The following is a 72,089-nucleotide window of genomic DNA, read 5'->3' on the forward strand; positions in this document are numbered from 1 at the left end:
TCTTTGCAATCGAGTCTTATTCAGTTTCTTAAAATTGCATTTTTAAAGTCTGACAGTCATTTTCTTGAAACAAACGTTTTCAAAATAAAATGAATTTACTCGCCAAAATAAAGGTGAAACTTCTCTCTAAGGTTTACAAACGATAGAAAGAATACCAACAGTTGCTCCGAAAACGGTCGAGACTCCGGGAATAAAATTTCCCGATGACGGATCTTCAATTCAAAACATTTCACTTCACTTTAAACAGCGGACAACCGACAACCCGATATCCCCAACGGAGTTCAAGCTACACTTTTCAAAAAGAAGACATCTTCTGATCAACAAAAACTCAAGTCGTATCACAGGATTTCACATCCGCGACATTTCTATTCACATTCACTTCATATTTCAAAATCATTATAACACTCATGCACGCTTCACGCAGCATGTCATATGTCTACACGGTCAACATAGTCTAGTTAGGCTTTGATCATACTATTTCCTAAGTCACATAGACCTAAATTTGGGACTTCCCAAGCGAGAGATTCTTCCAACAACAGACAAGCATCACCCTTGTCAGAAAATCTTTATCAAAATTACAGCAAGTTACTACTGTCACCAAATCTTCAACAAAGATCCCTAGCCAGATCTAGGCGACAAATTTAAGAGACAGATTTCATATCTGTCACATCTATTTTCTCACAACTCCCCGGCGAGGGTTACCACGCAATTCATTAAAACTCCCCGGCGGGGGTTACCACGCAATTCTTCACAAGTCCCGGCAGGGATTACCACGCAAATCATCACCAGTCCCCGGCGGGGGTTACCACGCAATTCATCAAAAGTCCCCGGTGGGGGTTACCACGCAAATCATCAAGTTCCCGGCGGGGGTTACCACGCAATTTCTCACAAGTCCCCGGCGGGGGTTGTCATACCCCAATTTTTGACCCTAAGATCCCGCATCTCAGGCTCTACTTAAATCACATCAAGATCATTTATGAGGTTCTCTGGCGCCTATTTCTTTTCTATTTATTTATAGCTCACCTTCAGGGGAATTACCAGGCACCTCTTTGTTCTTATTTCTATTTATTTATAGTTTTTTATATTTTCACTAACCATTAATCAAAATGCGAAAAATATGTCTTTTTATTTTATCAGGTAGGGTTTGAAGATCAAGGAGTTCAGATGATGTTTCTAATCAAGGTTTAGAGGTTTGAATCAAGAATGTCTTATTGTGGTAATGCTTGTCAAGTGGTTAAGAATTGGTTCAAGAGTGTTCATGTTCAATCAAATGATATTGAGTTTTTGGGCATTTATTTTTGTTCAAGAATTTGATTCAAGATTAAGAGTGCAAGCATGATTGTTTGGAGTTCAAATTCATATGGATTTCTTCAATTACGATTACTTGGAACTTAAAAATATTCATCATTGTTTAAGACATAATTCCAAGTTCAAAATTCATTCAATATTTACAAATTCCTCAAGGATTATTTCTAAGGAGAAAGTTCTCATTTCATACAAAAATCCAATTCATGATTTGATTCCAAAGTTTCCATTCAAGATGTAAGAGTTTCGATTCAATGTCTTTCAACATACAAGTTTCAACTCCAAAATACTTCAAGGATTACAAGGTTCAAAACAAGAGTCCTCATTCCATTCAAAGAATCCAATTTTCTTCAAATTAAAGCTTCAAATATACAAGAGGGATTCAAGGTTCCTATACCAAATTACAAAGTTTCTTATCCTACAAGAAGCATAATTTGAGATTTCCTATGGTCTAAGATTCAATGAACAAATTCATGGCAAAACTCATGGTTTACACCTTCACAAGTCTACCATGTTCTTCTAAGCTTCATACTACCATTTTCTTCTAAGCTTCATGGTTTGGCATCGGGTTCACCTCTTCCTTCAAGAAAAATTCACATCTCATCATCATATGGAAAAAATGAGAAAAATGAAGAATTAATAATTTCAACAAAAATCATTCATACACCAAAGTACAAATCCAGGCCCATCTAGCATCCAAGCAACACGAGTGCAAAAAAATAAAATTGGAATAACTTGATGATTTTCGGATTTAGGTTGCAGAGCCAAATTGGACTTCCACAACTTCCCGATCCAAGTTTGTCACAACTTGAGCCCAATGCTCTTTTTAGAAACTACAAAAAAAAACATTGCAAATAAAAAACTGGGGACTGAAGAAGAGATTTTCGTATGGGCCTTAGCAAGATAAGAGGAACCGATTTCAAATCAAAAAAACCCAGAAGAGGAAACTCAGCATAAACCCAAGAATTCCGACTCTATAAAAGCATTGATTGAGACTGACACAAAAGACCTTTTGCTCAGAACTTTTCAGAACAAACTCAGAAAAAAAATCACAAAAACTCACCTGACCGGAAACCACCGTCGGAAACATAAAACCACCGCCGGAAACATAAAACCACCGCACCGGAATCCATAACCTCCGTCGTTCTTTAAGTTCTTGACACTAAAAGGTTGTTCTCCATCTTCTGAACCCGAATTCCTCTTTATTTTCGTGACTCTTGCACTGATAGTGCTACATTTTGAATTTATAGCTTTCAAACTTCTTTGTAGATCTACTAATTTTGTTTAACTTTGTGTAAGAACTAACCTGATATTTGTAACGAGGAAGAAAAACCGAGTTGAACGATGCAATTATTTCACGTTTATGGTTTTTTTTCCTTCCGGCCGCCGTGAAGCCTTGGCTGAGCCGCCGTGAGTTCATCACCACCGCCGCGTGTTCATATTCTCTCCACTATTTTGATTTTCTGTTTTTTGAGTTTTTAACATTTTGTTTTTGTTTATCTTGATGAGAGATAAGAGAAAGAATGAGAGATATGAATTTTATGAGAAGTTATTATTTGAGTTTTGATTTTAATGTATGAAGAAAGTGACTTCTCCTTTTCTCTTTAATTCAAGTGGACCGAAATTGCTAATAGATGGTGAAGGAATCTTCCTCTTTTCAAAGTCTGACACCACTAGCTATCTTTAATGCACCATTTTCTCTTTTAATTTTCTTGGTGGAACAGAATAGTACCGTTAGGTACTTTGAATAAGTTTTTTTATTTGTTTTATTTTCTCCTTCTCTTGTGATTTGCGCCGGCGCCTATGGGGGTGACAAGTGGTCATCATCGACACTTGTCATTTTGCTTGAGAAGATGATACAAAGTTGATTCTCTATTCTTCTGCTTACTGTGTTTACAGTGTACTTTGATCCGGACCTTCCGATGTCAATGCTGTGTTGAAGTTGACTAGATCAGATGGCTGAAATTTATTCTGCTTTATTTTATATTACTATTTTCATCTTAATTAGTTTCTAACTTTAGAAATTTTATATTAATTCTGTTTTAGTCTAAAAATTATGAAAAAATTCACAAAAAAATATGTCTTACTATTTTATACCTTGTTTTTATTATTAGTTTATTATGTTATTTTTGCTCTTTCTTCTTTATCTATTCTTCTTTTTTTCTTTCTTTTGTCCCGAATCGATAAAAGATTAAAAATGAGAGGAAGTCGTATGTGGTTGATTTGAATCCGAATTCATCCTTCCTCCATTATTAATCTTTATTTACTAACTTTGATAACATACTTGACAAGTTTTCAAGATGGTTATCTTTAACAACTAACGACTAATTTAAATTTCCGCATGTAATTATATTGTCCTTTACATTTACCGCTCTTATATTTGTCATATCATCATATTTACTTTCTGCTATTTTTATTTTGTCCATTTGGACGTCATATTTATTCTCCGCTATTTTTCTTTTGTCCACTTGGACCATACTTTACTTTTATGCTAAAACATTAATAAACAAGATGAAACCTAAAAAACGCTTAAGGACCAATGGACTGTGGAATATTATTTGACTGTTATCTTGCTTGTTATTTTGTCTGGTTGGATTGCTGTTGTGATGTGTGTAGGTATCTCCTCGAAAATTCTTTGAAGGTTAATTCCAAAGCACTAAGATAAGGATTTCGCCCATTTACAACCGTTACTCTGCCCGATTTCCGTCAGAAACTTGTGCGATTATTCGAAGATTTGCAAGTTCATTTGGGTCCCTAAGTGGTAATTTTGGTTTTGTGTTGGTAATCCAAAGGATGGGAATTATTCCTTGACTCAATGTGTCAAGTGTCGACTTCTTATTTCGGTCAGATCGTTTTTTCCCTAAACTTTTATTTTCTCGCACTAGGATAGCCTCTTCATCTCCTCCCACTTCTTAAATTTTCAAAGTCTCCTCTCTTTTTCTAAAAAAACTTCTTATGTTTGAAATCCCTTTTAAAATCTTCTTTAAAACCATATTTAGCCCTTGTTGGCATTTTCTTTCAAAAAGTAAGCACGATTAATCATTGTCATTAGTTGCGATGCCCCACGATCTTAATATTGATTGACACGATGAAATCTTTTCCACGTGAGAGAGCTAGTGGCATACTTGTCGATTTTATCCAAGTTGGCGCCCTTCTCTCATTAGTGACGCAAAGAACTTGTTCGTTCTCATGTTTAAGATCAATGGCTGAGTATTCGCCCCGACGATGGTAAATGTGTTTATACCCTTTTCAAACGTTTTTAAAAGCGGAACTACGTTAGCTCTGACTTCTCCATTGCACCGAGGAGGTATGTAGGCACAAGACTTAGTCTTGCCGAGCTTATTTTTAAAATTCAAACAAACCTTTTTTCGCACACGATATCTCTTAATAAAAACAAATTTTCAAAAAGGTTCCTGTGGAGTACCATAGATATGAGGGGTGCTTAAAACCTTCCCCTTGTATAATCAACACCCGTACCTAAGATCTCTTTTTTGTTTTAAAAACAAACTTTGGGTTTTTTTCGTTCTTTTCCCATTTCCTTTGGAAACAATAAAGCGCGGTGGCGACTTTCACTGAAATATTGAGTCGAGTCAATTTATGGCTTTGATCTCAGATTTTCCCCGCTACAGGGGTTACCACGCAATTCGCCACAAACAAACAGCAGTCCAAGTCAAGGACAGTTTGTTTTCAGGTATACAATTCCAGCCAGTTCAACATGGCATATCCAAGTCAAACGTCATCAACTAAGACGACAATTTCATCATGATCAGCAATCAACAGATCTTCTCAGCTGAGTCGTCTGACCGCTTATAAGCTGATCAACTTCATTCTTACACGCCTCCCCAGAGAGTCTGTGTTTATCAAACGAATGGAAATCTCGGTCGAGAAGTTTGTTTGATCTTTGAATCCACGCATCGCCAAACAAGCGGATAAGTGTTACCCTCAACAGTACTGTGGTATTCACGGATTATTTCCAAGCGGAACTCTTGCTAAGTTGATGAGTGGCAGCTTTCTACGAAGACAGTTCATCCACTTCCCCAAGAAAATACTCTGGCAGAGTTAAAGAACGGCAGTTTTCTACAAAAACAGTTCATATACCAGAACAATCCTCACAGGAGCAAACGAACAACAGCCTTCCATGAAGACAATTCGTACACCGGGTATTTCCCCTCAGAGTAGATGAACGGCAGTTTTCCGCCAAAGACAATTCATTTACCTTTTAATTAAGAATCCACTGCTAGAGTCGACAGATGGCAATCTTCCTTCAAGAAGATAGCTTGTTCACTCTTAAGTGTCCCCTACAAGCAAACAAATGGCAGTCTTCTTCAACAAGATAGTTTGTTTATTCTGGGATTCCCCAGCAGGTTGACAAATGGCAGTCTTCCTCAAGAAGATAGTTTGTTTACTTTTGGTAATCCCTAGCAAGTCAACAAATGGCGATCTTTCTGAAGAAGATAGTTTGTTCACTCCTATTGTTTTCCCCGGTCGGAGTCGACAGATGGCGGTCTTCTTCACGAAGATAGTTTGTTCACTTCTGACACATCCCAAGAGGACAACAAATGGCGGTCTTCCTCAAAAAGATAGTTTGCTTACTTTTGGGATTCCCCAACCAGGGTCGACAAATGGCAATCTTTTTTAAAAAGATAGTTTTTTCACCTTCAATACCTCCTCAACAGGGTCGACAAATGGCAATCTTCCTAAAGAAGATAGTTTGTTTATTATTTTCGGATTCTCCAGCAGGTCGACAAATGGCAATCTTCCTCAAGAAGATAGTTTGTCCACTTTTGGACTTCCCCACAGAGTCAACAGATGGGAATCATCCTTAAAGAAGATAGTTTGTTCACTTCCAGGAGTTCCTCAACAAGTCGACAAATGGAAGTCCTCTTTAAGAAGATAGTTTGTTTTGCTTAAGGATTCCTTAGCTAGAGTCAACAGATGGCAGTCTTCTTCAAGAAGATAGTTTGTTCACTTTTAATATTCCCCGAGAGGTCGACAAATGGCAGTCTTCCTCAAGAAGACAGTTTTTCACCTTTTTGTTCCCCTAGCAGTCGACAAATGACAGTCCTTCTCAAGAAAGACAGTTTTTCTGTTGTTTAATCCCCAAGGAGGCGATGAATGGCAGTTTCTTTTCAAGAAATAGTTTGTCTACTTCCATGCACTTATCACCACCAGAGTTGACGAATGGCAGTTTTCCTCCTGGAAAACAGTTTGTCAACTCCCCAGCATAAATTGATGAATGGCAGTTTTCTTCCCGAAGACAGTTCGTCCACTCTCAAACAGAGTCATTAGCTCCTCAAAAGGACAGACGATCATATGGCGTTCCTTCGAAGGCATCAAATCGAAGGAGAGTATGATAAGTTTCATCCACCATCAGATGGCATCTCTCCCAACAGATACTGGTGAGAAGTTTGATGAAGAAATAAACCTTTAGAGATTTTCTCTTTATATGAGATATCGTCCAAAATGACAACTGAGACCAGTTTCGTAATCGGAAATCCAAAACGAGGGGAGGTTACTTACCTTTTACTAAGCAACATCACTTAGTCTAAGAAGATGGATCACGCATTCTACATTTCCATCCATTCACCAGGGTTCGCATGACACATTTATACAGGAGTTTGTCTCCCCATCCCCCCGCGGAGTGCAACAACAGGATCAAGTCATGAACGAACATTTCATTATTACTATAACATCTCAGAAACGCCCAAAAATTCGGGCATTCTTTGGTATTTAAGTCTCTTTCACTCAGCAGAGACCAAAATGTCAATCTTTCTTCCTCCGGATGAAAGAAACTTAAATAGGGGCATCTGTCATACCTTAATTTTGACCCCCCTGAGATGTCACATCTCCAGAAATTTCATCAACTCAAGACAAGTACCCAGAGTAGTCCGTTGCTTACCAAATACTCAATCGAGGATGTCCAAGGACAAGAAGCTCAGGCAAAGGATCAATCAATAAGAAAATGATCTCCAATACAATCATAGGACTCAAAGTGATTCATCCATCCACCTATGCTAATCAGACATCAGTCATCAGGACTCAGGCTTGCTTAGATTACCAAACTAGGGTTTTGAGCCTATCAAGGACTCAAATCATAGCCCACATCAGGGAAACCCTAAAAAGCTCCAGGGCATCACTCAAAGTGTTTAATCATCTTCAAATGATACCTATATCGATATCTAATGAGAATTATGCTTCATTTCAGAGGCCACAATCATCAAATTCATCTGACCTACAATTAGGGTTTTTTTGACCTAATTCACCTAGACAGTTGACTTTTAATCAGGACATGGTTCCACAACCCAAATCATGGCTCAAGAACTTTTATTACCTCAATATGTTCCATTTATATCATTCATTTGAGGAGGATAGCTTGATTCATTTGAAATCTCCAGAGATTGCAATTCATTTGAAAAAGTCAATTGTACAAACCACCTTTGACTTTTTAGGTTTTTAGTCAACCATGGGCTTTTGAAGATTCAAATCATCAATATATGGTTATTGAAGCCATTTGACCAAGAAAAATTAAGAAAATCAATCAAGAATCAAAAAGTGAAAGATTGACTTTTCCATACTTCGAAATTTTTCTAAGTGTTTTAAGGTCTTTTTTTCAAAACTTTGGAAGGGAATATCTCAAAATTTCAAGTACAAACTGAAAAAAACTTCCAACATAAAATTTGTATATTTTGGTCCAATGAACAACTTTGTAACATATAATTTTTTGGCTAAAAATCAACCATTGAAGAGAGATGGAGCTTCAAAGTTGCTGCCCAACCAAGAATGGTGAAAAACCCTAGTTTTCTTCAAACTTTATAGGTTATTTTCACTGATTTCCTTGAGGATTTTGAGAAAACACAAAACATATGGATTGAAGTACATGTCAAGGGATTTCTAAATTATTCTCAACCTCTTCCAAATTAATTTTGAGCTAGGAGTTATGATTGATCAAAGTAAGGCCCATGAAGTGAAAATTCAAGACATGGCCAACTTTGGTTTTGGCCAATTCGTGCAAATTCCTTCACTAATTGATGCCTATAAACTTCAGAAATACCATAAGAGATAGAATGGAATCAATTACATCATTGCACAAATATTTGAGAATATTCCAAAAAACCAAAACATGTGATTATGTAATGATTACATTTTGAGAATTTATGGCCAAGTGGTGATTCACCAAAGGAATCTTCTCCCAACTAATTGGAGCTCATTTCTGCATCAAATTTGTCCCCTAAGATCAAGCAAAATCGATGGATAGGGAGTGGTATCAAATAGCTCATCATTGCATATGGATTTTTCTCACATTTCTTCATAACCCAGAAACCAAATAACTACACTAAGCAAGCTCACTCTCTTCAATCTGTACTGAGCTCTTTTCCTATAAATATAAGTGCTTTCCTTCATATAATTCACACCAAAGCAACTCCAATTCTTGCTTTCTCCTTCTCTCCCTCTTGCTTATTGTTTTCTTTGGTCCTTTGGCAAGAAGAATTGAATTCTTCAAACCAAAGCTTCTCCTCTAAAAATAAGCTTTCTAACACATCATAGGGATTCATTAGAAGTGATCCAAGCACCTGGAACACTTCTGGAAGTGAAGGAACACCATATTCAGTTTCAATTTGGAGCTAAGTCAGTTGGAGTCGTGCATAACAATCCAGAAGGTGTCAAAGCTTTCCAAGCATTTCAACACATTCCTTGGGGTGTAGTGAAGCTATCCAGATGGTCGCAGCTCATCTGTAAGTGCAAAATCATCATCATCCATTTCTACTTGGAGCTTAAGTAAGAGGGGTCGAGTAGATTGATTTAGAGGTTTTCAAAGCAATTCAAGTGCCCAGATAGCATCAACAAGGTCCTAGGAAGCTTTTGTAAACATTCATTCATAGCCAGAAGCTTTCCACCATCACCACGACCTTCTGTTTCAGAGGTAAGTTTTTGAACTCCACCTCTTTAATTCATGCACTTATTTTGCTAAAGCTCGATACCAGTTCATTCAGTGTCATTAGAGGATCAAAAGCCCTCTATCATCATTCATTTATTCATCAGCATCATCATTTAATTTTATTTTCAATTTCTAGGGTTCTTCATGTTTTCTTGTTAGTTCAGTAGCTATAGTTGATTATAGTCTATAATAGTTATATATTTGAAATCGTGAGAGAATTTAGAGAAAGTTTAATCTTTACATCTTTGCAATTGGTTGAGAACTGTGAGAGCTCGTAAATTCAAAAATGGTTGAGCTTGAGGTTGGAGATGAAGATGGTGGGTGGCGCCGTTTTTGAATTCTCAGAGGCAAGTTTAATATATATATATTTAACTAGAAGCGTGTATTAAACGAATACATCGTTTAGCTCACTTGATCACATGCGCTTCATATCTCTCTTGCCATAAGGTCTGGGGTTCGACCCCCCCTCAGACCTTTTGTTTTATTTTTTCCATTTTCATAACACTTGTTTCACATATAATCAAGTGTGATCCATTCTTTGAAAAACCACGCGCGTGGCTCCACTGGCTTTGTTTTGTGGTGGTAACTTCAAGGGCGTGTGTTCAAACCTTGGTGAGACCAAAACCTTTTTTTACCACTTTCCTCATTCATTTTCTTCACAACTTCACACAATTAATTCACCTATCAAATTAAATCATTTTCTTTTGATATTTTCATACACTTTTCATTTAATATATCTATTTTATGAATAAACCAAAAAAATCACAAAAAATACTATTTATTTGACACTTTTTATTAGGTTTAAAATAACATATTTTTAAGTATTTTAAAATACTTTAAATATATTTTTCAATTGATTTTCAAAACCTAATCTCTTGTAAATATTTTTGTGATGAAACCCTAATCCATTAGGTCTTAATTAAAGTATAGACTTTGCCTTTACCTTGATTAAGTTGACTTTTGTCAAGAATTCAAAACCGTTTTAATCTCTAAATTAAACAGACGACCAAGGTTTTCAAACAACAAAACCTTGCATCATCCAGCAAAACATTTCAAAATTCAAATCATCATTCTACTGTTTTTTTCACAAATAGTAAATCAACATGGGCCTCTAATAGAGTGTAAGACCCAACATCTTTTCTTTTTATAGTTTGTTTTTAAATTCTCTTTAAACAGAAAATTCCTCATTTGTTTTCAAAACTTTCTTCTCGGTATTGAAGGGCATTATTCCCGGTGAAACTCTTCATATACCTATGTGAACTAGTGTCCATCTTCACTTCTTCTGTTTTCAAAACAAAAACAATTCAACTATTTTCAATAAACATTCAACTGTTTTTTCAATCAAACTTTCAATCTTGTTTTCAAAACAACTTCAACTTCAAATCCATTTCACATGGGCCTCTCCTTGAGTCTAAGACCCAATCCCTTTTGTACATACATCTTTCAAAGGCCTCCTCTTCATCCAGGTTAGGCTTTACAGCTTTTTAATTTACAGCTTTCATTTAAATTCCTGTCAAATATAAACTGTATATACACTGATTAGAACTCCGTCTGAGAAAAACCTTAGGACAAATAAACTGTATATATATTATAGTACTATGGCCTAGGATTGAGAATGTCTTCCTGGTGAAGGCTCTTTCCTAATTAGAATTATTTAGTACAACCTCAAGATGAATTATTCCCGGTGAAACATCTTGAAAAAAGCCTTAGAACAAAAATAGGGCACATCCACCCAAGAGGAATTATTCTCGGTGAAACCTCTTACCCATTTGCTTAAAGCCAAACTAAGTTCAAAACCAACATAGCTTTCTCTTGTGCTATAACAAGGACCCTCGATGACCCTCGATTAGCCTCCTCTTAGGCTTACAATACAAGGACCCACAGGCTTCTTAAAAGCATATTCACAGCTTTCTCTTGAGCTTGTATACAAGGACCCATCAGGTTTCTTACAAACATAGGAACAGGTCTTTAGTCACCTTTTACCTACCCTGGTGAGATTCTTCTATTCTTCAAACCAGACTTCAAATAAACTAAGAATATATCATTCACAGCATTGAGTTCACCTTTTGGAATGAGAGACATGGATAGTCTTTGTCACCCATATCTTCAATCTCTAGTAAGTTTTCTCCTTAGTAGAGTCTAGATTCCGCATCTGGAATTTCCTCAGTCACGCCAGCCTTAATCTTGGGCTTTAAACAAGAAGTATAAATCAATCCTTTCATCCCTTTCATATCAATGGAATGCTACCCAATCATTCATGTAAGTGCAAGCATATACTCATCAAGAGTTTTTTATTCATGGCAAACATCTTCATTGAACCAATATAAAGCTACAAGTGAATGATATAATGAAAAGCAAGATTTTGGCACTCTAGGACATCTTAGGTCAACTCAACACAAGCCTAGGTCGACCTAGAATGCTTCAATCATGATATGGAAGAAACTAGTCCAATTAGGTCGACCCATCCTGCCCCTGGGTCGACGCAAACTGAAGTGAACAAAAAGGTTTCACTTCTGCTCACTTTAGGTCGACTCAACCAACTGCCTAGATCGACCTAAATTGAAGAAAAATCACAAGAACCAAAGTTAGATGCTTTTAGGTCGACCCAGAGTCCCAACAGATCGACTCAACTGAAGACAAATTTCAATTTGTTGAATCTGTTCCATTTAGGTCGACCCAAGTAATGGAGTAGGTCGACCTATCACCCCAAAATTTACCAAATATTGTGTTTCCCTTCAGCCAACTCTGCTATCACACACACACACACACACACACACACACACACACACACACACACACACACACACACACACACATATATATATATATATATATATATATATATATATATATATATATATATATCTTTTTCAGCTAATTATTCAAGTCAACACCAACAACTGAAAGATACACAAAGTCTTCTCATCTCCTATCTTCTTCTCAACTCCAAAACAATTACACACAACAATTCTGTGGTGAGGGTTTGTGATCAAGATGGATAACGTCCATGGAAAGGAATTGAAGGTTCCCAGTGGGTGAAGATTTGTGGGGTTATTGGTGAATAAAATTTGCGGATTTTGTCCTCCAAGACTGGTAAATTTTGGGGGTTTTTGTCAAGAGGTTTCATCAATGATTCAGCTGAGTGTAGAAGTTGAAGAACAAGGGTTCGAGCAATTTACAACACTGCACAGAAAGGGAATCAACGATAAGCTCTTGGAAGATACTTGATCTGGATCAAGATCAAGGGGAAGAAGATACAAAGAATCAACATATTTCGTTTATCGTTGTTGCTTTGTTATCTTCTTTGTATAAACTCTTTTCAATCATAATGAAAGACATCCCAATTCCTGTTTGGAATTGGGGGAAGATGTAGTCGTAACGAGGACGATCGACGAACTGCCTGAACAAATATCGTGTTCTTACTGCTTTTATCTTTTCGTTACGTTGTGCTTAATTCTGGTTATAATCGCAAATTGATCAACGTATCAAAGTGTTAAACTTGTGTGATAATATTCTGCATAAACATCACAAGTCACCACACATTGATTCATAATTTAATTTGGCCATTATACACCAAGTGTTTGATATATTGCTTTCTTCATTAATCAAAGTCATTGTAAACAAGCTTATCCAAGTAAACACTTAAACGATTTATCGCATTATAACTTATTGATTCTCTAATAGTTTTCATCTTCACATCATAATCAGTTTGTGGTTTAAAGACATATTTGATCCTTCCCGTAGCGGTTCGGAATAGACGCAAGTCGATCCCTAAACGCTTTCGCCATATTTTTAAAGAAAATTCGAATAAATTCTGAAGTATCTATTCACCCCCTCTAGATACGTAAGCCTAGCGTCTAAAAAATGGCATCAAGAGCAAGGTTTATTCCTTGCTTTGAGAAACACTTATCGGACAAATGGCTTCCGGACCTAAAGGGGCTCACAACAGTGAAAACTATGGCTATTGGAAGGATTGTATGTGTGTTTATATCAACTCCATTGACAGGAACATTTCGACAGCCATCGTTAATGGTCCTTTTGAAATTACTATGACCAATGCGACAGGTGCTGTCATTCATAAACCAGAAACTAGTTGGAATGCTGATGATGAAAAGAAGCATGGATACGATTGGAAAGCGAGAAATATTCTGATCTCAGCTCTAGGAGTTGATGAATACTATCGTGTTTCCCATTGTAAAACTGCTAAGGCTATGTGGGACACATTGAAAGTTTCACATGAGGGAACGGATGATGTCAAACTAGCTAGACTCAACACGTTAACTCAAGAGTTTGAACTTTTTCATATGGAAAGTGGTGAATCCATTGAAAATATGCAAAAGAGATTCGTACATCTTATAAATCGTTTAAATTATCTTGATAGACCTGTTTCCAATGCAAATGCAACTAACAAAGTTTTTAAATGTTTAAATAGGGAATGGCAATCCAAGGTTACAGCTATAAAGGAAGCAAATTATCTAAATACCTTAGACATCACCACTCTCTTTGGTAAACTTGAAGAACATGAGCAACACCTTTAATGCCTTGACAAACATGAGAAAAAGGTAAAGAAGGATAAGAACATGGAGAAAGAGGTAGAGAAGAAGTCAATAGCTCTAAAGGCTTCAAGCTCCAAGACCTCAAAGCAATAGCAAGAGGATAGTGATACAAGTGATGAGGAAGACTCTGATGATGAAGAAATGGGACTGTTTGTTCGAAGATATAACAAATACATAAGGAAAAATGGAGCAAAGTTGGTCATTACAAACCGGATTGTCCATATCTCATGAAGGAGAAAGACATGAATCGAAGCAAAACTCACAAAAACCTAGAAGAGCTTATATAGCATGGGAAAGTGATTCCTCAAGTGAAGACCCATCAAGCGATGAAGAAGAATCTGCAAACTTATGTCTTATGGCTCATCAACACAAGAAAAAGAAACGTGTAAGTCATCTTAAACCTGAACTTGTAGACAAGGTATCTCATGCTCAATTAAAATTAGCTTTTGAAGAACTACATAGAGATACAATTGAGGCTTTCAAACTTTTGGCCTCAAATAAGAAAAAAAATTCATATCTTGAATCAAAAGTTGAGAAGACCGAAAAGAACATGGAAGCCTTAAAACAATCTATGTTAGATATTCAAAAGAACAAAATTGAGGAAGATCCTCCATCATGGTTTGGTTGTGAGACATGTCACATTTGTCAAAAAGAGGTAAGAGATTTTAAGGCCAAATTAGATAAGCCTCTACAACCAAAAGTGACTTTTGCGGTTGATCCTAATAAGTTCAAAAGATCGTATACTCCATTAAATAGCAAATACACTTTTGTACCAAAAGTATCAACTAGAAAAACAGCATATTCTAATCATATTACTTGTTACTATTGTAGCAAAAAGGGACACACCATTGAAAAATGCAAATTTAGGAGGATTCTAGTTCCTAAAGGAGTATTTCAATGGTTGCCTAAGTGCAACAATTTCTGTACTCACGACCAAGGACCCAGTGAAAATTGGGGACCTTCCACTCTAAATTAATTTTGCAGGAAAAGTGTCTCGACATTGCTGAAAGGTTGTGGTTTCTTGATAGCGGATGTTCAAGACACATGACGGGAGACATATCAATTTTTGTTGAGTTTCATGCAAAGAAAAAGGGGTATGTCACGTATGGAGACAACAATCGGGGAGCTATACTTGGTAAAGGAAGTGTAGGTAACCCATCTACCACAACCATATCTGATGTTTTACTAGTAGAAGGTCTTAAACATAATCTCTTAAGTATTAGTCAATTGTGCGACAAAGATTTCAAAGTAACTTTCACAAATTATGGTTGCACAATTGAACATATTAAGAAAAGAGACATTGTGTTTAATGACACAAGAGTAAACAATATTTATATGCTAAACTTGGACGAAGTGTCTAAGTTAAATGCCAAGTGTCTTATTGCTTTAGGAGAAGACTCGAGGCTTTGGCATAGACGCCTTGCTATATAAACTTTGACTTACTAAATAAGGTTGTCACAAAGGACTTAGTAATTGGCATACCAAAAATAAAGTTTTCAAAAGATCATCTATGTGATGCATGTCAAAAGGGGAAACAAACAAAAGTTTCTTTTAAACCAAAAAATGTGGTTTCAACATCATGACCCCTTGAACTTCTTCACATGGATCTCTTTGGCACTTCAAGGACTAAAAGCATAGGTGGAAACATCTATGGTTTTGTCATTGTCGATAATTACTATAGATTTTGTTGGACAATATTCCTACCTAGTAAGGATCAAACATTTCCAGCGTTTACTCAATTTGCAAGGTTATGTCAAAACAAAATGAACACCAAAATAGTTGCAATCCATAGTGATCACGGTGGAGAATTTGAAAATTATCATTTTGAAAAATACTGTGATAAACATGGAATTGAACATAACTTTTCAGCTCCTAGAACACCATAACAAAATGGTGTGGTCGAACATAAAAATCGTGTTCTAGAAGAGTTGGCAAGAACACTGCTCAATGAAGGAAATCTGCCTAAATATTTCTGGGCGGATGCTATTAGCACTGTATGTTATGTTTTAAATAGGATACTAATTCGTCCTATCCTAAACAAAACGCCATATGAACTATTAAAGGGTTGAAAACCAAATGTGTCACACGTCCACGTATTCGATTGCAAATGTTTTGTGTTAAACAAGGGTAAAGATAACCGTGGTAAATTTGATGCTAAAGCGGACGAAGGAATATTTCTTGGTTACTCTCAATCTAGTAAAGCATATAGGATTTACAACAAAAGAATACTTATTGTTGAATAGTAGGTTCATGTGTCCTTTGATGAATCTTACTCAAAATGTGTCGAGAAAGATATCTCTTTTGATAGTGCAGGCCCATCTACTGAAGATAATGTGAAAGAAAAGGAAGAAGAAAGTAAGATTATCAAAGATGAAGATTGTAAGTTAATACGAGCGCCTAAGAGGGGGGGTGAATTAGGTGATGGTAGATTTTTGTCCTTTTATTCTTTTATGATCTTGTTGTGTGTGATAAAAGCAATAAAAGCGTAAAGTAAATGAACACACGATGTATACTGGTTCCCCTCACAGGTCGAGAGTACTCCAGTCCCCTTGCCAACTAGCAAGAGATTTTACTATAATGTTATGACTCTTACAAGACTCTTCCTAGTCCTTCTAAAGAGACAACCACCAAGAACACCCTTCTTGGATTTCAATAAGTCCTTAAGAGAACACCCTCCCTAAGGATACCTCTTGTTTCCAAAACTATGGACAACAAGGTTACAACCTTACAATCTTATATCCACACTTGGAATAATAAGATGTAATCAATACAAACATAAAGGATTACAAATGATTGAATATTTTTGGTAATAAGTAAATTTTTCTCACAATAGGTTATTATCTATTCAATGGAAATGATGAAGAAAATTTTCTAAGTATATGAAAGTGTATGCTGAAAATTTTCTTTAAAGAAGTTTGAACACAATGGAAATTTGAGAGCAAGAGCACAACAAAATGATTATGAAAAAATGATAGTATGTGTGTTCTTTCAAAAGGAATAAAGAAGCCTTTATATAGGGTTAAACACCCTTTCAAAAGGCTGCAAAAACATTTTCAAAATGGTGCAAACTCATGGCTTAAAACAAATTTCGTGTGGCTGAAGAAACAATGAAAAGATGTGATGTTTCAGTGGTAATCGGTTACCAAAAGCAGAGTAACCGGTTACCCTCTCCCAACGTTCAAATATTTCAAATTTATACCAGGGTAACCGATTACTGAAACTAGGGTAATCGATTACCCATACAAAAACCAGAAAGAGAATTTTTCAAAACATCAGTAACCGGTTACCATAACTCCAGTAACCGATTACTTCAACTAAAAAGCCAAAAAATACTTTGAGAAAAGCTTTTCATGCTAAAATGAGATTTACCAAAAACCTTTAAAATGTAATGCATGATATGTGTGATATTTCCATTGATTACCTAATTATATCTAAGTGAGTTTTTCTTTAACTTATTTACCTTACAATTGATCAAGATATATTGAAGATTAAAACTTGTATATTGAGAGAAGTCTTGATCCAACTCCTTTGCCAAAAGCTATGTTGATGTTTTGTCTTCATCAAAAACTCTTGAAGAAGCTTGTCTTCACAAAGATGCTAAGGAAGAGAATGATGAATCTCATGATAACGTTGAAAAAGAAAATATCTCAAGCAACCAAGAACTTATAAAGGCATGGACAGACATAAAAGATCATCCAATTGACACCATATTAGGTGACATCTCAAAGGGCGTTACAACACGCTCCAAGATAAGTAACTTTTGTCATTATTTTGCTTTTGTTTCACAAGTTGAGCCGAAAAACGCAAAATATGCATTACTTGATGAGCATTGGATAATGGCCATGCAAGAAGAACTAAACCAGTTTAAAAGGAATGATGTATGGGACCTTGTCCCTCATCCGGGAGAACATCAAGTAATTGGCACTAAGTGGGTTTTTCGTAACAAACTTGATGAAAACAGATTTATTACTAGAAACAAAGCTAGGTTGGTAGCTCGAGGCTACAATCAAGAGGAAGGTATTGATTATGAGGAGAGGTATGCTCCCGTAGCACGTCTTGAGGCAATTCGCCTCTTACTTGCTTATGCTTGCTCAAAAGACTTTAAGCTTTTCCAAACGGATGTTAAAAGTGCATTTCTAAATGGTTATATTAATGAAGAGGTATATGTAGCTCAACCACCAGGTTTTGAAAATTATAAGTATCCAATACATGTTTACAAGTTGAAACGTGCTTTATACGGTCTCAAACAAGCCCCTAGGGCTTGGTATGAGCGTTTAAGCAAATTTCTACTTAGTCAAGGATACTCTAGGAGTAAAGTTGATACTACTCTCTTCATTAAGAGAAAAGAAAAAGATATACTTCTGGTTCAAGTTTATGTAGATGATATAATATTTGGGTCAACTAATGCAAAACTTGTCAAAGAATTTTCTAAGCTTATGCAGAGTGAATTTGCGATGAGCCTCATGGGGGAATTGAACTTCTTCCTTGGTCTACAAATTAAGCAGCTAAGTCATGGAACTTTCATTAGCCAAACTAAATATTGCATAGAGTTGGTAAAGAGATTTGGGATGAGTGAGTCAAAGGAGATTGACACACCTATGGCCACAAATGGTAACCTAGACAAGGATGAAAACGATAAAGAGGTTGATGTAAAATTATACCGAGGCATGATAGGCTCTCTATTGTATCTCATGGCCTCAAGACCGGACATTATGTTTAGCGTATGCATGTGTGCAAGCTACCAATCGTGCCCAAAGGAATCACATCTAAAGGCTGTAAAAAGAATTCTACGATACCTCCGTGGAACTACAACATATGGTCAATGGTATCCTAAGGGAAATGAATGCTACTTGGTGAGATTCTCCGACTTCGACTTTGCTCGATGCAAATCTGACAGAAAAAGCACCAGTGGCACATGTCATATATTCTCAAATGCATTGATAAGTTGACACAACAAGAAACAAGTATCGCTCGCGTCATATACAGCTGAAGCAGAATACGTAGCTGCCGGAAGTTGCTGTGCACAGATATTGTGGCTCAAATAGCATCTTATTGATTTTGGCATCAAGCTTGACCGAATACCTATTATGTGTGACAAAACAAGAGCCATTAACTTAAGCAAAAATCCTGTTCTACATTCACGAACCAAGCATATAGAAATAAGGCACCACTTGTTAAGAGATCATGTAGAAAAAGGGGAAGTTATGTTTGAACATGTTGAGAGCAAGAAACAATTAGCGGACATCTTTACTAAACCTCTTGCAACCTAGCCTTTCTTCAACATTCGCAGAGAATTAGGGATATTGGATATCTCTGATTTGAGCTAAATGTGGTTATGACTATCTATTTATTTTCTCGTCTATCTATTATTTATGTTTATGCTAACATTCTTCTTTAGTGTGAAGGTAGTACGCAACCAGTCAAGGATCGTGCTACATGGATCAAAGGAACATACTATCTCTCATATCATGATGACATGTTATTTGAAAATTGAGAAAGCGGTAACATGTTTGTTGTTCACTTCCAAAAATATTATTGATTCTGTAATATGCAATCAATTAACATGATTATAGTGACATCCTATGTGCTTCTCAATATTTCTCAATTACATATAAATTGTTCATCATGAGCATAATGTGTCAAGTTTAAGAATCATAACAATGAACATTGCACTTGATAGATTAAGCTTACATAGTCAATTTATAAGTATTTCTTGCAATTCATGCAGTCTGAGTCGACCCAAAATGCCTATACGTCGACCTATTGAAGCTTCTTTCAAAAAGGAGAAAATTATTGCCAGTTACGTCGACCTAATCTGTCTCTAGGTCGACCTACTCTGCTATCAATTAAAAGTTGCAGCTACTGCTTCATTTAGGTCGACGCAGCCTTCTCTTTGGGTCGACCCACTGCGACTTAAATTCCCAAATTTGGGCTTTTAGGTCGACCCGGCCCATGCATCTTTTATATTCATTCATTCATATTACAATTTCCTCTTCCTCAAACCACACCTACCCTACGGCAACCCTAATTCTCCAAGCATCAAATCTCTCAAATTCTCAACATCTTCACTCAATTCATCTCAACAATGCCTCCCAAGTCAAGAAAAGGAAAAGAAATCGCGTCCGGATCCGCCTCTCGACCGGTAAGTGCTCTTGCCCTTGTTCATCCAGATTGTAAGGCTGATTTTGGGAAATACCATCTGAAAAGGAAAATTATTAAGCAGTATGTGTACAACCCTAAGGTAGCCGACCGTATGAACATTCCGGAAATTACTAGTTTAGTTCAACATCAGAATATTGGTCCACTGTTGGAATGTGATACTCCATATAATAAGGATATTGTTCGTGCTTTCTATGCCGGTTTACAGAAGAGTGATGGATGTTACTTTCGGTTTAAGATGGGCTCACGCTCACACTTTGTTAATTAACAAGTTTGGGTGAGTATTTTTGGTCTTACCATAATAGGTGATGAGTTTCGTATAGAGGATGGTGATTTTCCCGCAAATTATGATCATATGGCTTACATGCGATCAATTCTCAAGGACCCCACTATTCTTGCCATGCCAAATGAAACCATAACTGCAGGGCATATAAAGAGAAATCCTATACTTCTAAATTGGATTATCTCCCATATCGTTCGACCACGGTCGGGTGGATACTCTAGGATTGAAAGGAGTGAGATAGTATTGATGTATTTGCTGGAAAATAGGACTCGTGTTCACTGGCCATACTTTCTAGCCACCAAATTCTATGAAGTCAAGCAGAAAACCACTACTTTATGGTATGGATCTATAATTCAGAAAATTGTGAACCACTTTGGTATGACAATTGATGGGCTGAGATACACCAGACTCAAACATCCTCAAGAATTCTCTCAAACTACCTTAACTCTTATGAGCTATCATTGGGATCCAATGAGGAAAGCATACTACCTCATACAAAAGGGGACCGGAAAGATCATCTACAATTATGATGATCCTGTTGAATTTGGTCCACAAGGAGGAAATGAAGAGGAAGAACCTGAATTTGACATGACTATTGATGATGATCATGTCATGGAAGATGTTCCTCAAGATGTCAACTAAAATTGGCAATATGTACCACCTAAAGAAGAGGAAATCCCTTTGGAGTATATAGGTCCGTCACAACCGGATCAATCTAGTATCATCTCCATGCTGGAAAATATGTAGCTTCTTCAATAACAACGATATGATGCGCAACAGCTACAGTTTACGCATATGCAACAACTCCAACAAGAGTGCTACAATGAGCAACAAATTCAGTATGAAAATCTTCATCGATTAGCTCAAGAGCATAAAAGCAATTTTGAAACCTTCGCCTCAAATCTCACTGAAAGACAAAATAGGTTTGAGGAATCGGCAAACAATCGGCATACCAACCTGAGACAAAACTTCAATATTCTCAACAGAAATGTTCTTGAACTACTTGAGCAAGTTGAAGAGGATCGTCCGCAAGGTTTTCAAAGAGGAAGAGGTGGTCGTTACCAAGGGAGAGGAAGACGTTAGGATAGCATTGCATTCCTTTAGTTCATAGCACTGCATATCATATCATATTACTTTCTTATGCTTGTTTTATCTTGACTTTTTCGGTGTATTGTAATTGTGACATACTTTAACTTTGACCTTTATTATTACTCTGCTATCTTAGTATGTTCTTATTATCTTGTTATTATTATTCTGTGTGCTTTCTCCTATTACCTTCATTGTTTCATTTTTGATGTTGTCAAAGGGGGAGTATATGAGAGTATGAGAGTACCGGGGAGCTTATGTCAGATTACATCATTCAACCAATATTTGCCATCATCAAAAAGGGGGAGTATGTAAGCGCAAGCATATACTCATCAAGAGTTTTTGATTCATGGCAAACATCTTCATTGAACCAATATCAAGCTACAAGTGAATGATATAATGAGAAGCAAGATTTTGGCACTCTAGGACATCTTAGGTCGACTCAACACAAGCCTAGGTCGACCTAGAATGCTTCAATCATGATGTGGAAGAAACTGGTCCAATTAGGTCGACCCATCCTGCCCCTAGGTTGACGCAAACTGAAGTGAACAAAAAGGTTTCACTTCTGCTCACTTTAGGTCGACTCACCCAACTGCCTAGGTCGGCCTAAATTGAAGAAAAATCACAAGAACCAAAGTCAGATGCTTTTAGGTCGACCCAGAGTTCCAACAGGTCGACTCAATCGAAGACAAATTTCAATCTGCTGAATCTGTTCCATTTAGGTCGACCCAAGTAATGGAGTAGGTCAAACTATCACCCCAAAATTTTCCAAATTTTGTGTTTGCCTTCAGCCAACTCTGCTAGCACCTATATACATCTTTTTCAGCTAATTATTCAAGTCAACACCAACAACTGAAAGATACACAAAGTTTTCTCATCTTCTATCTTCTTCTGATCTCCAACACAATTACACACGACAATTCTTGTGGTGAGGTTTTGTGATCAAGATTGATAACGTCCATGGAAAGGAATTGAAGGTTCCCAGTGGGTGAAGAATTGGGGGTTATTGGTGAATAAAATCTGCGGCTTTTGTCCTCCAAGATTGGTGAATATTGGGGGTTTTTGTCAAGAGGCTTCATCAACGATTCAGCTGAGTGTAGAAGTTGAAGAACAAGGGTTCGAGCAATTTACAGCACTGCAGAAAGGGAATCAACGATAAGCTCTTGGAAGATACTTGATCTGGCTCAAGATCAAGGGGAAGAAGATACAAAGAATCAACATATTCGGTTTATCGTTATTACTTTTTTATCTTATTTGTATAAACTCTTTTCAATCATAATGAAAGACATCCCAATTCCCGTTTGGAATTGGGGGCAGATGTAGTCGTAGCGAGGACGATCGACGAACTGCCTGAACAAATATCATGTTCTTATTACTTTATCTTTTCGTTACGTTGTGCTTAATTTGGCCATTATACACCAAGTGTTTAATATATTGCTTTCTTCATTAATCAAAGTCATTGTAAACAAGCTTATCCAAGTAAACACTTAAATGATTTATCGCATTATAACTTTTTGATTCTCTAATAGTTTTCATCTTCACATCATAATCAGTTTGTGGTTTAAAAACATATCTGATCCTTCCCGTAGAGGTTCGGAATAGACGCGAGTCGATCCCTAAACGCTTTTGCCATATTTTAAAAAAAAAATCCGATTAAATTCAGAAGTATCTATTCACCCCCCTCTAGATAGGTAAGCCTAGCGTCTAACAAGTGGCATCAAGAGGCTGGTTTATTCCTTGCTTCGAGAAACACTTATCGGACAAATGGCTTCCGGACCTAAAGGGGCTCACAATAGAGCTCCAGTTTCAACGGTGAAAACTATGGCTATTGGAAGGATTATATGTGTGTTCATATCAACTCCATTGATAGGAATATTTGGACAGCCATCGTTAATGGTCCTTTTGAAATTACTATGACCAATGTGGCAGGTGCTGTCATTCCTAAACTAGAAACTAGTTGGAATGCAGATGATGAAAAGAAGAATGGATACAGTTGGAAAGTGAGAAATATTCTGATCTCAGCTCTAGGAGTTGATGAATACTATCGTGTTTCCCATTGTAAAACTGCTAAGGCTGTGTGGGACACATTGAAAGTTGCACATGAGGGCATAGATGATGTCAAACTAGCTAGAATCAACACGTTAACTCAAGAGTTTGAACTCTTTCATATGGAAAGTGGTGAATCCATTGAAAATATGCAAAAGAGATTCGTACATCTTATAAATCGTTTCAATTCTCTTGATAGACCTGTTTCCAATGAAAATGGTACTAACAAAGTTTTAAGATGTTTAAACAGGGAATGGCAACCCAAGGTTACAGCTATAAAGGAAGCAAATGATCTAAATACCTTAGACATCACCACTCTCTTTGGTAAACTTTAAGAACATGAGCAACACCTTAAATGCCTTGACATGCATGAGAAAAAGGTAAAGAAGGATAAGAACATGGAGAAAGAGGTAGAGAAGAAGTCAATAGCTCTAAAGGCTTCAAGATCCAAGACCTCAAAACAAGAGAAAGAGGATAGTGATACAAGTGATGAGGAAGACTTGGATGATGAGGAAACGGGACTGTTTGTGCGAAGAAACAACAAATACATAAGGAAAAATGGAGCAAAACACTATAACAAAAGTTTGATTAACTATAGGAAGCAATTCAACAAGCCCAAACAAGATGATAACAACAAAGGAAAATCCAAAGGTCCTTGTTTCAATTGCGGCAAAGTTGGTCATTACAAACCGAATTGTCTATATCTCAAGCAGGAGAAAGACAAGAATCAAAGCAAAACTCACAACAAACCTAGAAGAGCTTATATAGCATGGGAAAGTGATTCCTCAAGTGAAGACTCATCAAGAGATAGCTTCCAAATCAATCTCCTTCATTTCATAAAATTCCCTGGAAAGGGTTAGCCTCCACTAACCTTCATTCAAAACCTTCAAAACTCCCCAGTAGAGTCAACCCTAGGTTATTCTCAATCACTCAAACAAATTCCCCAGTAAGATCAACCTTCAAAACGGGGCTTTCATTCATCAATCCCTGCTTAATAAAAGAAAATTCCTCAGTAGGGTCAACATTCTGTCTCTACACAACAGAGAAACCTTCAATAGAGTTAGCCTTAACCTTGGGCTTTATACAACGCAGATATTCCCCTTTGAGTCAAAAGATCCCAAACTGGTAGATCTTCCTCTATTCAGAGTCAGCCTCAACCTTGGGCTTTGTACAAGGCAGATAATAGAGTCTCCATAGTGAGTCTTTCCCCATCAAGAGTAGCCACAACCTTGGACTTTGTACAAGGCAGATAAACATCATTCCCTATGTCAAAAGATTCATAACCCTTGGGGTCTTTTCCCCACTGAGGCAGCCACAACCTTGGGCTTTGTATAGGGCAGAAAATAATGTCTCCCTAGATAGAGTCAGCCACAATTATGGGCTTTGTACAGAACATCCAATAAACATTTCAAATAAAACAAAAGACTCTCCAACTAGAGTCAGCCACAATTCTGGGCTTCATACAGAACACAAATTTCTTCAGTCAAAGTCAATCCCTAGTGGAGTCATCTCCCAGGGTCAATCAAAACTCTTTAAGCCTCAAGCTTGGGCCTCATACAAGCCAGTCAAATTCAAATCTTTCATACAGTAGATAGACATGATTTATCTCTATAGAGAGATATTTCTCCTATTTCACCACATTCAAAATTACAAACATTTTCATTTCAATTTCAAAACATTCTCCCATTTAGGATTTTGAAAGGCATGCTCTGAGGAACACACACCCAGACTTGTTTCCTTTCCTTAAACTGGTTGAGAATCTTTCTTTCATTCAAGAGACTATGACTGACATACTTGCACACACAAGTAAGGTCCCTCTCTTATGAAACGAACCCCGCTTATCTGTCACTTCAAATGTTTGTGGTGGAATAGTAGAAATACCTCTCTGTAGAGATGACTTCATGTCTCTTTCCTGTCAACAGAGATTTAATTCAAGCTTCAACCTTGAGCTTCAAATAAGGCACCCGAAATCAATTCATTTCCCTAATTAGTTCCTTGAACTACAAAAAGCTCTGACTTCCATTAGGGATATGTAAGCATGAGATTCACAAGGAATCTAAGCGAGCTAATAAAAAAACCAAAAATAGTCAGTTCATCTGTCTTTCAATTCAATTCAATTCTCTCTCCTAACACAAAGGAGAAACTTTCCCAATCAATTAGCAAACACAAACACATAGACACAGAAAAGGTTCCCGTAGAGTACTACGGATATATAGGGTGCTTAAAACCTTCCCTATGTATAACCAACCTCCCGGACTCCATAACATCTGATTAGGTGAAATCCCCACACCTAGAAAACTCCCAGGGTTTATTTGAGATCTTTTTCCCCTTCCTCCTTGTAGGATAATTAAAAAGTTCGTGTGCTATCGTAGGAAGAACTTAAATAAAATTCATCCTACAAGAGCGCCTCCCCCATTCCAAATTTCGCGTGAAGGGTCTGGCGTGCCGTCCTCCCATGTGAAACGGGGAGGTAAAAAAAACGACACCATAGAAAAATGGCGACTCTACTGGGGACAAGTAATAACATTGGTTTTCATCCAAACCAATGGTTGACCTGTGCTGGTCCAACCCCAATGAGGAATTAGGGATTCCAAATTCCCCCTCAAACAAGAGAGGTCCTGCCTAACCTCTGTCTCATATCATGTGTTTGTTGCATTCTACTTGTTTACTTTTATGGGTTTTGTATCAGGAAAGGGCTTGATTCCCCTTGTGGTGAGAAATCCTATACCCGGATATGAGTGAAACATAAGATAGGATTGAGGATGTCTTCCCGGTGAAGCCTCTAATATTGGCTCCCAAATCTACTCTTGGGATACGTCTGGATGGTTGTGATGGTTCAAGGCTGGGCAAACTACATTGATCGTCTCATTGGACCAGTTTACCCAGATTTGGTAAAGGAATTTTGGATTCATGCTACCCTCACTCCAGAGCCATCATCTCCTTCGTATTAGGTCAAGAGATTTTAATCACTGAAAATATCATAAGGAAATTAGTGAATCTCAAAGGATTGGGTGGAATGATTGGAGCAATTGTAGGAAGAACTAACTGGGAAGTAGTTTACCCAGAAATCTTTACATCTGGTCAAGGTTCAGCAAATTCCAAGGATCTGAAGGATCCCTTCAGAATTTGGGCAAAGATCATTCTGGGAAGCATCAACCATAGAAAGTCTTCAGTTTCTGCAACCTATATCAATCAAGACCAGCAGTTCCTTCTGTACTGCATTGGAAAGGGTCAGAGGATTGACTTACCTCACATTCTGTTCAATCATCTGTGGAACCATGTGAAGGATTCAAGAGAGCCAGAAAGAATAAAATATCGAAAAGTCAAGAGGAACACAATCCCTATGGGTAGGCTCATATTAGACATTCTGACAGAGTGTGGTATGATAGATGCTCTGAAGAAAGCTGGAGCAGCTCAAGATCTGACAGCTGTCTGTGGGAGTACTCTGACTGCCCATACTCTGAGGAAAATGAAGCTGATTGAAAAGGTCATTTCTCCACCAACAGTGGTCAGTGATATTCTATCCAGAAGAAACCTAGTTGATGACTTTTAGTTGTTCTTTAAGGAAGAACATCCAGACCCTATCCTCTTCTATATGAAGTCATGCCTGAAAGATAACACTGAGTTTGATCCAGTGTGGCTACCAGGCAGAAGTCTTCCCTCTCTGGATGACTTAAACAAGAAGAAGAGAAAGACCACTGGAGAAGGTCCTTCCAAACCTCTGAAGAAAAAGAAGAAGAAAAGTTCAAGTATTTCTATATCTAGCTCTGTACCTTCTTCTGTTAATGTTTCTGAACAAGTATCAACAACAGATCCTCTCTCTCTCAAAATTCCTAGATCATATGAAGAGCTTAGGAAAATCATAGATGACATCGATCAGATAGATGATTCTATCCTAAACTCTGAACCTGAAACAGAACCACAACAACAAAAACAAACACCTTCTAATTTTCCACCATCTTCATCCACCATCTCAAAAGGAAAACAACCATTTCAATCTCCAGAACCTATCATTTTGAACCCTCCACCTCTCAGTGTTATCTCCCCACCTAATACCTTCTCCACTTCACAACCTCAATCTTTTCAACCTCAACCAACCTCTTCTGTACCTCAAACCCAACCATCCTCTCCTCCATCTGAATCTCAATCAGCAGTTTACATTCCTGTCTTCTGTGACTTTTCTGACCCATCCTCTCCATCCTCTAATTCTCTCTTTCACCCCCAGCGTAACCCAACTCCTTCTTCTGATCCAACAATTGTTATTGTTGACTGTGATCTTGAAGAAATATCCTCACCCTTCTCAACCACCTCACATCTTCTTTCTGATAGACCTTTTAAGCCATACCTCCTTTCAAAACCCCAAGAGCCCATAACCATTATCAGACCCATCCCATATCTACCCTCTGTTGATACTCGTTTTCAGGTACTTAATTATAGGGTACAAAATAGGTTGGAAATTCTGAAGGCTGCCCATGACAATAAGCTGGATCATGTGGTTGTTGGAAAACTCTGGGATGTTTTCACGAAAGAGCTGCAAGCTGAAGTTCTGGATCTTCACGATTTCTGTGTCTCTGAAGCTCTTGGTCCTGCTGGTCTAGCTTTGGACTTTGGTCATTAGAAGGCTCTTCAGGAGACCAGAAAGTGGAGGTCTCTGCAGATTGAATCTTCTTGTGCTGCTGAATCAGAAGTTGATGAGATGGAGCCTAGGGCTGATGAGATGGAAGTTGACAATCCTCTGCCTATGGTGGTTTGGAAACCAAAACAATATCCTTTTGCTCCTAAGGATTTTGTTCTGCTGACATGGGACACGGAAACTTTGTTTTCTTGGTTTGACTCTAACCCGGTTGCTCCACCAATTGTTCAAGCTCCTCCTTCTTCTGTTGCTAGTTCCTAAACTTCTGAAGTGTGGAATACTCTGAAGGAACTTCAGAAGAATCAAGAGGCTGTATTTAATCGTCTGGCCAAGTAAGAGGATACAAACCAATATTTCATGACTTGGATGCAGAAGTCTGAAGAGAGCTCTAAGAAGCAAGCAAAAGATACCGCTGAGATCAAGAACATCCTATCCCTCTTAGCCTCTAAATTTTCTTAGTCTGTATCTTGTGTCTTATGTAGTTTTCTTTTGTTTCTTTGAATCTGCCTTGTACTTTCATCTGATAATCAATGAATCTTGTTCTTTTCCTTTTATGCTTTGTGATGACTGACAAAAAGGGGGAGAAACGTATTAATTGAATTGATTTTACTATATCAGTTGCTGGACTTAAGTCTCAACATTTTCTAACAAGAAATGCAAAGCTCTGTTTCTGAAAGTTTTTGCAGGAATATAATGCTCTGAAAATCTCAAAAAGGGAGAAACATATTCTATCTACTTAAGGGAGAAAAACAAGTTGATGTTCTGAAGATCATAAAGATAATGAATGAAATTCTAAAGATCTGAAGCAAACAAAAGCTGATGCTATGATATGATGGTTCTCTAAAGAAAATTCAAAGCTTTGATGTTGTCCAATACCTTCTTGCTGACTATATCCTTGTGCAACCAGTCGTGCTTTGTTTCTGAATACTTTTCCTTGCTCATTCAATTTGTTTCTAAACACCTATTTTATTCCAAAGATATTGAATCCATCAGGTCTTGGAACTAGATCCCATACATCATTTCTGGTAAATTGATTCAGTTCTTCTTGCATAGCAATATTCCAGACAGTATCTTAAAGAGCTTCATCAACAGAAGTTGGTTCAACCATAGAAACTAATCCACATAGAGATTCTTGATTGTTTTTTAGACTAAACCATAGAAACTAAACCATCTTTCTTTCCGAGTATAACAACTTTAAGATGTGCTAAGGTGGGTCTAGAAGATCTTTTATGAGATGTTTCTTCATAAATTCTCAAGTTCTCCATAGATGATGTAATTTGAGGATCTTCTGAATTGTCTTTTGCTTATGAATCTTCAGAGTTTGTAAGTTGAACTTTCATATGTGCAAAATTTTAAGCTTGCTTTGGCTTTTGATGGCCAAGCTTATCATCAAATATAACATTGATTGATTCTTCAATAATTAGAGTTTCTGTATTGAATACTCTATAACCTTTTGACTGTTCAGAGTACCCAAGAAGAAAGCACTTTTGTGCCTTAAAATCAAACTTGTTCAGATGATCTTTAGTGTTCAATATATAACACGTACTTCCAAAAGGATGGAAATATGAAATGTTGGGTTTTCTATTTTTCCACAATTCATAAGAAGTCTGTTCAAGAATAGGTCTTATAGAGATTCTATTTTGAATATAACACGTTGTGTTCACTGCTTCTGGCCATAAATGTTTAGCCATATTGGTTTCGTTAATTATGGTTCTGGCCATTTCTTGCAGTGTTCTATTCTTTCGCTCTACAACTCCATTTAAAGAGATTGTTCTCGAATTCTCCACCATGATCACTTCTAACCTATATGATTCTAAACTCTTTTTCATTTTTAACTTGGTTACAGAAATCAAAGAACACAGAATGTGACTCATCCTTGTGTTTTAAGAAGTTAACCCATGTCTATCTCCTATAGTCATCAACAATTACCAATCCATACTTCTTGCCTCTGATTGATGCAGTTTTCACTGGACCAAATAGATCAATGTGCAGAAGTTCTAATGGCATAGAGGAAGAGACAACATTTTTTGATTTAAAAGAGGGTTTTGAAAACTTTTCCTTCTGACATGCTTCACACAGAGCTTCTGAGTTGAACTTCAAATTGGGAAGTTCTCTGACCAGATTGAGTTTGTTAAGCTTAAATATTCTCCTCATGCTAACATGTCCAAATCTTCTGTGCCAGACCCATTGCTCATCATTAACAGACAGAAGACAAGTTACTTTCTGAGTTTTAAGATTAGAAAGATCAATTTTATAAATGTTGTTCTTTCACTTTCCAGTGAAGAGGATTGATCCATCTTCCTGACTAACAACCTTACAGGACTTTTGATTAAAGATTATGTCATAGCTGTTGTCACTTAATTGACTTATGGACAACAAATTATATGTTAATCCTTCTACTAATAGAACATTAGTTATGGAAGGAGAATAACCGTTTCCAATAGGTCCATAACCGATAATATTTCCTTTTTTATTTCCTCCAAATCTAACGTCTCCACCAGATTTAAATCTCCAGGCTTTGGAACATAGACTTTCTTCCCGTTATGTGTCGTGAGGCATCTAGAGTCCAAGTACCATGACTAGTGTTTCATCTTTGTTGCTAAGGACATCTCCAACATATATTATTTTCTCCTTAGGTACCCACATCTTTTTCGGTCCTTTGGTGTTAGTGTGCCTAAAGTTCTATTTGAACTTAGGTTTAGCATGAAAGTTTTCAGAAAAACAAGTGTATTTTATGTCATGTGTGTGACCAAATTCGAATGGGGTGTGTAAAGGTTTATATGTAATAATCATATCATCAACAGGTTTAGTTTGATATGGTTATTTTCCTTTGGGTGTTTCATAACCAATTCCTTTTATGTTGTTTCTACTAACACCATAAATCATTGAAACCATTTTGCTTCTGTCTATGCTTCTAGCAAGAAACTTTTGAAAACCATAGTTAAATTCTTTTAGAATATCTTTTGAACTTGAAGCAGTGTCTGAATTAGAGATATTTTGAATTTTTAGTTCCTCTATGAGTTTAAGATTACTTTCTTTAAGTTCATAATTTTCTGCTTTAAGTTTCTCAATTTCAATTACAAAACTATCTTTAAGTTTCTTGTATTTGATTCTGAGTTTACTATGGTTTTCCAAAAGTTCTGATAAGCTTTCTACAAGCTCATCTCTAGTAAGTTCAGAGAATACCTCATCAGTTTCTGATTCAGAGCCAGGGTCATCTCCTATGGTAGCCATTAATGCTAAGTTGGCATGTTCATCTTCTAAGTCAGATTCACCTTCAGAAGATTCTGAATCATCCCATGTGGCCATCAGACTTTTCTTCTTTTCAAATTTTCTCGTTGCCTTTCTCTCTGCAGCTCGGGACAATCATTCTTAAAGTGACATGGTTCTTTACATTCATAGCAGACAATGCTTTTTCTGCTAGGCTTCTTATGTCCAGAAGATTCTTCTTTATTTTCTGGTCTCCTGTAGTTTATAAACTTCCTTTGTTTATGCTTCCATAATTGATTTACTCTTCTGGAGAGAAGATATAATTCATCTTCTTCTTCTGATGCAGAGTCACTAGAGCTTTCTTCTTCATCCTGAAAAGTGTTAATTTCAAATTTTCTAATAGATTTAAGGGCAACAGACTTACCTTTCTTCTGAGGCTCATTTTCATCAAGTTCTATCTCGTGGCTTCTCAATGCACTGATAAGTTCTTTAAGAGATACATCATTTAGATTCTTTGCAACTTTGAATGCAGTAAGCATTGGTCCCCATCTTCTTGGTAAATTTATGATTATCTTCTTGACATGATTTGCTCTGGTGTATCCTTTGTTCAAAACTCTCAAGCCAGTGGTCAGAGTTTGAAATCTTGAGAACATGGTTTCAATGGACTCGTCTTCTTCCATTCTAAATGCCTCGTACTTCTGGATGAGGGAAAAAGCTTTAGTCTCTTTAACTTGAGTGTTTCCTTCATGAGTCATTTTGATAGACTCAAACATATCATGTGCATTATCTTACGTACAGCGACTTCCAATATGGAAGTTCAAAAAAAATTGACTTCTTCTTCCACCCACCCTTGACAAGTAAATGTGCAAAAGGCTTGCCAAACTGAGTGCTCACATCTTTCACCTTTTCAAAAATTTGATCACATGTAAAAAAAGGCGGGGCTCTACGTTTTTCGGCCTTTCCATTGAATGCTTATTTCCACCCACGATAGTGATGATTAGAATCTAAGAATCTACGATGACCGAGAAAGACATTCTTCTGACAAAGATCCAATCGTGTCGTATCGGTTTCATCTTCACAAATAGGACACACTTTTTTACCTTTATTATTGTACCCTGATAGATTTCCGTATGCTGGAAAATCATTAATTGTTCCAAACAACATCGCCCTCAAGTTGAAACTTTCTTTCCTATACCCATCATAAACCTCCACACCGTTCTCCCACAAAAACATTAAATCTTCGATTAAGGGTGCCAAGTATATGTCTATGTCATTCCCTGGTTGTTTAGGCCTAGAAATTAACATAGATAACATCATGTACTTACGCTTCATACATAGCCAAGGAGGTAGGTTATAAATCATAAGAATCACAGGCCAGGTGCTATGCGAGATACTTTGAATACCATGCGGGTTCTTTCCATCAGTAGACAATGACAAGCGAAGGTTTCTTGCTTCTTTTCCAAATTCAAGATAATCATTATCAACTTTCATCCACTGTGGTGAGTCTGCCGGATGTCGTAAGTTTCCATCAACAATTCTTTCATCTGCATGCCAAGTCAAGTGTCTTGAATCGGTTTCACTACGATACATGTGTCTAAATCTCAGAATTATAGGAAAATACCATAAGACTTTTGTCGGAGACAACTTTTTCTTATATCGAGGGGCACCACATTTAGGACACTCATTCAACGGTGCATGTATCTTATCATAGCTCATGCCAATATAGGACAACATCTTTTTGGCCTCATACGTTCGATTGGGAAGAACATTATCCTCTGGTAGCATATCTTTCATAAGGGCTAATAACTCTGTGAAAATTTTATCCGACCATCCATTGTCCGCCTTTAAGTTGTACAACTTTAACACCGCAAACAATCTTGTGAATTTTGTACAACCATCATACAACGGTTTCTCTGCATCGCTTACCAACCTCTCGAACATTTTGGGACAATCCTCAATATCTTCTTCAAGCGCTTCTGCAATCTCTTCGACTCGATCATAATCGTATGTGTTTGTGAAATCGTCATTTGAAGCATATGTCGTATTACACCTCGACTCAACATTCCCGTTACTTTTCTCACCATGCAAATTCCAACATGTATAACATCTATCAATTCCAAACTGTAGTAAATGCGATGCCAACTGATCCCCGTCAACCTGACCCCCATAATAGCAACCAAGCAAGGACACGCCATTCGAATCGGGTCTTCGGCGAGCGTAACCGCAAACTTAACGAATTCCCATACCCCTTTCTCGTACTCTTTCGACAATCGGTTTGAATTCATCCATGTCTTATCATGTCTTAATTAAGCTAAACAAAAACAACTAATTGTTAAGGAACAAAACGGTATAATGCGTTTCTGTCAAAACGCAAAGTATACCAGTAATTTGAGAAAGAAATTTACCTCGGATTTTACCAAACTCAAGAAAACGTAGAGAATGTGCGTTGTACGTCGAACTAGGACGAGAAACGCTGCTAATTCAAAGGAAAGAAAATATAATTAAAAGCACTTCAGAATTACAATATAAATCAGAATTTTAAACAAAATTCAAAACACTTCAGAATTTTCCAATGCATTTATATTGCGGCTACACTGTATGCTAATAGAATTTGGGAAGTATATAAAAATATAATTAAAAGCTGCATGATGCAATAAGAGGAAATAAGATTTAAATGTGTAAAAAGAAAAGAAGAGTAAACTTTATGTATATTTACTTATTCTCTTTGAATAATTATAACAATATCATAACGGATTATAGAGACACAACTTATAATTAGGTATTTTAAAGAAGGAAGGAAATCAAATGAACAAAGGAAATCAACAATAGTCTGAAGTGTGTACATACTCGTAAATATGTAGTACCAGAGTCAATTATACGAGCTCCAAAGAGATCCAAAGTTATCAATCCATTCAGACCTATCCAAGAAATTCAATTCAATGTATGATTATAATAAGAACTGGTGAATAGTGCACATTCCATAAAACACAGTTTCAGAATTTGAGTTTTCCCATTGACACCAATCACCAAATCCATGACCGACACAAATCACCAGTAACTCTCCTAATAAAAGAGAAAACTTAATCGTCCTTTCTCTTGAGTTGCATGGATCAATAGAAAGGATACAAAAGCATGAGACATATTGATATATAAAAACACAACATAGTCATGTTCTCATTTTGATATAGAAAAACACAACATAGTCATGTTTTATTTATATATAGTTAACCGTGTCTCTTCCACTAAGATACATATCAATACTCTAGCTTCAATTCTTAAAATAATAGGTGTTTAGATTCTTTCTATCTAATAAACACTTTTATAATGACACGGTGGCATTTGGTATTGCCAAAATCCTATTTGAAGAACAAATTCACCTTGGACACTGCATAGCATGTCTAACATTACTGAGGCAGACAAGTCTAGTTTCAAAACTTGATTCAAACTTCCTAAATAATCAAAGTATTTTCAATTCCGTCCTAACATTACTGAGCCAGACTTGATATTTTCAATTGAATGCTTAGTAATTCTAACTTCCTAAGCTACATACAAGTGTGAGGGATACCAAAAACATGACATGTACCTGATGACGGCTGTAGAAACCTGCCTAAAATTTTACTTAGAGAGTAGCCACCTATTCTACCAAGGCGAATAGGAAACCTTACGCAGACGCGAGATTCGGGGTAAGTTATTATAATCAGGCTGAGGGAAGGTGTTAGGCACCCCCAGCCCTTTCCTAAAGGCTAATAATTCAAAGATCAGGGTTTCATGGCAGGGTTCATAAAGAAATATGGCAAACAGAATTATACTGACATGATTAGAATTTTGAAGAGGGGGAAGGGGACTCGCCTTGTTGCCAAGTGCCTACGTATCTCCTTATGGAGAATCAGAGTCAACGTAGTTCGGGGAAGGTTGTACGCCATTAGAATTGAATTAAATTTGATAGGATTTGAAGGCTTTTGAATTGCCTATCGTAGTTTTGAATGAGGATGAAAATCCGTATTTTGAAATTGAAGTGTTTTGAATATTTTAGATTTGGGCGTACAACCCTGATTTGGCACAATTAACCGCAATGATCAATAGGTTTGATCACCATAGTTAAGAGATTAGGGGTTTTGCACCATTACCAATTCAAATCGATTGATTCGATTATCACTAATAATGAATTAATATGTTTTATTATTTTTGTGAATTTTATTTTTGTACTGTTACCCCTCATAACCGATTAATACGATTACAAATAATAACAAATTAAATTTAGAACAAGGGAGGATTAATCATCACAATCAATAAGATAATTGCAACCATTTAATCAAATAGAAATTAATTGTATTTCGTTTAAATAGTATTTTAATTAAAATCATTGTTGACCATAGCGATTAATCGATTTAATCGGCACGAACAACAAATTGACATTTTAATATAAATATCACATAATAATTTATTTATAAAAAATAATTATTATACAATTAATATATATTAAAAGGTATTTTAATTAAAACAAATAAATAATAAAAATTATTTAGTTTATTAGGGACTATAATTCAGTATGGCTGGACAGAAGTTACATGGCATAGGCCACCAGATCCTGGACGTTGGATCTAAGTTAGTGGTGAATGGAGGGCTAGATCTGAGGGATCATGGTGGGTTATAGAAGTGTAGACACACAGGATTCAAGGTTGGAAATTTCAGAAAAAATAAATGATAGGGCCAGGGGTCGAACCCTGGACCCTTGGGATAAGGATATGCGCGCTAACCACCTCAACCAACACACACATCTGCTTAAGGAATACGCGCTATACTTTAGATTCAAAACGTAAAGACCCCTCACTAAGAACGCGCGCCCAAATTTGAATGGGCTAATCAGGTGGTGACACCTCATTGTCTTCCCCAAGAAGACACAAAATCCTGCAACTTTTAGCTACAGATTTGCTACGGTTCTCCTCGTAGCAACACCCAACCTGGAAAACAGCGAATCGAATATATGCATGTATAAACTTTTCGCGACACCTCTAAATGCTTCGTCTAGACCGTACGAATCCAACCCTATGATTAATTTGATCTAATTTTACTCCTATTGAAAACCCCTAATTCAAACCCTAGGAAGCTTGCTCGGACGTTAATGGCAACGTGGGATTTAAACATGCAAACTCCAGTCTAATAACCCAGAAACAATCGCAACATTGAAACAAGACGTAATACATGGACAAATTCACATAAAGACACACGAATTACACCAATCGATCCAAAGTTCCGAGGCACATACCTTGGCGAATTGGAGGAAGTTCTGGGGTTGTTGTTGCAGCGTGATGATTCTCACACGTTCAGAAACTCTTGGGGAAGCTTTTGGAATCTTTAAAACTCCTTGAGATGCCCCAATTCTACCAAACTGATTTTGAGTTTTATGAAGATTTTTGTGTTCTTGAATGTGCCCTTCTCCAGATTTTTGTGAACCCTTATTCGTGTGCACCACTCCTCCTACTTATAGTGAATGAATTTAGGTTAAAAAAACTCCACCAATATTCACTTGAATCAAATCTTGCCTCCTTTGAAAATTGGATTTAATTTCTTGAATCTTAAGCTACTATATTTGGCCTATTTTATATCAATTTCCTCCAATCCACTTATACACGAAAATTGAATATATTTTGCCATTAATATTGATTGGAATTAGCCTATATGAATATTTTATCATAATATTTGATTTTTATACTTAATTAAATCATAAAAATGAAATAAAAAATCATATTAAATCAAATATAATGTTAAATTTCGTGGAAAATAATTTTGGGCATGCTGATGTCTTGTGGACCAAGAGTGTAACAAAAAACCATGGGCCTATTTGCAAATTTTCTCAACTTGAACCTCCCTTTTTCATATTTGGTCCTCAAAAATCACCCAACTTTGATCAAGCATATCTCACTCAATTCTCAAGCTCTGAGAGAGTTCTAATACTTTTTGGAAACCTCAAAGTGTCCTCTACAAGCCACTTTAGAACATATTTTTCCTTTGGAGCTTTTATCTTGATCATATCCTCTTTGGGAAAAAACTGCTTTTGGAGGATGCCTGAAAATGACCTGTAATCTTTTGCACCATACCTCTCAAATGAAGCATTTCTAGCCCTGGCTTGTGGGAGACAAAGTTGTAGAGAATCCAATTTCCTTCAAAATAGGCTTTGAGTGGGAAATTTTTGATGTTCCATGTGAAAGTTATGCCCAGTCAAAGTTGGGTTGACTTTCTCCTAAGAAACCCTAATTTGAACCTTTTTGTATTTGTTCATCTCTGAGTTTCTATTAATGGAATCATGATCAATTCTTGATCAAATGATGGTTATGCTTCACATACTTGATGTTGACCAAAATTGGGAGGCTTTGACTATGCTCTGATTATGGTTGACTTTTAGGTCAAACCAGTTGACTGTGAATCTTGGGGATTGTTTGAGCAAAGCTTTGGCATTGAATCTTGAACCTTGAATCATTGTGAATGGAACATGGAGGGCAAATTTTGGGGTATGACAGCTGCCCCTGTTCAATCTTCTTGAACCTGAAAAGGTAGAAGATGATTGGACACTGAAATGCCCTGAAATTTGCTTGCGTAGGGAAGGAGTTCCGCAGGAGATGGGCTTATAGATGCCACCCATTTGTTTGACAAGATGCTTGTCCAGAGCATATGCTCTTCATACCATGATCATATTGATTGTATCTGAAGATACGGAGTAATGTCTTACATAAGACTACTTGAAGAGGTTCCTGAATAGGATGTATCGCAGATTGATGCGAAGAGGCTTAGGTTTTGAATAATGCTCAGGAAGAATGTCTTAGAGAAAATGAGGAGTTCTTTAAAAGAACTAAGTGTGTCTTAGAAAAGATTGGGTAAGTATTTTAAGAGGACTACCTAGAAAGGCATGATGTGTCTTAAATAAGATTGACTTAGAAAAGGTTCTTTTGGAATGGATGTAATACGTCTTACACAAGACTCACTTGGAAAGGCTCCTGGATAGGATACGAGATATCTTAAACAAGATTACCTAGAGAGGTTCCTATAAAGAGAACGATACGTTTTAAACAAAACTATCTAGAAAGATTCCTATAAAGGGAACGATACGTTTTAAACAAAACTATCTAGAAAGATTCCTATAAAGGGAACGATACGTTTTAAACAAAAACTATCTAGAAAGATTCCTATAAAGGGAACAACGTGTTTTAAACAACACTATCTAGAAAGATTCCTATAAAGGGCACGATATGTTTTAAATAAAACTACCTTGAAAGGTTCCTATAAAGGTCGTGAGACGTTTTAAACAAAACTACCTAGAAAGGTTCCTATAAAGGATACGAAGCATTTTAAACAAAACTGCCTAGAAAGGTTCCTATAAAGGACATAAGACGCTTTAAACAAAACTACCTAGAAAGGTTCCTATAAAGGTCGTGGGACGTTTTAAACAAAACTACCTAGAAAAGGTCAGGATACGTCTTACACAAGACTGCTTGGAAAGGTTAGGATAATTGTCTTGGACAAGACTACCTGGAGAGGTAAGAAATTCTTTGATTGCTTCTGGATTGTCTTTGAAGAAAGACTTGGAATGAGGTATTGGAATTGTATCTTTGCGTGTTAGGATTGAATCGTTGATACGATCGTATTTGCACTGTAATTGGATGATAACATCCTTTTGATTATGAAGTGACCTGAAAAGGCAGCATTAGCTTTATGCAATGTCATGATGCATGTGTCATGTAATGAAACTCTCAAAATAAATGAGAATAATGCATGTATGCCTATCCCACACTGCGGGATATAAATAGTACCGGTGTGGGAAGATTAATTATGCAACAATGCTCCTAGTGTGACTTCCCGAATATCAGAAATTTGGAGACGCGCCCTTTATCCTGAAGGAAGGACCTTTAGAGAGAACTCGAATCTCACCATGTCTTGCCTGATATGCATTGCCCCAGTGTTTGAATTCTTGAAAGATATGCCCCTGTTTTAGGAAAACCCTCTGGATGTGGTTTCCCCATTCAAGAGTCTTTATCAGGAATGATCGTCTTTGCTTAGACGAATATTGAGGTCTCCTTGATGCTAAGTGTTGATTTGAATGTGACGCAGATGCTTTTCAGAATGAGTCATGCGTTTAGGTTGCATCCTGACGGACAACAATTTGCTGAGTACTTAGGATGAGATGATGCCTTCTATAAGACTACCTGAAGAGGTTCTTGGAAAGAAAAGGGAGATTGTCTTAAATAAGATCGCGCTTTAAACAAAGCTCAAAGGGATGTGTTTGTGCAGAGGGTCAAAATATTCCTATAGAGGATAGAGACTGTTTTTTTTTTTGTGGTGTTTTAAACAAAACTTAGGAAAAGATATCTTGAAGAAGATCACCCTAGAAAGGATGGTGAACTGTCTTAGAGAAGACTCAGTACTTTAAACAAAGTTTGACAAGGTTCTTGAAAGCGTAAGAGAAGTTTGAATATGTCTTAAAAGACTAACTAAAAAAAGTTGAGAGATGCCTTACAGAAGACTACCTAGCAAAGGTTCTTGGAAATGAATATGTCTTAGAGAAGACTGTCTGAAAGGGTTTGAAAATAGAAAGGATAAGAAGGTGGGTCTTTAAAAGACGGTCTGAAAAAGGTTCCTAGCAAGGGTAAGGAGTGTTTGAACATGTCTTAAAGAAGACTGCATGGATAGAATGAGAAATATCCTATAAAGGTTCCTGGAAAGGATTTGAGACTGGCATTAACACCATCTGATACTGAGTGATCTTTGCAACGTGCCCCCAGGTAATGGGCTTGCCCCATGGGCTATTCAGCGTCTTCGAGAGATTCTATGGATCTTGATTAGATTTGCCCCATGTAAATGGTATGATGACGAATTATGCCATGTGTACACATTAGCCATCCTAGTCATGTGTAAGGGATGTTTCTTCTTTTGGCGAGTTTTTAAAGCTACTTCGTCAGTCAGTAGGATTTTTAGCCATTAGCCATGCCCCATGCAACTTCTCCCTGATGTTAACATTTAAATCTATATAGACAAGTGTACTTTATAATGAAATGCAAATGCATACGTCTGTCTTGAAAGTTTGAAAACACAAAGTCTTTTTTTTTTTTTTTAAGAGAGTGATATCAACCCAAGAGTTATAGTAGACCTTAAGGAGTCGGGATACCTTTGGTATCAGTGCGCTTTCGAACTAACCATGCATCAGTTAGGACTTTTAAGGGTTGTAACGTGGCCTGGTTCACGGTTTAAAGAAACAAAGGATAGAGGCTCAAAGTTTATTTGTACCCATCCCCATCTTCGTGATGTTCTCCAGTCCTATACTCAGTCAGCTATGCATTTAGTCTCCAAAAGAATTTGGGAATTGTGACATTGACATTTATGATGGTTCAAAAACCAAAGGTTTATCTGCAAAGGCAGTCATTCTCCTTTTTTGTAATATCTTCCTTTTGTCGAGGATATGTGGTGACCTCTTTTCGACTTTGTTATCCCTAACTTTTGCCTGAACTGTTCATTTTAACACTACAGTCAGCGGGATGCCCCAATTTTTCCTAAGTCTCCTTAATAGGTTTTGACTTAGCAGGCCCTTGCATTGCTTTCTTTTTCTTTGCGGACATTGACTGCTGGACTTAATGATGACGGAGAACCATCGGTGATTATGTTCAAAGGAACAACTTGGAATAATTAAGTTAACTGAGCAACTACCCTATCCCAGGTTATGTATGAAGGGTTTTATTCTATATGAAGGAAAACTCCTACTTCTTTTAGGCTCAAAGGGGTTGACGAGGGATTAACATCTTTATATCTCCGTTATTTAGGAATTGAAACAATGCCTGTACATCGTCAACACGGTCTGTTCGAAAGCGTAGTGTATGAAATTGTGGTATCGTTTTCGTCATTCTCCCTCTAAAGGTGCACGACTTTAACGAGAGTTGAATATCACAAAGAAGAAAACCAAGTAAAAACACAGTTTTAAATATAGTGAGAACACTAGGAATGAATCAAGACAAACGTAAGCAATGCATTAATGATTTTTGAAAAGTACATAGCATATGTCGTAAGACTAATGTTTAAACAAACGGAAAGAAATTGCAAATGAAATCAAAACTAATGGTCTAATAAATCCTCCTTCTAGCCACTTATGGTGTTAGACTTGCGAGGATCTTCGAACTCAATGAGCCCTTCTTCAATCAAATCTTGGTTCTTGTGCTTCAACGGCCCACAATCCTCTGTATCATGACCAGGACTATCTGAATGATAAGTGCACCTAGCATGATGCTTGTACCCGGGAGCGGGGTTAGCTGGAGCTGAGTATGGAGGTAGCAGAGTTACCAAGTTCTGACTGAGCAGACGTTGCAAAGCTTGAGACAGTGGCATGTACAACGGGGTGAATGATCGTTTTGGCTTGGACCTCCAGGTGCGGTGGCCACCCTGGTGCTTTTGCTGATCCCTTTGCTGTGATACTGGGGTCTGATTACCCATGATTGCCCCCACAGTGTTGGATTCCTTCTTTTTGTCATATGACTTCTTTGGATGATAGGAACCTGAGGGTGCCCCCTGTATCTTCCCATTTTTGATTCCATCTTCAATCCTCTCACCAATGACTACCAAGTCCGAGAACCCTGAAGATATGCTTCCGACCATCTTGTCGTAGTATGGTCCTTGCAAGGTGCTCATAAATATGTCCACCAGTTCTTTTTCCATTAGGGGAGGTTGGACTCGAGAAGCCATTTCCCTCCACCTTTGGGCATACTCCTTGAATGATTCATCCTTCTTCTGTGACATGTTTTGTAATTGCATCCGATTGGGTGCCATGTCCAAGTTGTACTTGTACTGCTTCAAGAATGTGTTAGCCAGATCATTCCAGCTTCTGATATAGGATTTCTCCAGTTGCATATACCAGTCAATAGACGCTCCGCTTAAACTCTCTTGGAAGAAGTGTATCATCAGTTTTTGATCATGAGCATAGGCAGCCATTTTTCGCACATACATGCGCAAGTGATTCCTCGGACACGTGAGCCCTTTGTATTTCTCGAAGTCTGGAATCTTGAATTTGTGTGGGATAGTCAAGTCTGAGACTAAGCTCATTTCGAAGGTATCCACGTCGAAGGCATCGTATCCTTCTACCACTTTTAGTCTCTCTTCCAGCGCCTTGATCAGTTCACTATCCTTGGAGTCTTCCCTAGAGTCAGGATTAGACTGTTGCGTCCGAGATGCTTGGTCTGTATTGTCCACCTCTTGCACTCCGTACTGTAGATCCAGCTACTCTTCATCCCTAGGGACATTGCTAGCAGGAATGCGAACTGTGCGGGTTGTCCCTTTCGTTTGTGGAGTGGGGACAAATCCTTCTTGGGAGGTCTCTCCTTTCTCTCTTGGAACTGGATAGCTCTCCTGACAGATCGGGCCTGAGATTTGTCCTTAGCTGGGCCAAAGCCTGAAACAAACCCTAGCAGCGGGTTTTCGTCATTAGGGATCTCATCCTGAACCAGGGTATCCCCAGACTGAACCTCTTTTGCTTTGTCTTGTTTATCTAGGAGGGCCCTCATGAATTCTAGCATCTGAGCCATCCCTCCTTTAACCTCTTCCATGCTGACCTTCAGTTGATCCACTTCCTCACGAAGGGCAGTTTGATTCTGTTCTAGCTGCTCCATTGATTTCTTGTGTTGAAATCTTGTTTGATAAGACGGTCGGGATGTTAGGTTATCCTTCCCAATGGTTCCTTGCTCTGGAGATAGAAGAGAAATCTTCTTTTAATGCCATGAAAATGATGTGCATGCCATGCATGATATGCTTTGTTCGAATTTATGTCTTTATCCACATCTATGGAATAAAAATCTTTTTTCTTATTATATTTTCATGGATAAGACATGATGCAAGAATGCAAGTGAGGAATGATGCATGCAAACCCAAAGATTAGCAACAAACAAACCAAAAACAATCATACCAGACAAAAATGCAAATCAGATCATAATATTTCAAGAAATCCAGGTTCATAGGTTCGACGTAGCGGCCCTTGGGAGCCAACCTTTTTATAGGGGGGTTCTAGAAGGTCTCATGGGGTCGTTCGTAGCCTCCGAGACTTTTTCGTCTCTTCGGATTTTGGAACAACTCATTTTATACATGAGGTTCGAATTTTTGGGGTAGGTTCCCGGAGAGATCAGCTAAGTATCCAGTCCAGCCCTCCACAAAGTCAAGCTTCGTTTCGGACCTTTCCAAATACCTAACCCACTCCGAGTGGAGTTATCAGTGAGACTCGTAAGGCGATTCATGTCCCCTTTTGGTCTCAAAGTTAACCCCCACACTTAAGGTTTAACCGACATAAAAATAGAGCAAATATATAATAATAAAGGCAAATATTTTCAGGCAGATGAAAACATAAAACAAATAAACAAATAAATAATTTAATGTTCATTAAAAGATAAACCTCCCCCCAAACCCTTAATGTGGCAATTTGCCAACCCTAAAGTGCGCCACAAACCCTAAACCACAAAACACAAACCACAAACCTAAACCCACTCAAGCCTTAGGAGCATAATAATTAACCTAATAGTGTTTTCCCCAGCAGAGTCGCCAGCTGTAGCAACCTGCCTAAAATTTTACTTAGAGAGTCGCCACCTATTCTACCAAGGCGAATAGGAAACCTTACGCAGACGCGAGATTCGGGGTAAGTTATTATAATCAGGCTGAGGGAAGGTGTTAGGCACCCCCAGCCCTTTCCTAAAGGCTAATAATTCAAAGATCAGGGTTTCATGGCAGGGTTCATAAAGAAATATGGCAAACAGAATTATACTGACATGATTAGAATTTTGAAGAGGGGGAAGGGGACTCGCCTTGTTGCCAAGTGCCTACGTATCTCCTTATGGAGAATCAGAGTCAACATAGTTCGGGGAAGGTTGTACGCCATTAGAATTGAATTAAATTTGATAGGATTTGAAGGCTTTTGAATTGCCTATCGTAGTTTTGAATGAGGATGAAAATCCGTATTTTGAAATTGAAGTGTTTTGAATATTTTAGATTTGGGCGTACAACCCTGATTTGGCACAATTAACCGCAATGATCAATAGGTTTGATCATCATAGTTAAGAGATTAGGGGTTTTGCACCATTACCAATTCAAATCGATTGATTCGATTATCACTAATAACGAATTAATGTGTTTTATTATTTTTGTGAATTTTATTTTTGTACTGTTACCCCTCATAACCGATTAATACGATTACAAATAATAACAAATTAAATTTAGAACAAGGGAGGATTAATCATCACAATCAATAAGATAATTGCAACCATTTAATCAAATAGAAATTAATTGTATTTCATTTAAATAGTATTTTAATTAAAATCATTGTTGACCATAGCGATTAATCGATTTAATCGGCACGAACAACAAATTGACATTTTAATATAAATATCACATAATAATTTATTTATAAAAAATAATTATTATACAATTAATATATATTAAAAGGTATTTTAATTAAAACAAATAAATAATAAAAATTATTTAGTTTATTAGGGACTATAATTCAGTATGGCTGGACAGAAGTTACATGGCATAGGCCACCAGATCCTGGACGTTGGATCTAAGTTAGTGGTGAATGGAGGGCTAGATTTGAGGGATCATGGTGGGTTATAGAAGTGTAGACACAGAGGATTCAAGGTTGGAAATTTCAGAAAAAATAAATGATAGGGCCAGGGGTCGAACCCTGGACCCTTGGGATAAGGATATGCGCGCTAACCACCTCAACCAACACACACATCTGCTTAAGGAATACGCGCTATACTTTAGATTCAAAACGTAAAGACCCCTCACTAAGAACGCGCGCCCAAATTTGAATGGGCTAATCAGGTGGTGACACCTCATTGTCTTCCCCAAGAAGACACAAAATCCTGCAACTTTTAGCTACAGATTTGCTACGGTTCTCCTCGTAGCAACACCCAACCTGGAAAACAGCGAATCGAATATATGCATGTATAAACTTTTCGCGACACCTCTAAATGCTTCGTCTAGACCGTACGAATCCAACCCTATGATTAATTTGATCTAATTTTACTCCTATTGAAAACCCCTAATTCAAACCCTAGGAAGCTTGCTCGGACGTTAATGGCAACGTGGGATTTAAACATGCAAACTCCAGTCTAATAACCCAGAAACGATCGCAACATTGAAACAAGACGTAATACATGAACAAATTCACATAAAGACGCACGAATTACACCAATCGATCCAAATTTCCGAGGCACATACCTTGGCGAATTGGAGGAAGTTCTGGGGTTGTTGTTGCAGCGTGATGATCCTCACACGTTCAGAAACTCTTGGGGAAGCTTTTGCAATCTTTAAAACTCCTTGAGATGCCCCAATTCTACCAAACCGATTTAGAGTTTTATGAAGATTTTTGTGTTCTTGAATGTGCCCTTCTCCCGATTTTTGTGAACCCTTATTCGTGTGCACCACTCCTCCTACTTATAGTGAATGAATTTAGGTTAAAAAAAACTCCACCAATATTCACTTGAATCAAATCTTGCCTCCTTTGAAAATTGGATTTAATTTCTTGAATCTTAAGCTACTATATTTGGCCTATTTTATATCAATTTCCTCCAATCCACTTATACACGTAAATTGAATATATTTTGCCATTAATATTGATTGGAATTAGCCAATATGAATATTTTATCATAATATTTGATTTTTATACTTAATTAAATCATAAAAATGAAATAAAAAATCATATTAAATCAAATATAATGTTAAATTTCGTGGAAAATAATTTTGGGCATGCTGATGTCTTGTGGACCAAGAGTGTAACAAAAAACCATGGGCCTATTTGCAAATTTTCTCAACTTGAACCTCCCTTTTTCATATTTGGTCCTCAAAAATCACCCAACTTTGATCAAGCATATCTCACTCAATTCTCAAGCTATGAGAGAGTTCTAATACTTTTTGGAAACCTCAAAGTGTCCTCTACAAGCCACTTTGGAACATATTTTTCCTTTGGAGCTTTTATCTTGATCATATCCTCTTTGGGAAAAAACTGCTTTTGGAGGATGCCTGAAAATGACCTGTAATCTTTTGCACCATACCTCTCAAATAAAGCATTTCTAGCCCTGGCTTGTGAGAGACAAAGTTGTAGAGAATCCAATTTCCTTCAAAATAGGCTTTGAGTGGGAAATTTTTGATGTTCCATGTAAAAGTTATGCCCAGTCAAAGTTGGGTTGACTTTCTCCTAAGAAACCCTAATTTGAACCTTTTTGTATTTGTTCATCTCTGAGTTTCTATTAATGGAATCATGATCAATTCTTGATCAAATGATGGTTATGCTTCACATACTTGATGTTGACCAAAATTGGGAGGCTTTGACTATGCTCTGATGATGGTTGACTTTTAGGTCAAACCAGTTGACTGTGAATCTTGGGGATTGTTTGAGCAAAGCTTTGGCATTGAATCTTGAACCTTGAATCATTGTGAATAGAACATGGAGGGCAAATTTTGGGGTATGACAACGGCGACCCAAAGGCGGAGGGAGAAAGGTGAACCAGAGGCGGAGAAGGCAAACCAGAGGTGGGGACGGTCGTAGCTGCAACTAAAGATGAAGGTCGTGGCGGAGGGACGGTCGGAGTAACTGTAGACGAAGGTCGTGGCGGAGTGACGGTCGAGAGCGCTTTTGAAAAGCGCTTTAGTAGCACCCCCAATACCAGTGCTTTTTAGGAAAAAAGCGCTTTCGTATCCTACCCCTATAGCAGAGCTTTTGAAAGCGCTTTCGTAGCCCACCCTATACCAGCGCTTCTATAAAGCGCTTTCGTAGCCCAGCCTATACCAGCGCTTTTCAAACTACTCCAGTCCACCCGTCAAGGTGATTTCGCCTCTCTCAAAAAGGACTTAATCCACTATAACCAAACCGATTACAAATGCACAACCAACTGGTGTGACTAACAATACAATGCACAGGCCAGCTGCAAGTGACTAACACCTCTAAGACTAACTAGTCCCAGCCCTCTTGAGAAATCTGACCGAACTGGTCTCTAAAGGAACAATTACAAATAAGAACTTCTAACAATAGTGTTTCAGATTGCTTCTTAAAAATCTTTATCACAACAGTGATTTTTCACTAAGTTTAAGTACAATGAATATGAATCTCAGTAAATGATATGAACGAAGTATTTTCTTTTGGCATAAGATTTTTCGTGAGAAGCTCTTATTCGTGAATTCTCTGAAAAAAATGTTTTTTACTTTTTCAAATGGATCTTCTATTTATAGCCTTAGGAAATATATACGTTGCTTCCTCGTAAGCTGCTTTGCAATAAATGTTGCGTGTCGTGTTGGTTAATTGAGCTTTCCACGCTTCTTGAAATTTGTTCCTTAAAACCGCTTTAGCCGTCTTTTAATCATTATGTCTCTAACAATATTTTATCTTGTATCAGAACTTTGCATTTGAATTTCCTTTTTCTTCACAAACTTCTATCTTGATTTTGTGAATATGACTTCTATCAGAATTTGTCTACAGCGGTTGGTGCATTCACATGTCTTTATGCATTAGAACTTCAGCATTAGCTTTACATAAAGTCCAAGTTCTGATGGTACTTGAGTTAGAATTTCTTCTGAAATAAGAAACATATAATTAGAGTACTATATTTACTTATACAAAATTTATTTAATTGTTATCATCAAAACATTAAGATATGATTAGAACCAAACTATGTTCTAACAATCTCAGAGTCAAGGCCGAGCATTTCTGCGGCACTCCAGATGAATAGGTCAGTATTTTCTGCAGGCATGCCTTTAGCTCTTTTTTGGCCAAGTCGGGCAGGTCGGTCCTGATCTTGACCCCTTTGCTCGGTTCCTCTCTGAGTGGTACAAGCTCAAAGTCACCATTGGGAATAGGATGCAACGGGTTCTCAGTTTTTTCCGTTGAGGATTTCTTCACCTCAACCCTCTCTTCAGATACTCTGTAAAACAGATGTCTAGATCAACGATGTTTATGCATGGTAGTGGCTTGGGTACCTCGGAGTTGGCGGGAAGTAACAGCTTTGCATCCTTTCGAGGAGCGATATTGATAGAGTTAAGGCCTTTGGCGGATGCTTTAAAACACCTCAGAGATGCCTCGATGTCTCCATCTAATGTGGCAACTTACTCTTTGGACGTGTAGCATTTCATTTTGAGGTGGACGGTGGAAGGCACAACTATTAGCTCAGCTAAGGTCGGTCGTCTGAAGATACACTGGTATATGGACGGAAAGTCGATGACCAAAAAGTGGACTTTCATGGCCCTGGCAGTTTCAGCCGCCCCGAACGACACGATCAGCTCTACAAAACCCCATGGCTTAGTGACAGTGCTAGTTTACCCTTATAAGTATGATCCTACATACAGGGTGAGGTGGCTCCCATCCAATTGTAGAGTGGTGAATAATTGGGAGTACATGATGTCGATAGAACTGCACTGATTGACCAAGATGCACCTGACGTCGAAGTTGGCCATCCTAGCACGCATGAGTAATGGAATAGTGGAATTGGGGGCGCCACGGGGGAGCTTTTCCTTGGAAAAGGCAATGGGTGCAGAGTTTCCCTTGGCAAGGTCGAGCGTAGAGGTCTTGCCCGAGCTGGCCAATATGAGCTCTTCAAATTTTCATTTTACCGAGCCCATCGTGAGTTTGTGGAAACCTCCTCCAAATATAACTATTGTGGACAGAAATGATTCCCATGGGCTATGGGAGGAGAAGAATGTGGGGGTGTTGGCCCAATCAAGAATGTAGAAGTCCAGAGGGGTAAAATCTCGAAATTTCTCGACTGGCCCTTTGTAGTCTTTGGCGTCTCAAGTCTTGTCTTCTTTCTTTTTTATCTGTTCCCCTGCTAGAATCTTCTTCCTGTCGGACGCTCTTAGTGTTCCCCTCATGTCGGGAATCCCGGACTGCGTGGGCGGCCTCTTTCTCCTCGTATTGGATATACGCTAGCGCCTTGAGGAAGAAAGCATCAAGCGTGGCAGGCTTCTCTATGCCCACGACTTTCGAAAAATTGGAACGAGGTCGCAGACCCTGTTCCAGGAGATATTTCTTCATGTTGGCCGTGGTTGATACTTGAACGGCCTCCTTGTTGAATCTTTTAATGTATGCTCTGAGTGGCTAGCCTTTCCCTTGTATGATGGCTTCTAAAGAGGCTTCAGACTTGGGATATCTGCGTGAAGTCGTGAAATTCCTAGAAATTAGTTTGTCGAGGCCCTTATAGGACTTAATGGACTCGTCTGGGAGGCTTTTGTACTATGTCATTGCGCCTTTGCGCAAGATGATCAAAAACAACCGAAATTTTATCGCACCGAGGACCCCTCGAAAATCGAGGAGAGCATCGATATTTTCGATGTGTTCATCTAGATCTGACGTGCCACCATACATGGGGAAGTTTTTTCTAACCTGACTGGCTGGGGAGTTTCAAGTATCGCTCGGGACAGAGGGCCCCGACGTTCTTCCTCTTTGTCACTCTAGATGGGAGATGGTGAAGGGCTGTAACTCCACCTATGGTGTCAACGGTGATCGGCAGACCTAGGGGAAGGTGATCATGAACGTCCCTTCGGCCGGGGTGACAGGGTGCGCCAACGAGAGCGGTGATCTTCTTTTCTTTTCTTGGCAACAGAAGAAGGATTCCCTTGCCAAGGAGGGGAGTGATGATGTTTCTTGGACGCCAAAGAATCTTGCTCGGGATGTGGTTTTCTGCGAGGAGGTGTCTTGGCACGATGTTTCTGTTCCAATGCTCCAATCTGATCTTTCTGCTGACAGATCAAGGCGTTAGTCTACTTCAGGGCTGCGAAGATGGCAGCCATGGTAGGGTTAGCTTGGGATTGTTTTCTGAAGAAGGAGAAGGTGGTATTATTCCGGGCATCCTCCGAAGAAGGAGAAGGTGTGAAGCCATCGCGAGGCTGAGAAATGTCGTTGTTATTGGGAGGAGGCACGATGAGTTCAACATCGTTTTTGCCCATTTGTGCAGTGTCCAGATAAGAAGGGTTCTCGTTTTTACCAGCCATGAAGGATGAAAGGTGATAGCTTTAGCTTCTGAGTTGTTGGTAGTGCAATAAAGCGATCAAGAAGGTGCAAGAAAAAGAAACAAGGAAGCAAGAGTTTCCCATAGAGCAGAACAGGTAGCCAGTAACGAACGGCTTGATCTTCGGCGATGGTTGAGAGAAAAAAAGGGGTTGTACTTGCAAGATACTCTGATGCCAAAGTAAGAAAGAGAATAAAGGTATAACAAAATGTATAAAGTTCTTTGGGCAAAGTTTGGATTACCTCGCCCTACAGGGGTAGATGACTACTTATAATTTTCTTTTTGAGGTGGACTAGGTTGTCCTATATTCGTGGGCTTGGGCATGATTGTCGGGACTAGAATTTTGGAAACGGTGGAAAAGGTCGTAGTTAGCCGAGCAAGGGGAACTAGCCGTTGGCGAGGACGGAGGTCCAGTGTGCTTGGATAGTCCTTTGTTGTGGGAGACGTGATGAGTCATGCTCGGTCGAAGGGGGGGTTCGTCCTCTCTTGCTCCAAGGAATGGGCTAATGCTTATTTGGCCTCTTCATACTAATAAGTGGATTGGGCCAATTTATGACGATTGGGCTAGTCTAGAATAATACGTTTTTGTAATTGTTAGATTTTTGAATCACGAGATAAGGTTCTAAAATGGGCACGATCAATTGGAAAAACTCATGGTATTGTTGTTGTTACAATCCAATCTGATTCTGCTAATGGATTGCGAGGGATGAAGGATAAATTGATTATGGGATAAATTACAAAATGAAAAATGTTGGATATGATGGCACTTATACTATGAATGTTAGATGCCCATTTAGGTTGATATCTGTTCCGAGCAGTATTGGTTGGAAGGTGATGGTTACATGTGGGATGCACAATCATAGACTAGATAAGGATTTGGTAGGTCATGACATCTTGGGTCGGGCGAGCATCGGGAGAGCGAGCGTCGGGAGAGAAAGCTCTGGGAGAGCACCGAGTAAGCGAGTTTTTTTGTGGCCAAGCTACTGACTTGGAGCGTCGGGCGAAGAATTTCTTCCGCCGGGTGAAGATGCCTTGTTTTGGAAAAATTCAAATGTTCATAACTTTTGATCCATAACACCGTTTTATGTGCCGTTCGAAGCGTTAGGAAGCTAATGTAATTATCTATATGATAGGATAGGATTATTGGCACTTGATGGATTAGTTATGATGTTGATATGGAAATGATCAATGCATTTTGATGCACATTCCTCTATGTTTATACTTATGCATTTCCATACTTTACCTTGGTTATTTTTCTATTTTAATGTGTTTTTATAAATCAGTTTATTTTTGCACTTATTTGATTTTCGCACTTTATTTTCAGCATTAGCAGTCTGCACTAAAATGATCATAACTAGAGCTACGGGAATCGGATCGATGCGTTCTAATAATCGTCGGAAAGCTAAGAGAAAGAGCTACAACTTTCATGTTGGAGTCAAAGGAATTTTCAGAGTGCATCATTTCCAGAATTTCGTTTGAAGTTTCAGCATTTGATATATTTTTGTTTTGGGTCATTTGCTATGGGTCTGGGTTATGTTTTCGACCCGGTTCGGATTTTTAGTGAAAACATTATTTTGTTTTATAAGGGCTGGCAGTCGCTACAGTAATTGTACCATCTATTCACGAAAAACATTATTTCTTTCACGATTATGATGGAGAACTAATTCCCTGAGTTGATCTACTGTAACCGCGTTCCAACGCTTTGAGGTTTTTAATTTACCAATTCAATTTTGTTTCTCTTTCAATTCTAATTTATGAAATTACATTTTCTTAATCTGTTGTTTCATGGAATGTGTTGATTAAATTCGTATGATTGTATTTCTAATCTTTAATCGCTATCTGCGTCGCTTAGTCGTTGAATCGCGTTCGTAATTCGTGTTTGCTTAATTCACGAGGGCTTAATCCGTTTGCTTAATTCGGAAAATAGGAATTCAATCTATTCTATATCGGTTTGCGCTTGTCAGTTGATATTGAAATCGAATAGAGATCGAAGCCGCTTAGGGAATTGGTAAGGTAAAAATCAGTGATTAGCAGGAACCCGAAAACAGTAGATTAACTTATTTATTTAATCACTTATTTTAATCACTTAATCTATTTTGTAAATTGATTCTGAAATCATAAACCCCCTCATAATTGTTTCTGTTGGTTAATAACAATACAAGAATTCTTGTGAGAACGATATTCGAGTTGTTGTTACCGCTAAACTACCGTTTTTCAAAATAACTCATTTTTTATTCGCGCGCGACAACGGATCAGGAAATAACATGTAATTACGAGTTGTATGTTTATCACTTGATCAGAGATAAATGACAATTGTTAGCATGTTATGTGGTATGGTGTTCATGATACGCGTGAGTGAATATATATATACTATTTGAATGTGTTTTATTGGGAATAATTATTCGAAATATGTATCTATTGAGATATGAGTTGATGAATAATGATGCAATACATGTTATGAGATGCTTGAATACATGTGATTGAATTAAAATGTGCTAATTGATGTTTTGATGAATGGTTTGAAGTCATGTTGTGTAACGTGGTGCAATGTTGGAAAGATGTGATTATGTAGTTTAAGAGGTTGAGAATCATCTTATTTTCATAAGTCTTGTTTTTTGCAAACTTACACTAGCATGAGTATTTGAAAGAGGCAATGTCTGGTAGTCTCGTGGATATTATTTTCTTGTCCCAAGCCTAACGAGAATGGGGTTTGAAAGCTTAACGAGTATGGGGCTTTGAGGTGGTTATCAAGTTTAAGAGATGGACAATCGACTTGCCGGAAATGATAACGGAGGGATCCACATACATATCGCATAGATTCACACTTGAGTCGCACGTGTCGGTGTGAATTGTTGTGGGTGATTATGTGATATGATTGTGTGGACATGATTTTGGTTGATATGCATATATGTGGGTGTTGTGACTTGATATTGTATACTTGATTGTATTTCATTATTGGATTACAATTTTTGGTTTTGGTCATTGGATATGATTACTCAAATTATGGAACTTTGTCGAATGAGATAAACATGTGAATCTTGATATATGGTATATGAATGCATGTTTTTTAGAAGAGTGACGAATTTGTGAAATGTATATTTATTGTGTTTTACATTTCACATTATTATGTTTATCTATAATGATTTGAATTCTCACCCTTCTGTTTGAATGATGTTCATCGTGACATCATGCACGATCCGACGAGTAGTGAGCTTATCCGAGGAGCTTTGGTTTATCTTTTGGTTAGGTAGAGAGTAAAATGCTCTGGTCATGTAACACTTGGGGGTTTATTTGAACTCATGTTTTGGTTATTTGGATATTGTTATCTTCTTCGTATTTTAACATGATAATTTGGATATGTTGTTAAAGGCTATAATGCCTAGATCTTGGATTTCATATAGCATAGTGATTATGTTATTTTGAATTGGTAGATGAATATAGTATGGGATATATTCATTGAAATTGTTTGAATTGTATTTATTCTTCCGCGTGCAATATGCATTAAATATGAGAGCATGAATTGTTAAATTGTGTTACAATATGATTAGTGCATGTTTTGTATGTTTGTTCTAGGTTTTCATTGCGATGAAAATAATATGTGACACCCTTTTTATTGTATGCATGTGAATACTCTATGAATAATTGTTATAATTTGGGGTTAGAAAAATGGTGTTAGAAGAAGCCTTGGGTCCTTGCATTGTAAGCCCAAGAGGAGTCTAATCGAGGGTCCTTGTTATAGAACAAGAGAATCAATGTTATTCTATTCAGGAAAGAGTCTTCACCGGGATGTCATCCTCAATCCCAGGTGTCATACCCCAAAATTTGCCCTCTTATATTCAATCAAAGGTTCCTCATTTCATCTCCAATCACTCAAGGTTCTAAGGTTTTCTCAAGTCACTCTCTCCTATCCAAAACTAGGGTTCTGTATTTTATCAAAGGATTTTGAATCTCCAAGGCCTCAAATGGATCTCAAGGTCCCTCATATGTCTCAAGGCACCTCCATGTCAAAAATAAAGCTTCTATTCCGAGGATTGCTCACTCAATGGCTCAGATGACCAATACTCGACTATGTTGACCTAAAAGTCAACTATGGTCAAAGTACAGTCAAACTTCAAGTTTTTTGGTCAACATCAAGTATGTGAGGGTATATCCATCATTTGATCAAAAGTTGATCATGATTCATTAATAAAAACTCAGAAATAAACAAAGTCACAGGTTCAAATTAGGATTTTTTAAAGGAAAAATCAACTCAACTTTGACTGGCCATAACTTTCACATGGAGTATCAAAAATTTCCCAACCAAAGCCTATTTTGAAGGAAATTTGATTCTCTACAACTTTGTCGCTCACATGCCAAGGCCAGAAATGCATCATTTGGGAGATATGGTACAAGAGATTATAGGTCCTCCAAAAAGTCAACAAAAACACCTTTTAGGTCAAAGCTCATAACTTGAACATGGAAGCTTCAATGGAGATGAAACAAAAAGGGTTATTTAGAGGACTCTTTAAGATTTCCAAAAAGTCCATGAACACCTTCAAAAGATAAAAATTGATCAAGATAGAAGTTGCATAAATTGGGTAAAATTCATGAAGTGTTTGAAACCCTAATTAACTATTTCCCACTTTTGAGTATTGGGCTTCTAAAAATAAGCTATCCACGTGATGTTAAGTTCATTGAGAGCCCATAAACCAATTCCCAATTATTTGTTGATTTTATTTAACTAAATTTTGGATTTATTCATTTAAATACAAAATTTATCAAATAAAATCATGATTTAATATTTAAAAATCATGTAATTGATTCCCTTGAATCCAAATTGATTCTAAATTGGTCATAAAGCCAAAGAATACATGAAAGATAAAGGAGAAGCAAGATTGGCCAAGTTTGGAAAGATTATATGCATATCTCAAAATCAAAATTTTTTTTGGATCAAATCACTTGATTCTTGCCCATGCTATTAGACCTAAAGGATCCATCTATATATATATGGAGATTATTAGGGCAGCTAGAGGGGACGAGATTTGGGCCAATGGACTAGGGTTTCAAAAAAGAAAAAAATCAACATAAGGTGAAAATTCTGGTCACGATTTCTAGCAAGCTTCAGGTCCAAACTAATCATGCCATTGTCCTCTTGAGGCTCCTGGGAATCCATGCAAGGCGTTTGTGAAGCCTAAGCACGTCCGGACACGGATATATGAGCCTTCACGGTTTGCTTTCTTTTCCAAAACCATGTTTCGAAGATCTATGCGTTTTTAACGAGGTTTAATTATTCATTCCCATTCATATGATTGTTTAGAACTTGTTTGTGTCATTCTTTTGGATTTTGGACGTGAGAATCACTGGTTGCCATTGTTAGGGCAAGAAAGGATAGGTGCTTCGTATTCCTATTTACAAGCCATTTTGGACTTTGAGACTATCACCATTGGACTCGCAGCCTTGTTTTTAGGTAATCTGGGCAGTCCTTTTTTGTGTTTTTGATCGTTTTTGTAGGTGACGGATGGACCTCCCGCCGGAGAAGATGGTTGAAACCACCGTGTGTGGTGGCTGGGAAGATGGACCGCTGGTGTGGCACTATGGTGTGATCTCATTGGTGCGTCAACAGAGAGTGTCTCTCTCTCCGTCTGTGATTTGTTCATCCAACCACGCTGGGACCCACAGTTTGACTTGGTTTGAAAATAGTGTTGAAGAATTTAGTTTCTTATTTAATAAATTGGATGGATTACTTTACCAAAGATAGCACAGCAGCGTGGAGGTAAAGGGGTTTTCCTGGTCACCGTAAAGATGCCAGTTCGACTCCCAGGTACGTCACTTTATTTTTTATGTGAATTTCCCATGAGATCCAGCGCGTCCTCTCCTTGGTACGCCGACCATGTACCCTCGCTTAGCACCGTCAGATCTCACCAAGATCAAATCAAACGCTCCAGATTCACACACAGGGCTGAAGGTATATCATGGATACTCAAAGCTAATAACAGAGGATCCAAGTCAGGTTTCTAAACAATTTTATTTATTTATTTATTTGTTTTATCTATTTTAAATGATAATTATTTGTATATAATTTAATTAATCTATTTTAATTAGGGTTAGATATATAATTAGGATATAATTATTTAGGAATATTTTCTTAATCATTTACCCCCGATTATTCGACTTAATTATTTAATTAATTTTAGTTGTTAATTATAATCATGAAAACCTTAGAAAGGCTATCAATGCATTAGGGTTCCCCCAATCCCATTGGTCAGTGGCCAAAGTATTAGGATTAGGGTTTTTCTAACCGACTTAGGTTTCAGCCAAACAATCTTAGAATTTTATTCGCTTCGATTAAATTAATTGATCGCAGTGGGTGATAATCAATCCTTTAAATAATCAAATACAAATTAAAATAACATTTATTTTGCTAAATGGTTTTAACCAAAGCTATTGGTTGTGATGATTAGCATTTCCCCTTTATCAAATTCGTTATTATTTGTAATCAAAGCCATTGATTATGAGGAGTAACGATCAAATTAATTATTTAAAATACACACATTTGCTATTCGTGATAATCGAATCTATCGGTTGTAGTGGTTAGCAATCCTCCCTTCAATCCGTTAGCCATGGTAATCAAACCTATTGATTATTGCAACTAATGGTAACAAATTAAAACGAGGTTTGTACGCCCAAACATTGAAAACACACTAAACCACAATACTACAGATTTCCATCTCTGCGATTTTCAAATCTACGATAAGGTAATTCAAAATACCTTCGAACTTCGCATTTCAAAAACTACGATAAGGCCACTCAAAAAGCCTTCAATCCACCTTATATCAAATCCTAAGGCGTACAACCCTGTGCCCGAACTACGTAGACTCTGATCCTCCATAAGGAGGTACGTAGGCACTTGGATAACCAAGGAGAGCCCCCTTCCCTCTAAATCTCATTTTTTTTCCGATTTTATTTCCCTTAATTATTAACCCTTGAAGCATAAACCTTGCCTTAATACTCTTAGCCATAAAACTGTTAATTTAACTCAAAACCTTAAGAAAGGGTTAAGGGTGCCTAACACCTTCCCTCGACCTGATTATAATAATCTTACCCGATCTCTTAACTGCGTAAGGTTTCCTATTCGCCTTGGTAGAATAGGTGGCGACTCTAAAAGTCTTAATTTTTAGGGCAGGTTGCTACAGCTGGCGACTCTGCTGGTGATAACTATAATGGTGAATTATTATGTTCCTATAGTTTTGACAGGGTTTAGGTTTTTGGCAAACTTTTTAGGGTTTGGCTAATTTGCCATTTTAGGGTTTATTTATTTTCATAAATATTTAAATTTTTATTTTATTTATTTATTTATTTATATCTCCATCTATTTATGTCAGTTAAATAAATATATATTTATTTAAATATTTGCTGCTTTAATGCATTTTCTATATTATAAGTAGCCAGATTTTGAGGTTAGTTCTTTAAATATTTAAATTTAATTTTATTTATTTATTTACAGCCTTAAATTACCTTAACTTAAATCTTTATTTAATTGCTGCTTTACTATATTCTTGAATTATAAGCGGCTGGACTTTGAGGTTAGTTTTTTAAATATTTAAATTTAAATTTATTTATTTATTTACAGTCTCAAGCTACAATATTTCTACAGTAATTTAAATAAATATTGCTGTACTTGCTTATTTATTCCTATTGCCTTTTTATTTTAAATTTTTGTTTTTATATTTTTCGGGATATATAAAATTGTTGTTAAACCTAAGTGTGGGAATTATCCTTAAGACCAGGGGGGACTTGAATCGCCTATGAGTTTTATTGATAATTCCACTCAGAGTGGGTTGAATATCCGGAAATGTCCGATACGAGGCTTGACTTTGTTGAGGGCAGGACTTGGTATTTGGCTGATCTCTCTGGGAACCTACCCCAAAAACTCGAACCTCATGGATAAAATGAGTTATTCTAAAATCCAAAGAGACAAAAAGTCTCGGAGGCTACGAACGACCCCATGAGACCCTTGTCTAGAACATACCAATGGGAAGGGTAGCCGCCCTAAGCCGTCATGCCGAACCTATGAACTTAAGACTTTGGTTCTTTTGTGCTTGTTATATGTTTGTGATTTATATGCTACGAATATATGCGTTTCAATTTTGCAGGTATCCCTACGTGTTCCCTAGCCTGTAGGGACTCTAATTCCAAGAACATGTCCTTCCCACGAAGGACATCTTCGTTTACGCACGTCAATTGGCCTCTCGATGGCCATGAGACTTATTGACTGTCATGAACGGTCACTCCGCGCTTACAGCTACGCACTCCCTAACCTGTAGGGACTTTCCTTTTATATCTTTGTATTTTTACAACTACGTGTCCTTTCCACAAAGGAGATCTTCTTTTATGCACGTTGATTAGCCTCTCGACGGCCATGAGACTCAGTGATTGTCTTGAACGGTCACCCCGTGCTTACATTTACACACTCCCTAGCCTGTAGGGATTCTACTTCTGAAATCGCATCCTTCGTACGAAGGACATCTTCGGTAGCTTACGTCGATTGGTCTCTCAAGGGCCATGAGACCCTGTGATTTGCATGAACAGTCACCCCGTGCTTCCATCTACGCATTCCCTAGACTATAGGGATTCTATTCCTAAAATTGCATCCTTCGAACGAAGGACATTCTCGTTAGAATACGTCAATTGCCCTCTCGATGGCCATGAGTTCCAGTGACTGTCTTGAATGGTCACTCTATGCTTGCTCCTATGCACTCCCTAACCCGTAGGGATTTTCCTTTTACATCTTTGTTTTTTTTACGACTACGTGTCCTTCCCATGACAGACATCTTCGTCAACGCACATCGATTGGCCTCTCGATGGCCATGAAATCTAGTGACTGTCTTGAACGGTCATCTTGTGCTCATCCCCGCGCACCCTCTAACTTTTAGGGTTTGGATTTCCATATTTCATCCCTAGCCTGTAGGGACTTCACTTCATCTAATATCGTCCTTAGATAGGTTGTGTTCCGCATATAGAACCTTCCCACGAGGGACAAACTTCTAAGTACACGTCGAACGGCCTCTCGATGGCCATGAGACTTGGTGACTGTCTTGAACGGTCATCAGCCGCTACTTTCCGCGCGCTCCCTAATCTACTCCCATTGGCGTATCATAACATCAAGCTTGCACGTATTTCACTAAGGTCTAATGTCACCTCTAAATCTGCATAGGCTATCCTTAGGATTACATCTGTCGCACGTCTGCGTTACATTACGTACAAGGAGTTATAATAAAAAAAAGGAGTCCTTTGCATACGCGTGCATTCGCATTTTCATGCATTCATACATTTGCATTTGCATTTCCACCTTCGCCCGCATCCACACTTACCGTGCTAGCCGATTTCCTGAGACTCACGAAGATGATCAAAGGATCCTAAATTATGGAGAAAAAGGATAAATCATTAATGAAAACGAACTTGGTCTCACAAAAAGAAGGGATGTCTTTCACCATGCCAGCAGCATGTCCATACCTTGTCATAACAGGATTATAAATACAACAAAGTTTATCGTCGAGCAAGGATTAGTTCAACAACGAAGTTCCCTCATGGATACACCGAAGGGGTATCTAGTCATAAAGGGGTTCATCTTAGAACATGGCAAGGACGCTATACGATAATTTGGGGGCAAGGGTCAGTCTAACTGGGCAATATCCTGAACAAAGATGCAAGGATACATATGCTAACTCCCCACCAAGGGGGCAAAAGGGTCGTAGGTATTTTATAACAATTTACAAACACTAAAGGCTGCAAATGGTGTGATGCTTGAAGGATAGAAAAACACTTAGAAAGGGGGGGTTTGAATAAGTGTAGCTTTAAAAACTTGACAGATAAAAATAACTTGCACAGTTATTTTTATCCTGGTTCGTTGTTAACTAAACTACTCCAGTCCACCCCCGCAGAGATGATTTACCTCAACTGAGGATTTAATCCACTAATCGCACGGATTACAATGGTTTTCCACTTAGTCAGCAACTAAGTCTTCCAGAGTCTTCTGATCACACACTGATCACTCCAGGAACAACTGCTTAGATACCCTCTAAGACTTTCTAGAGTATTCTGATCCACACGATCACTCTAGTTACAACCTGCTTAGATACCCTCTAAGAATTCCTAGAGTATTCTGATCCACACGATCACTCTAGTTCCTAACAACTTAATGTAATCAATTCTAAGAGTATTACAATTGCTTCTTAAAAGCTATAATCACAAACTGTGATATTTCTCTTAACGTTTAAGCTTAATCTCACTAATATATTACAACAGCAATGTAGTGAGCTTTGATGAAGATGAAGATTCTGAGCTTTGAATAGAACAGAGTTTCAGCAAGTTAATATGAGTTGTTTTGTTCAGAATCGTTAACCTTGCTTCTCATCAGAACTTCATATTTATAGGCGTTGGAGAAGATGACCGTTGAGTGCATTTAATGCTTTGCGTGTTCCGTACAGCATCGCATTTAATGTTATACGCTTTTGTCAACTACCTCGAGCCTTGTTCACGCTGTGTCTACTGACGTTGCCTATAATAGCTTTTAACGTTCCTTTTGTCAGTCAGCGTAGCTTGCCACTTGTACTTCCTTCTGATCTGATGTTTGTGAATACAACGTTTGAATATCATCAGAGTCAAACAGCTTGGTGCAAAGCATCTTCTGATCTTCTGACCTTGAAGTGCTTCTGAGCGTGATACCATCAGAACTTCAGTGCTTTTGATCTCATGTTCTTCTGATGCTTCCATAGACCCATGTTCTGATTCTGCTTCGACCATCTTCTGATGTCTTGCCAGACCATGTTCTGATGTTGCATGCTGAACCCTTGAGACAAAACTTCTGAGCGCTGAATTATGCATACTCTTTATATATTTCCTGAAAAGGAAATTGCATTGGATTAGAGTACCATATTATCTTAAGCAAAATTCATATTATTGTTATCATCAAAACTAAGATAATTGATCAGAACAAATCTTGTTCTAACAATCTCCCCCTTTTTGATGATGACAAAAACATATATAAATGATATGAATTTGCGATCAGAAAGAGCAGACGGCAAAAGTCAAATTACACAGCTATAGCATAAGCATATGAATATGTCTCCCCCTGAGATTAACAATCTCCCCCTGAGATAAATAATCTCCCCCTGAAATAAATACTCGAAGAACTTTAATAAAAGACTTCCCTGATTATTTCGGTAGAGACGATCACATAAGCTTCTGTCTTCAGAGAATTCATAGCTTCTGACTTCTGCTTCCATTGGACAGCTTCAGAACTAGAATTTCTTTAGATCCCTAGAACACTCACAGCTTCTGATTTCTGCTTCCATTTAGGACAGCTTCAGAACTTGAATTTCTTTGATCTTCAGAACATTCACAGCTTCTGATTTCTGCTTCCATTTAGGACAGCTTCAGAACTTGAGTTTTCTGGATCTTTAGAACATTCACAGCTTCTGATTTCTGCTTCCCTCGGATAGCTTCAGAGCTTTGAATTTCTACCAACATCACTTCATGCTAGATTTGTATCAGAACATTGTTGAATGTACCAGAGCATCATCAGAGCATCTCTACATCCTGAAATGTTACAGAACAAAAACTAAACGACAAAAGTCAGCATGAACGAGTCAGAACATAAAATGTATATTCGAACACATGATATGTATTAGAGCCATATAGGCTAAAATAATGTATCAGAGCAAATAGAATTTTGTCAGAGCAAATAGACAAATATGGATCAAATTCTATTATCAGTGCTTCTGATTCATTCTTCTTTCTTGCTTCTGATTTCTGAAGGTTGACAGCACTCAGCTTGCTTCAGTTTCCATGAGCTTATTCTTTTTACAGAATAACACTTCTTATGGTTTTGCTTCTTGTGTTTGCTTTGAAGATTCTCTTCACTTCTTTATACCTGCAAAACACTTAAACCATATAGAACTTGCAGTTCTTGTTAGTAAATGTGTGGGAGCTTTACCCAGCAACTGATAGATTAATCAAATCATTTATCATTTATCTTCTCCCCCTTTTTGTCATAACATCAAAAAGAATATTTCAAAAGATTCAGATGAATAAAACGACAAATAAAATCACTGGAATGTAAAACCAAAGAAACTTTTCATTGATAATCAACAAGAAAGATTACAAAAGAGGAATGCAGGAAAACAGATGCAACAAGGAAAGAAAAACTACACAGACCAAAGGACTAAGATCCTAGCCTACGCAAAATCCGCGCCAGAACATCATGAATCCCGTCAGTGCTTGTAGCTTGCCTTGCCATGAAGGAGCGAAACTCAGCATTGGCTGCTTCTTGCGCGTCCAATCGAGAAGCCAGCATAGCTTGATTCTGATGAAGAGCTTCCAAGGTCTCCATCAGAGCTGAGGTTTCACCAGAAGAAGAGGCACCTGAATTTCTGCCAAAAGGGACAGCAATCTCAGCAGGGTGATCTTCTGGGAGATCTTCAGCTTGTGCATCTTCCATTTCCTCATCTGAGTCTGACTCAGAAGTAGCCTTAGCATATTCTGGTTCAGGCAGCTCAGAAGTTCCAACTTCCAACGCTTGAAGAATAGCTGCTAGGTTTGTTGGAGGAGTAGGACCAGCAACTTCAGCAGGATAAACCACTACTGGAAAGACCGTGTGAGGTGCTTTTTCAGAAGGGTTCATTCTGAACCAGTTAAACAGCCACTGAAAAACTCCAGTCAGCACAGGAAACCATGGTTTCCACACCACGATGTCTCTGCAGAGATTTTCTTCTTCCAACTCATCTGCAGGTATCTTCTTCTCAAGAACACTTCTGTTCCTGATGAGATGGTGATAGCTGCTTTCACCAGCTTCCACCCGAAGACCACGAATACCAGGAGCTTCAGACATGATCCTTCTCTGAGTGTCTGTAGCCTTAGCCAGAAAATCCTGACGAAAGGTATCCCAAAGGTTGCTCGTAGCATACTCATCCAGATGGTTAAGGTGAGCAGCACCCAGAATCTCCAACCATCCATTTACATCAGAATGTAAAAGCTCCAGAAATGATTGAGTTGTAGGGGTTGGAGGGTTGACAGTGAACCTGGAGTCGGGAAGAACAACACTATAGGGATTAGGTGTTCTGGTGGGAAAAGGGTGTGAGAGAGATAAAGAAATATCTGATGGATGGGTTGAAGGAGAGGAGATATCAGATGGTGAAGAAGGTGGTTTCGAGAGGATGAATGAGGAGGAAGAGGTGGTGGAGGTCTTTGAAGAGGGAGGTGATTGAGGGGTACCGTCAAGGGGTTGATACATACGTCTAGAGTAATTTCCAGACATCATAGCTTCAAACGGGTTCACTTTGAGAGGGTCATAGGTGATCCTTACTCTTTTTGGTTTGGTTTCTGGTTCAGCAGTTGCCTTTCTCTTTTGTTTCCGATCATTATCTTGATTCCCAGAGCTTGACGATGGATTCATGATGAAGTTGTAGATATTGGAAACTGCTAGGGTTTATGATATGAATGCAAAGAGAGAGAACGAAAAAGAAACTGAATGCAAAGTGAGAGAAATATAAGAGGGAAAAGAAACGTTTGAAGAATATAAAAAGAAAACTGAAAGAGAGTAAATGATGAAAAGCATTTAATGTTACGTGACGTGAGGAGAGATAATAATGACAAAAGACGTGATTTGCACAGTTACCTAAGTAGACGTCCCCTCAACTGCACGCACGCTTGTCCAGGACTAGTGAACACGTGTTTACCATCTGGATAGCCAGTTACAGCTGTTTTGCTTTTAAAGAGATTCTGAATCAACTTAGACAATGAAACGTTAGTAATAACTGAATCATAATTTCTAATTGATTTCAATCAGAACTTCTTAAAAAAAAATTTCATTTCAGAAGATACCCATACATAAGAACTTCTTATCTTCTCATTCTGGGCTTGTTTCTGAAGACCCATTTTGTACCTATAATATTGAATCCATCTGGTCTAGGAACAGGATCCCAAAAATCATTCCTTGTAAACTGATTCAGTTCTTCTTGCATAGCAATTATCCAGTCTGGATCTTCTAGAGCATGATCAACAGAAGTTGGCTCGATCAAAGATACAAGACCTAATTGACAGTCTGCATTGTTCTTAAGGAATGCTCTTGTTCTGATTGGATCATCCTTCTTTCCAAGAATGACATCTTCTGAATGACCAGAGATGAGTCTGGATGATCTTCTGACAGATGGTTCTTCAGAAATGCTTAGATTCTCTAGAGAAGCTGATACTTGATCTTCAGATTCTTTGCTTCTGAGAAGCTCTGCTTCTGATGCGTTGCTTCTTGGCTCAACAACTTCTGATATATCAATATCACAATCTGCAAAATTATCAAACTGCTTTGGTTTTTCAGAACCAAGCTTATCATCAAACCTGATATTGATTGATTCTTCTACAATCAATGTTTCAGTATTGTATACTCTGTAGCCTTTTGAGCGTTCAGAATATCCAAGAAGGAAACATTTTTGTGCTTTGGAATCAAACTTACCAAGATGATCTTTAGTGTTCAGAATAAAGCATACACATCCAAAAGGATGAAAATATGAAATGTTGGGCTTTTTATTCTTCCACAATTAATAAGGAGTCTTATTTAGAATAGGTCTGATAGAGATTCTATTCTGAATATAGCATGCAGTGTTTATTGCTTCTGCCCAGAAATGCTTAGCCATATTGGTTTCATTGATCATGGTTCTGGCCATTTCTTGCAGAGTCCTATTCTTTCGTTCTACAACTCCATTTTGCTGTGGAGTTCTAGGACAAGAGAAATCATGGGCAATACCATTTTCTTTGAAGAATTCTTCAAAGGATCTGTTCTCAAATTCACCACCATGATCACTTCTAACCTTTATGATTTTACACTCTTTTTCAGATTGAATCTGAATGCAGAAATCAAAGAACACTGAATGAGACTCATCCTTGTGTTTCAAGAATTTAACCCACGTCGAGCGGCTATAATCGTCTACGATGACTAATCCATATTTCTTCCCTCTGACAGATGCTGTTTTGACTGGGCCAAACAGATCAATGTGCAAGAGTTCTAATGGCCTTGAGGTAGAAACAACATTCTTGGACTTGAATGCAGGTTTGGAGAACTTGCCCTTCTGACATGCTTCACAAAGAGCATCTGATTTGAATTTCAGATTAGGGAGTCCTCTGACAAGATCCAGTTTGTTAATCTGAGAAATCTTTCTCAAACTAGCATGACCTAATCTTCTGTGCCAGACCCACTGCTCTTCAGAAACAGACATAAGACAAGTCACCTTCTGACTCATAAGATCTTGCAGATCTGTCTTATAAATGTTGTTCTTCCTCTTGCCTGTAAATAGGATTGAGCCATCCTTCTGATTTACAGCCTTGCAAGACTTTTGATTAAAGATTATATCATAACCATTGTCACTCAATTGACTGATAGATAAGAGGTTATGTGTTAATCCTTCTACAAGAAGTACATTAGAAATGGAAGGAGAGTTACCAGACTTTATAGTTCCAGAGCCAATTATCTTGCCCTTCTGATCTCCTCCAAACTTGACTTCTCCTCCAGACTTAAGCACCAGGTCTTGGAACATAGACCTTCTTCCTGTCATGTGTCGTGAGCATCCAGAGTCCAGGTACCACGACATGTTGTGCTTTGTCCTTTTTGCAGCCAAGGATATCTGCAATAGGAATAATCTTATCCTTAGGTACCCACATTTTCTTGGGTCCTTTCTTGTTAGATTTTCTCAAGTTCTGATTGAACTTGGGTTTAACATTGTAAGCAATAGGAGGAACAGCATGATAATTCTTAATGTGAGTTTCATGATATTTCCTAGGTTGTGTCACATGCTTTTTGGTGTGTGTTATGTGAAAACTTTGAGCATGTGAAGTGTGCCTAATATCATGGGAGTGGCCATACTTGAACTGATCATACAATGGCTTGTATGTGAATTTCATTTCATCAACAGGTTCAAGTTTGTATGGGGTTTCACCCTCAAAACCAATGCCAACTCTTTTGTTTCCAGACACAGCATATATCATAGAAGCTAGCTGACTTCTGCCAATACTTCTAGATAAGAACTTCCTGAAACTTAAATCATATTCTTTCAGAATATGGTTTAGACTAGGAGTGGATTTTTCTGAATCAGAAGGAGATCCAGCATTATTGGATAATTTTAAAAGTTTTTCTTTTAATTCAGAATTCTCCAACTCAAGCTTCTTTATTTCAGATTCAAATAGCTTTTTCAGCTCTTTGTATTTGAGACTAATCTGAGACTTGAATTCCAGAAGTTCAGTTAGACCGGAAACTAACTCATCTCTAGTAAGTTCAGAAAATACCTCTTCAGAATCTGATTCTGATGTAGATTCTGATCCGTCATCTTCTGTCGCCATCAGCGCACAGTTAGCCTGCTCATCTTCAGAGTCTGAATCATCTTCTGACTCATCCCAGGTTGCCATAAGACCTTTCTTCTTATGAAACTTCTTCTTGGGACTTTCCTTCTGAAGTTTTGGACATTCATTCTTGAAGTGTCCAGGCTCATTGCATTCATAGCACATGACCTTCTTCTTGTCAAATCTTCTGTCATCAGAAGATTCTCCACGTTCAAATTTCTTTGAACTTCTGACGCCTCTGAACTTCCTTTGCTTGTTCTTCCAGAGTTGATTTAGCCTTCTGGAGATCAAGGACAGTTCATCTTCTTCTTCAGATTCTGATTCTTCAGGATCTTCTTCTCTAGCCTGAAAAGCGTTAGTGCATTTCTTGATATTGGATTTTAATGCAATAGACTTACCTTTCTTTTGAGGCTCATTTGCGTCCAGCTCTATTTCATGGCTTCTCAAGGCACTGATAAGCTCTTCCAGAGAAACTTCATTCAGATTCTTTGCAATCTTGAATGCAGTCACCATAGGACCCCATCTTCTGGGTAAGCTTCTGATGATCTTCTTTACGTGATCAGCCTTGGTGTATCCCTTGTCAAGAACTCTCAATCCAGCAGTAAGAGTTTGAAATCTTGAAAACATCTTTTCAATGTCTTCATCATCCTCCATCTTGAAGGCTTCATACTTCTGGATTAAAGCGAGAGCTTTAGTCTCCTTGACTTGAGCATTTCCTTCATGAGTCATTTTCAAGGACTCATATATGTCATAGGCCGTTTCCCTGTTAGATATCTTCTCATACTCAGCATGAGAGATAGCATTCAGCAAAACAGTTCTGCATTTATGATGATTCCTGAAAAGCTTCTTCTGATCATCACTCATTTCTTGCCTTGTCAGCTTTACGCCACTGGCATTTACTGGATGTTTGTAACCATCCATCAGAAGATCCCATAGATCACCATCTAGACCAAGAAAGTAACTTTCCAGTTTATCTTTCCAGTATTCAAAGTTTTCACCATCAAATACCGGCGGTCTAGTATAACCATTGTTACCGTTGTGTTGCTCAGCAGAGCCAGATGTAGATGCAGGTGTAGACTTTGCAGTTTCATCAGCCATCTTTTACTGAAGCGTTTTTCTCTTCCTGAATCTTTTCTAAACACGGTTAAGTGCTTGCACCTTAGAACCGGCGCTCTGATGCCAATTGAAGGATAGAAAAACACTTAGAAAGGGGGGGTTTGAATAAGTGTAGCTTTAAAAACTTGACAGATAAAAATAAATTGCACAGTTATTTTTATCCTGGTTCGTTGTTAACTAAACTACTCCAGTCCACCCCCGCAGAGATGATTTACCTCAACTGAGGATTTAATCCACTAATCGCACGGATTACAATGGTTGTCCACTTAGTCAGCAACAAAGTCTTCCAGAGTCTTCTGATCACACACTGATCACTCCAGGAACAACTGCTTAGATACCCTCTAAGACTTTCTAGAGTATTCTGATCCACACGATCACTCTAGTTACAACCTGCTTAGATACCCTCTAAGACTTCCTAGAGTATTCTGATCCACACGATCACTCTAGTTCCTTACAACTTAATGTAATCAATTCTAAGAGTATTACAATTGCTTCTTAAAAGCTATAATCACAAACTGTGATATTTCTCTTAACGTTTAAGCTTAATCTCACTAATATATTACAACAGCAATGTAGTGAGCTTTGATGAAGATGAAGATTCTGAGCTTTGAATAGAACAGAGTTTCAGCAAGTTAATATGAGTTGTTTTGTTCAGAATCATTAACCTTGCTTCTCATCAGAACTTCATATTTATAGGCGTTGGAGAAGATGACCGTTGAGTGCATTTAATGCTTTGCGTGTTCCGTACAGCATCGCATTTAATGTTATACGCTTTTGTCAACTACCTCGAGCCTTGTTCACGCTGTGTCTACTGACGTTGCCTATAATAGCTTTTAACGTTCCTTTTGTCAGTCAGCGTAGCTTGCCACTTGTACTTCCTTCTGATCTGATGTTTGTGAATACAACGTTTGAATATCATCAGAGTCAAACAGCTTGGTGCAAAGCATCTTCTGATCTTCTGACCTTGAAGTGCTTCTGAGCGTGATACCATCAGAACTTCAGTGCTTCTGATCTCATGTTCTTCTGATGCTTCCATAGACCCATGTTCTGATTCTGCTTCGACCATCTTCTGATGTCTTGCCAGACCATGTTCTGATGTTGCATGCTGAACCCTTGAGACAAAACTTCTGAGCGCTGAATTATGCATACTCTTTATATATTTCCTGAAAAGGAAATTGCATTGGATTAGAGTACCATATTATCTTAAGCAAAATTCATATTATTGTTATCATCAAAACTAAGATAATTGATCAGACAAATCTTGTTCTAACAATGCTATCCTCTGAAAAAGCAAAAAAGGTTCAGTCTAAGGAAACTCATGAAGTTCCGAAACAACGAAAACCCACCGCTACCAATTTATTCCCGATAGGTTTGACGTGCCCAAAGAAAGTTTGAGATTAGCCTTTACTTCTACAAGTCCATGAACTAAGGAGTAAAACAAGGTTAACAGATCCACAAAGGAGATTGCCCCTAGGATCAATAGGTTTATCATTTCGAGTTGTAACTGCTACGAGCACAAGGTGTTATTTGATGTAAAACGTTGTACCTATCAAATAGTAATTCAATAAAACAGTCATGCATGTTTTGAAATCAATTCGTTCGCTTCGCTCTTGCATTACTACGATCTTCCATTTCAAATTATCACTCCGAATTATTAACAAACTTGAGGGAGAATGACGAATACAAATAACTAAGTCCAGCTAAATATATGCTTTCAAGGTAAGACCAAACCGATGATGTACATGCATTGTTTTAATTCCCAAACAGTGGAGATATAAGGATGTTAATCCCTCGTCACCCCCTCGAGCCAGGAGTTGGAGTTTGTTTCTACTTTTCAAATAAACCTTGATTTTAACCAGGGGCAGGGTAGATTTCAATTAATTCAATGGCGTACTTTGGTTGTCAAGAGAATCAATCAATCCGAGCAAGGATTCAAGCAAAGGTTCAAGCATAAGGTTCAAGCACATCTTCTCCCTCGTATTCATCCAAGAATGAGGAAGTAATGGAGATAACAATAACATTCACAACAATCTTCTTCCTCATTACATCATTCAAGATCGAGGAAGTATCAAAGGTGAAGCTTACAAATCAAAGTCAACATGGCAGTCACAACATTCGACATCCAAGGATCAATATTTCAAAAAGAGCATTCAAAAAAAGAGAAAAGCGCCCGCTAAGTCAAAATGGAAAATACCATGAAAGCAAACAAAATGACTTAGGCAAAAATTAGGGCATCCCAATGTATCAAACTCAAAAGGGATTGGTTCATGCAAAAATAAGGAATAAAAACAAAGGTGAAATACAAAGGATAATCTTGTGACTGCTAAACCATCAAAGCTTCGCATCAATGCTTGGATCTTTACAACACTTTTCATCGGTGCGTGGATCTCTACTAATGCTTCTGCTCAACGTCAAGACTGAAACGATTCTCTTACACTCAAAGCACATTCATTGGATTAGGCGAATTTTTAGGACTTGGAGAACATCAAGGAGAAAGGGGTGGGATAAATAAATTTTGAGCCTTACATCCATTGTTTCTTAAAACATGAACCAGGCCAAGTTACAACATTCAAAAGTCCTAATTGAGGCAAGGTTAACTACGAAAGCATATTACGCAGGATTTGTTATACTGACTCCTAGGTTTGTTAAAACTATTTCTACTTACTACGCTTCTTCAAGCATTCATTTCCAATCATCCAGTCCTAATTCATAACGACTTCGATTTCAAAACTTGCATTTGCATCACATTGAAGTTACTTCTCGAAGGTTACAACACCATCTACGAATATACACTTAGCATCGAGAAGATCTAGAAATTGGTTAATCAAAGACGACCATTTCTAATAAAGACCCTTGAATGGGGAAACCACGTCCAGAGGGTTTTCCTAAACAGGGGCAAAATCTCAAGGATTACAGGGGCATACAATCAAGGATCCTATTAACTAGGGGCATTCTCCCTAAGGTCCAATTGACTTGGGTCACATCTCGAAGCAATCCCAATCAGGGGCATGTCAAACATGGGGAAACTTAAAAGGATAGAACACCATGGATAACCTCCATATCCTGGAAATAAAGGGAATACCCTTTAATCTAAACATCAAAGCATATGACAAGGTTATTTCCCGGGGCACTTCCCTCACGACTTGGAGATCATAAGCATCTTTTCCCACGAAAATATTGGGGCAATAGATATCAAATCCATGAGACGTACATCAAAAGGAAAAGGCATCCGCACACTTTACAACCTCGAACCAATCTTTCTCCTAACTACGAATCTTCAAAGTAAAAAAAAAACAGCTATTGGGAAATCGCGCTAGCATCCAGCAACTTGACAACATTAGCGAACTATATACGCTTTGGTTACCAACAACCTATCAGTGGAGCATCATGCAAATACATATAAGTCATGCATTACATATATTGGCTGATACATTATACCATACCTTTTTAGGTAGTCTTCTTTAAGACAAATCCTACGATCCTTTCTAGGAACCTTTTCAGGTAGTCTTTCCTAAGACATTCATCATCCTTTCTAGGAACCTCTTCAGGCAGTCTTATTTAAGATAAATTGTCATCATTTCCAAGAACCTTTTTAGGTAGTCTTCTTTAAGACATTCTTTCCTAAGAACCTCTCCAGGTAGTCTTCTTTGAGACATTCTAAGAACTTCTCTAGGCAATATTTTCTAAGACATTCAACCTTTTTAGGTAGTCATCTTTTAGACATTATTTTCTAAGAGCCTTTCTAGGTAGTCTTTTCTAAGACGTTCATTGTCCCTTCCAAGAATCTTTTTAGGTAATCTTTTTAGACATTTTTTCAGCCTTTCCAGGTAGCCTCCTTTAAGAAGTTCCTCATCCTTTGCTAAAAGCCTTTTCAGGTAGTCTTCTTTAAGACAAATGTTCATATCCATTCCAGAAACCTTTTCAGGTAGTCTTATAAAATACATTATTTCGTTCCACTCATTACATCAACCAACATATGCATGAGCATCAGCATTATCCCATACATCAAAACAACCAAGTCATTACTCTGGTGCTAAACCACATTGTCCACCTGCTTCCCGATAACCTTACCGATGCCAGTAACCCTACTGAGATATTTTTCCCAATCGCCTGATTGATGCTTTCCGGTAACCTTACCGATGCCAGTAACCTTACTGAGTGTTTATTTTCCAATCGCCTGATTGATGCTTTCCGGTAACCTTACCAATGCCAGTAACCTTACTGAGTGTTTATTCTCCAATCACCTGATCGAGGCACCCCGGTAACCTTACCGATGATAGCAACCTTGTCGTTTATTTCAGTCATAAACATATACATACGCACTAGCATATACATATCATTTAGCGCATTCACATATTACAAAAAGCCCAGTTCCAACCCTCGTGTT

Source organism: Vicia villosa, linkage group LG5 (genome assembly GCF_029867415.1).
Source record: "Vicia villosa cultivar HV-30 ecotype Madison, WI linkage group LG5, Vvil1.0, whole genome shotgun sequence".
Lineage (NCBI taxonomy): Eukaryota > Viridiplantae > Streptophyta > Magnoliopsida > Fabales > Fabaceae > Vicia > Vicia villosa.